We start from the raw sequence: 58,458 nt of genomic DNA, 5'->3' as shown, positions 1-58,458 counted from the left end.
TGTGTAAGTTTTGTGTGTGTGTGTGTGTGTGTGTGTGTGCATGTGTCTTTGTGTGTGGACGTAAGTCTTTGTGTGTGTGTGTGTCTGTGTGTGTGCGTGTGTGCTGTGTGTGTGTGTGTGTGTGTGTGTGTGTGTGTGTGTCTGAGTGTGTGTGTGCGTGTGTGTGTGTATAGTTTGTGTGTGTGTGTGTGTGTGTGTGTGTGTGTGTGTGTGTGTGTGTGTTTGTGTGTGTGTGTAAGTTTTGTGTGTGTGTGTGTGTGTAGTTTTGTTTTTGTGTTCCTGTGTAAGTTTTTGTGTGTGTGTGTGTGTGTGTTAGTTTTTGTGTGTGTGTTAGTTTTGGCGTGTGTGTGTGAGTTTTCGTGTGTGTGTGTGTGTAAGTTTTGTGTGTGTGTGTGTGTAAGTTCCTGTGTGATTTTTAGTTTTTGTCTGCATGTAAGTTTTTTTGTGCTTGTGTTAGTTTGTGAGTTTGTTTGTGTGTGTGTTTAAGTTTTTGTGTGTGTGTATGTTTTGGCATGTTTGTTTATGTGTTCGTGTGTGTGTGTGTGTGTAAGTGTTCGTGTGTGTGTAAGTTTTTGTGTGTGTGTGTGTATGTTTTTGTGTGTGTGTGTAAGCTTTTGTGTGCATGTATGGGGACAAGGGGAGGACCCGGAGAGGGCGGGTGGGGATCCGGGGCCCTTGAGGATTGGGTGGTCTTTTGGGAGCCCAGTGGACCTTTGGGGACCGGGGGAGGACCTTTGGGGGCCCGGGGGACCCGTGGGGGCCGGTTGGCCTTTTGGGAGCCCGGGGGACCTTTGAGGACCAGGGGAGAGCCTTTGGGGGTCTGAGGAGGGTGTTTGGGGGATAACATTTCGAAATTTTTACTTTTTAGTTTACTTTTTGCGGCGCATTCCTGAGGCGCATTCCTGCGGCACGTACCTGTGGCGCATTCCTGCGGCGCCTCCCTGTGGCGCATCCCTGCGGCGCATTCGCATCCTGCGGCGAATCCCTGCGGCGCATCCCTGCGGCGCATCCCTGCGGCGCATCCCTGCGGAGCATCCCTGTGGCGCTTCCCCCGACCCCACGGCGCATCCCCTGCGGCGCATCCCCAGGCGGCGCATTCCGGGCCCGCGGCGCTTCTCGGGCCCGGGGGCCCTTTGCGGACCGGGGGGAGGGCATTTGGGGTCCGGGGGGGCCTTTGGGGGTCCGGGGGCCCTTTGAGGACCAGAGGAGGGCCTTTGAGGGTCTGAGGAGGGCGTTTGGGGGGCTGGGGCTCTTTGGGAGCTTGGGGGACCTTTGTGTACCGGGCGCTTCCTTGGGGGTTGGGGTGGGGGGATCGGAACCCTTTGGGGTTGGGGTAGAGGACCTCACAACACTGTTCAAATGGAACTTGTGTATTTTAACGACCACAGAGTTTCACCCTCAAATCCTCTTCTAAAACCTTTCTTAAAATCTTCTTTTAAAATGTCTCTATCTGTTTCGCCGAAATAATTCCATAACCTGTCTAAAACAGTTTCACCCAAATAATCCCTAAACGTAATTCAGTGTGTTCCTTTTGTTTTTGGCATCTCTGCGCTAATGCATTTCAAATTAATTAGAAACCTGATTCCCGCGCTAAAACAATTCATCGCTAAGATGTTTCTTGGATAATTGTTTCCATGGCGTTTGGTTATTAATATCCTTTGGAGTTCGACCAAAAGAGTTGTTTCCGAGTCAAAGACATTAATGACTTTGATATATTACTGGAGAATAGTTTCTAGGCGAATATTTTTAAAGTCTGACAGATGATGTCATTGGTTGATTGATCTGTCAAGAAAGGGGAATTAATTTGTTGTTTCTAAGGGGAAGTATTGATTCACGATAGGTGAATTGAGGTCGACAGCAAGGTGTTCCAAATTCCTGGACGGCATAACATTCGCTGAGAGCGTGCCAAAAACACACCTGGAGAAAGAGACCTTGACATTCGCTGAGAGCGTGCACTTACAACAACAACAAAATCGACCTTGACATTCGCTGAGAGCGTGCACTTACAACAGCAACAACATCGACCTTGGAAATTTAGGTCATTGACCCCATTAACCACGTGTTCTCCCTAATGACTCTATGCCCATATATGGTGTGGGGTCACGAGTTATAGGGTCCTCTCTACTGCCCTCCCCCTCCCCCGTTTTTGAATATCGGTAAAATTTTCTCAGGCTCATATCATTTGGTGGGCTACACTAAACTTAGTGAATCTTATATATTCGTAATCACCATCTCATTTACATTTCATAACCATGAACTGTTTGAAACAAATTTCATTCATATCTTTTATTAGTTATAACGTTGATAATCTGAATCCTCTAGGCAGGCTATATAAAAAAATAGCAAGTTTTTCCACTAAAAATAAGGAGCAACATTGAAACTTAAAATGGACAGATATTGTTACGTATATGAAGGGGGTTGCCCCCTCCTCAACAGCTCAGTCTTTAAGCTAAAGTTTTTAATACTTTTAAAAAACCTTTTTATTGTTCTTATTAAACGATCCCTGTGTTTCAGGAGTCGTTCTCAGAGAATTGGGACAAAATTCAAACTTTAGCGTAAAGAGCAAGATGTTGAGGAGGGGGCAACCCCTTCATATACATAATAATTTCTGTCCGATTTAAGTTTTAACGTTGCTCCTTACTTTCAGTTCAAGAATTTTTTTTTTAATTTAATTTCTGATCGTTTTTTAAACAATGCCAGGAAATCTGGCCCCGCCTCCAGGGAGAAATCTACCTCCCCACGTGAATATACTGTAGACAATTCAATCCCGTTGAAGATTTACCCCGGACAGTTACCCTTAACAGCTCCACGCGTAAAATTGAGACGGACAAGAGAAAGCAATACATATAAAAAGAATTTTGTGTAGGAATTCAGGCAAATTCCCCAAGTATAAAATTTCCCCTGACAAGTTTATCCCCTGGAAACTTGCCTCTCCATGGAAAATTCCCCCATGGGAAAAACCCCCAGCAGAAAATTCACCCCCCCTCTCACCCGAAAATGTATGCATAACTCCCAATAACAAATACTCTGCGCAAACAATGGTCAAATTTTTTAATTTAAAGACCTTTCCCCTGGGGCTGTGGGGGAGGGGGTCATGTTATATCGAAAGGTATAGTTATTGGGCCGGGGTCAACAAAATCACTGGGTAAAAAAAAACACACTCATCCGTGATCTTTCTTCCAGCAAAAATAGAAAATTCCACATTTTTGCAGATAGGAGGTTGAAAGTGTGAGTTTGACATCGGAAGGAGGTTGAAAGTGTGACATTGAAAGTGGATTTTAAAGTTTTGGGGGTGTTTTCTCCCTTTTTGAAAATGCAGGCAAATTTTCTCAGGCTCGTAACCTTTGATATATAGCACTAAACTTAATGAAACTTATATAGTTGAAATCAGCATAATACCCTGATTATGATATTCAGGGTATTACCTTGAACATGATATTCAGGGTATTACCCTAAATATACCCTGAATATAATCAGCCATCAACCCTGAATAAGATAATATACTAACGGATATTGAAAAAAAAATTTAAGTTTTCAAATGTAGCTATGAGTAACACTAAAACTTCAAACTAGTATAACCTATCCTGTATATGACGGGGTTGCCGCTTACCCATTCCCACCTTCTATTCTCTATGAAAAAGCTTGAATATACCCCCCCCCCCAAAAAAATGCTCAAGTTAAACGTTTTTTAAGCCTTATTCACTTTTTCACCTTCTTTGCAACCATATGTCAGCTAAGAGACTTCTGCTTTTAATTTCATTTGTCGTCCCTGTTTGTACCCGGAAAGTTGAATGAACTGTACTTTCATCTCAGCATATAAAAGCGTTTATATACATAGATCTGAACTAAGTCTTCCAAATCTTTGATATTTCAAGAGCAAGCTTAAAATTGAGAGTTGTCCAAGTTTAATTATCCACGCTTTCTAACTTTTTACTTCACTCTGTCACTTTCCAGCCAGGCGTGATGAAGCTTATTATCGAAAATTTCCTAGATATTTTTGAATCCAAGCCCAAATAATATTGATTGATTTCGTTGAAATTTGTTTAATAGCTTCTTAATTAAAAGGATTTTATCTTAATTCAGTCTATGCTTCTAAATCCCGGTTTTCAAGGTTGACGTATGGTTTTGGTCGAAAGTAGCCTAGAGTCAAAATTCCTTAAAATATCTCCTAGGCATTAATATTTTTTTATTTTTCTGTTAGTCTTAATTCTGAGGAGTAAAGTTCATTTCAAGTTTTTAGACAGCGTAGACTCCCAAATAAGAAGAGCTTGTCCTCTTCAAAAGATATCAGCAAAATACTGGCGTTATCTTCGGAAACTATTTTTAGATTTTGCTGCGTGAAAACTTTTTTTTAGTGATACTTAAATATATCAAATTACGTTGTATCAGTCTAAATCTATGCAGTAGCAATTTTCATATCACAACTAGTACAAATATATTCTTCTATCGCCATTTCAAAATTGAAATCAAAATCAGCGTAAGAACCAACCGTAAGAAAAACTGAATATTACCTTCAAATTTTTCTGGTCAAAAGGCGTCATACAATATATCTATCAAGCAGTTTGTGGTAACGAACTCTAAGTAAGGAGCAACGCAGTTCAGTAGCAACCGAAACTCTAAACGACATAGTTTTGACAACAATTGACACATCAAAAAATTAAAATTTTTATGCTGATTTAAAATATAAAAAGTTCATAAAGTTTAATGTGACCCATCAACCGTTACGGGCCTGAGAAAATTTGCCCAATTTTGAAAAAGGGTAAACATCCCCAAAAGTCAAGTGATCTTACTTCTTATATTTTTGAAGTGACTAAAAAAATCCTTGCCCCTTTTCTCCCAAAAGTCATGTTGTCAAAATTTTGAGATAGCCATATGGTTTAGCGTAGTTGAAAGATCCGATAACTATGCTTTTGGGGATGAAACGACCCCCCATAGTAACTGGAGAAAGGGCTGTAAGTTATAAGTTACACAATTTGACCATTGCTCATATATAGTATTTGTTGTTGGAAAATATACGGCATTTTGGAGGGAGGAGGGGGGGGGGGAGGAAATTGTTGAAAGGAGGATTTTGCAAGGGGAGAGTTTTATAGGGGATTGAAGTTTCCGGCGGAATTTTTCAAGGGAAATTTTACACAGGGGAAGGGGATTCCTTGTCATTATTTGTAAAACGATCTGAAATTAGATAAAAAAAAAACAAGTAATTTCGACTGAAAAAAGGAGCAACATTAAAACTTAAAACGAATAGAAATTATTATTCCGTATATAGTAGTGGCCTCTTCCTCCTCAATACCCCACTCTATGTTAAAGTTTGGCTTTTTGTCACAACTTTTGATGAACGACTGTGGTTGGTAGCTCCCTATATATTGCAGAAAAAATGTTTTTTTTTTTGTAATATAAAAGATTGCATTCGTATGCTTACAGGCGAAAAATGTAGAGATATGGGGGGCAGCTTGAATGTTGTCAGTAAATTTTTTGAAGATGGGGGTTTCCCATTTAATTCTTATGTACAAAACGGTTATTTAGCAGCGAACAACAATTAAGAGTGACTCCTGCTGGCACATAGCCAGAATTATGACTACAAGTTTTGATGGCAACATGTATACTAAAAGAATTGATTTTTTTTATTGTAATTCCAAAGATATGACCCTCGTTAAGTTTAAAGTTACTCAAAATGATCACGAGACTAAGAAAATTTTCTTCACTTACGAAAAAAGGAGGAAACTTTTTCGCAACTATGTTTTGTCATTCGCGAATTGAACTAAGTTTTGAATTCATATTAGATTCCCTTCTGTCGTTCGTGCTACTATATAAAAATATTAAGCGCCAAAGAAATTGTGTTAATCCTCACTAAAATTTACATGCAATTACAAAAAGCAGTTGGGGCATAGGGGTTGGTAGCTCCCATCATACCTTGAATAGGCCTGGGTATGACTTGAAAAATGAAGGAAAATTAAATTACAGAAAGTGTCTCAAATGAATGGAGGGTGCCACATTAAAACTTAAAAACGAACAAAAACTACTCATTATATGGTGAGATTCGCCCCTTCTAAGCCCCCAATCTTTGCACTAAAATTTTATAGCCGTCTAAAGGTAGTTCCTACTCCAATTCAATGTGTCTTGTATTTGAGTAAATTTTCTTAAGGAATTTGGACAAAAAGTATAGCTTTAGCGTAAGGAGCCGACCCTCTTAAATCAGTCATTCTTTTTAACAGATAAATCAGTTAAAAAGAATCAGTTCAGGATTGGGCAGTTACCCTAACTTACGGAATAATTTTGTTCTTTTCAAATTTTAATGACGTTCCTTGCTTTCATTTGAAAACATGTTTTTTATTTCTTTTTTAATTTAATGAGTAGTGTTCATATGTATGTTGGGCTAAACTCCAATGCTGAAACGCTACATGTTAGGCTTCTAAGTCTTTGCTAGACCTGCATCTTATGGCCACTATTAACTCCATGGGTCTTTTCTCAGGAACGTTTTTCGGAGTTTTAAGAATTAACCTTTTTGTGGGAATTGTCATTTATCAAATAGGCGATTAGAGGTCATTAGAGAAGAAGCAGACATAAATGAATCATTTTTAAGTGATGGATACTTTATTTGTAATTAAACAGAATACTTGGTAATTCATATCTGCAGTAAGTAAAAACTCATACTACACAATGCATAAAAATAACACTACAGATAAAAGAAAAAAACATGGGACTAAATTAGAAGCCCCTCGCTTTTGAATTAAACTACATTCATCATTGTGTCACCAAAGACATCGTCGTACGAAGGACAAAGTAAGTTTACAAACAATAAATAAGGACAAACTGAATGAATAAAAGTTCATTGACTCCTTTAATCGTCTCATCAGAATCGCCCGTGCAAAATAATAAAAATAGAAAAAAAACCTCGAAGCACCATTAACCTCGATACACACGAAGAGGAGACGATAACAGCTTTCGGCACCACGACCAGACGGGGAAAGTGGAGTACTGTTTTTTTCTAATTCTATGTAAAAAAAAAATGGTTTAGGTAGCATTGACCAGTTTTAAACTGAGTTAATTAAGGGGACAGGTAGCATTTTAATATACAAAAGTGTATACTTAACCGTCCTTTGGCATCAACCATCAAGAATAAGCTGTTGGAACCATTAGTAGTGATGTTTATGACATTAACTTTTTACAAGCCTTTTGTCAGTGGCGGTTCTGGACCTGAGAAAGAGGGGCAGGTTCCAGCTATATCCAAAGAATATTACATATGCTTGCTAGCTACTGCTGCAGCCTGGATTACTAGGTTGTTAGCTACCACTACAACCCGGAAAATAAACAGAAAACAGTCCGTGGCTTTTTCTTTGTTATAATAGTAAAAGACGATCCTCAGTATGGCAGCATGCCCCAGATAAAAAAAACTTTTCAAACGATGCTGGTATTATCTTAACTTACAATGACTATTTACTTACAATGACCAACGCTTGGAGATAAATTGTACCGTTTTTCTGACCAAAGTTGTACCACAGAAGATAAATTTGTACCATCTGAACAGTAGGTTAATAATGTGAAGCTTGTGTTGCTTTGCGACGCTCGCTGGTAGTTCTGTTTATTTGATTTCACTGAAAACTGAGAGAAAAAAAGTTCTAGGGCAAGATCAGGAAAAGTAAACCCAAAGCAGTAGCAACCTCATAGCTTGAAATATGAAGAATGCTTCTATAGACTTTCTCAGCTTAACAAAATAGCAGACCCAAACCGCTAAAAGCATTTTAGAAGAAGGTTACAGTAAAATTTTCTGAGAGCGTTCTCGAATCTGATCGTTGGGGTTAATCCTTTCTTTCAAAATTTTGGGCATTAAGACAAATAATGGTGAAAGTATGAAGGCCAATAACGTAGTGTCAACAACTTACTATCTACCTATAGACTGAGTAACGAGCGCCAGAAGCTACAAACAAAACATATCAGCCATCACGCCATGAAAGTGGCTAACACAACGGATTTCCATAAGTCCACGGACTAGGCTACCCACCGTAGAGTTATGCATTGCCCACATACTTCACTGGTCATCCTACATAAGTTCTTGGTCGATTCTAATAATTAGAACTAAATTAATTAAACAGAAGTATTTTGACTATATCGCACAAGAAATCAGGTTAAGCCATACAAAAGGTAATAAAACTGTAACATTAAAAAAAAATAAAAAAAAATAGGAACATTTGTTCTAGTTGGTCATTTTTTCTGCTTTTTCTTCTTGAAGCCCAACTTTTTCATATCCCCTTCCACAGTTTTTCCCCTTTGGAAGCAGAACCGTTTTCAAGGGCGGTCTCCAATTCTTTGAGACGATCTGTTTTGCACTGATAAGCCCGTTCATGGTAGTGAAACCGAGACGATTCTAATGCTGGTTTTATTCAGATTGACAGTTGAGAAAGTTTGCTCAGCAGCAGTGGAAGCGTGTTGAAGAACAAGTATGCTTAAAGTTAAACCCCCAAGCAGAGGAAAACGCTTTGATCCATTAACATTTTTTTGCCTGTATACCCGAGTCCAAAACACGGCTGGATTTGAGTCTATCAAAGTACCAAGCTCAGAGCACACCGATAATCTCTTCCACTCTTAGGCTAAATCTTCCAGGTCACTGTCACTCAGTAAATTTGGAATTCGAGCCAGAAGTGGTGCCAGGTTTGGCTGATTTTACTCTACTCCTATAGTATACCGTGGATAAAGCCTATCGAAGTTTCATACCGATGAATACCTGGAATTGAAAAAAAGCTTCCTCATCTCATCACAAGGCACAATCAAAAATTTCCTACGCTCTGGGTTTATGAGGCAGGAATCACTTTCTTTGGTATAATTAGCAACAAAAAATGGGATGCTATTGTCTTGTACACTTCAGAAAAACGACAATAGACAAGATGAATCTGGGTGTCCTCAGCCTGAAATTGCTTGTTTAAGTCTGTGATATACTTCAAAATATACACCAGGAAGGCAAAGTAAGCCTTGAAAACCACTGAAATCAGATCTTTTAGTACGGCAGTGGTCTTTCCTGGCTTGTTGGCCTCTTTAAGACTTTCTGCACGGAAAAATATAGTCAAGCAATCCCACTCTTCCAAATATCGAGTTACAACGGCCTGTCTAGACAACCATCGAGCTGTTATATGTCTTAAAATTCGATGTTCTTTCAACTCCATTTACTTTTGCAATTCCAAAGTCTCACTGGCCCATTTTGGGCAGTGACAAATATAGCTGTATACATCCTGACAAAAATCTTCAATTTCTTTTGGCAATTGATTGCCGGCAGTTCTAGCACGTCTGTGAATGGAATGGCATGAACAACCAAGTACAAATAAACTGGAGCAGTATTCTGACAGTTTCGCCTAAACACCCCCTTGTTGCCCCATCGTAACCGACACATTGTCTGCAACAAATCCAATTAGGTTTGCCTTTGGAGCTCCAATTTAAAACAAAAATAAGTTTAGTTATGGCCCGGTAAATATCTTCAGCTGTACATTGCTGAACTTTCATAAGTCAAAAGAAGGAGTCTCTTACAGGAAAACTGTCTTCTCGATCAACACCATTCAGATCAAGATGGCAAACATCTATAGCCAGGCTGTTTTTGGTACTCAAGTCTGTGCTTTCATCAATTATTATCGAGAATTTCTGCTTCTTGATGATTTCGCACAGATCTTTGAAACAAACTTCGCCAATAACGTCGTTCACGAGATATGAACGACGTTAAAATTTGGATTGTACCAAAAAAATTCAAATGTACCGCATTGTACCGGGACCTCTAAATTGTACCAAAAACGGTACAATTGTACCGTGTTGGCAACGCTGTTGCCGTGGTTTGTTCTAGCGTTTATAAATATTGCATTCAATTACTACGTCATATATGGTTACAACCACAGTATATAAATAATAGATAATAATATAAATAATATGAATATATAAATAATATAAACCATATTTATATTATCTTTATACAGTGGTTACAACCTACGATTATGATGTCAATCATCAAGCTTGTACATGAAAATGCAGTTTTTTGCCAATATTGATTCTATTTTAAAACTTATTTGTTTTTATTTACAAAAGGCACTAGATGTAGCAATTTTCTTTAGAATGAGCCATTAAACTGCTCTCTATGGTGTTCCACTGCCTCACTAGGTCTGGAGGAAAAAAAGAAGAAAAGAAAAAAAAGATGCCGTATGTGCAGAATATTGTAGTTTAAGCAAATTTTCCTGTGTTTCAAGCCAATAGATTTTCCTCGTTATTGAAGCCAAGGGATAGTACGTTTCCTATATAGGGACTTCGGAAAAGGTGGTTCTAATAGCGTACTTCTTGTTTTGATCTGCCACTATTTTTTGGAGTTATGGCCTATTGTATTTCTTAGTATTGGACGTGATCGTCTGTTACTAGGTTTGATGCTACGGCTGCAATCCGGATAGTTCTTCATTTAAAATATCAGCTCCAAACAGTCTGTAAAATAGAGACTGTGATAATGAACTAAACTACATCCCACTCTCAAAGCAATGCAAACGAAATTATATCTAGCTCCCGCTTAAAGACATTTATGCTTGGAGCAAGCATGTTCCAGAGTAAAATCAGTTGGTCTACAAAAAGTTAATTTCTTACACCAAACCGCCCATCCATTTACAAATAAAACGAAATGAATATATAGAAAAACGGGTATACAGTGTATACCCGTATACCCGGTATACAGTGGTAATACAGTGGAAAATCAACAAAAAGAATCTTTTTTTTCCCTAATAATAATGAAAATCTGAGACCCATAATATCAACCACTAAATCACAAACAGAAAAGATTAAAAATGGCTGGCAAGATCCCTTAAACCTCTACTTTAATTGCAAAATCCTACTATAATCCTACTTTAATGGCAAAATCCTACTGTTTTTGACGGAGTTTTTTTTATTACTAGTATATATAAAAGATTATTTTTTTATTTTCCACTGTCTTATATGAAATATTATAGCCGTATTTCTGTATTTTCAATTTAATTATTTGTTGGAAAAAAATACCCCTATAAGTAGCGCGGAGAAAATAATTATAAAACTGTTAATTTTGGAAATTAGTTTTTTGTGTCAAAATGTATTATTTGTTTTATAAATAATGTTAAAGAATATCAGTTTGGAAAAACTGTAAATGTTAATGGACTGTCGCCTCAAGACAATTAATAGAAAGCTTTTGTGCGCTCCATGACGATCTAGACTAAAGTTTGATCACTAATTTTGACTCTGGAAACGCATCAATAGTTCAATGATACTGTCAAAAATACTTCTATCACTTCTATAACTCAATAATTCTATCATCAAACTCAGTCCCAAAAGCCATTAATCCCTACGTCGTAAGTACGTCAGTCTTAGTAAAAATAGAAAACTCGGCAGACTAAGCCATTAGCCACCACCACAATGGATCCAATATAGAATCTTTGTTGAAAATGCGAATATATTACAAAGCGGATACAAGTTGCTCCTCAGGGATATTACAGATCTTGCTGATAATCAAAAAGTACAGGAAAAGATTCTTTAGGGACGATACGGGTCATTCTTTCTCTTGAGATAGCAAATGGTCACACTAACAACTTCACTAGGCAATGGACCACGCTTTACTTGAGGATAGACATCTACTGTACTGACGCCTTTACTGCGTTTTGTTTGGAACTCGTCTAGTCTAAGGCCTTATTTTGGTAATTTTTTCCTCAAGATGAAATAAAACTACAGCTCCAAGCTTCCAAATTTTCACACACACACACACACACACACATATATATATATATATATATATATATATATATATATATATATATATATATATATATATATATATATATATATATATATATATATATATATATATATATATATATATATATATATATATATATATATATATATATATATATATATATATATATATATATATATATATATATATATATATATATATATAGTATATATTATATATATATACTTACTTAGGTCCCGGCCATCCTCGTGGGACGTTTTGGGACCACTCCTTTTGCTAACTAATGTGTAAGGGCTCGGTACATTGCTGTATCTGGTGCGATACGTGATAACTGGGCTATTTTGACGTTGTCGAAGTGGAAGTTCTCCATCCATCGTTTTCGTGGTCTGCCTCGTGGGCGAAGGCCATGGAGGGATCCTTCAAGGGCGATTTTCGGAAGGTGGCTTGGCTCCATTCACTTGACGTGGCCGAACCAGCGCAGTTGTTGCTTCTTGATTTTATTGAGTATGGTTTCAGTGGACTGGAGCCTTTGACGTACTTCCACATTTGTGATTCGGTCAGTGTATTTGATTCTAGAAATGCGACGGAGGCATCTCACCTCAAAAGCTGGAAGTTTTATTTTGTCTTCGATTTTGAGAGTCCATGTTTCACATCCATAAATAACTATGGGGATTACTAAACTGTTGAATAGGCGCATTCTGAGTTTGATTGGATAAGTGTTTACTTTTCTAGAGGTTGGCTAGTCTTCGGAAGCTGGAGCTAGCTACTGTAAGTCGACGTTTCACGTCAAAGCTATGACAATTATCTGAGGAGTGTAGGCTACCAAGGTACAGGAAGTGGTCAAGCGTTTCAACCTGTCTCCCACCTATGGTGATAATGGACGGGTTGTCTAGTTCACGTCTCGTAGTTACCATGACTTTGGTCTTGCAGGCATTGATCTCCATCCCGAACGGCTTTGTGGTATCGTAGAGTTTATCAGCTTGTGCCTGCAATTCTTGTTTAGAGTTGGCTAGTTCATCAATATCATCAGCGTAGGCAAGATTCTCTATTAGCACCCCTCCTATTGTTGCGCCATATTCCGACTGCATCATCGACAGAACGGCATTTAATGTATGAGAAAACTTTTTTTGTGGTCCTAGGCAACTTACTTTCCCCATAAATCAATCCACTGGTCTCCACCCTTATAACTTATTGACTGAAAAAAATTCCTCATAATGAAAGTTTTTTTTTTTTGTGGGGGGGGGGGATTCTCCTCCCTTCTTCTATATTTGTCTGGATGCTTGACGAAAGTTAAGAAATTTGGGCCTAAAAATACGCTTTTTGACGCTTCAGGCATCCCCCCCCCCTGTCCGCACTCGCAGAAACATATATATATATATATATATATATATATATATATATATATATATATATATATATATATATATATATATATATATATATATATATATATATATATATATATATATATATATATATACCGGACTGGTGAACAAATTACATGATGTAATCGCAAAGGCCCACTGTGGGCAATGGCTGAGAGTATATAATAAATACAAAAAAATTTTTAAATACTATAAAATACAAAAATAGTGTCGTCAAATCATACATTAGACGAAACTGGTAATACAGACTCCTCTTTGGAAAAGTATTAATGGCCCTTCAAACAGTACTTGTTAACGAACTGTAAGTAAGGAGCGACTAAGCTCAATAGTAAGTGAAAGTCTAAAAACAAATTGTTGATATCAGTAGACAAATCAAAAGAATTCGCTTATTGTGCTGATTCCAATATACATAAGATTTATTAAGTCTACTGTTACCCAACACAAGCTACGGGTATCAAAGAATTCTGCAGGGAATTTCTAAGCAAACATTGAGCCAAAACTTCAAATCACTTCATCAGTTCAAAGATCACATTAGATATAGTTCAGAAACAAAAAACAAAAGTGATTCTCAAGAAACTGAAAAAGAGCGACGCGAAAAAGCAAAGCAGATATTTCGACAAGGACCTCCGTAAAGCTGTCCTCAGGACTGTCCTCAGCACACACAAAAAGATTAATAAATAATCAAGAGCTTTTTGAAGTGAACTCTAACGAGACAGAAGAAACAAAGTGTTTTATCTGTCTCGTTAGAGTTCACTTTAAAGGTTTTTTTCTGCACTGTTTTTTTCCCATCAGGTTAGCACTGAGGACAGCTTAGCGGAAGTCCTTGCCAAAATATCTGCTTAGTCTTTTCGCTGTTTCTTTTCCTTTTTCCAACTGGCTGGAAATCACCTTTGTTTCTTGGTTTCGTAATTATTTTTATATTTTCGGTGGTTTTTTTTTTTTTTTTTTTTTTTTTTTTTATGCTAGTGAATCTTTAAGACAATGGATATTTATCTAAAATTCACAATTTTTTGGCATATATTAGATTGTAATTTTTCTTAAATTCGTTTGATATTGACTCCTATCTAGCTAAAAAAAAAAAATGAAAAAAGAGAGAAGAAAAACAAGAGCTTACATTTCTGCGACCATGCCACGTGCTTTGCAAAATGTATCTCCAAGTGTCCATGGGTACTGATACCAATATGTGTGCAATTCACTCGGTAACCCTGTTCAAAATGTTAAAAAGAGCTATAATAAAGGTTTATGCAAAATAAAACATATTGAATGAACCCTTAAAATCAGTGACTAACACCTAAAATATTCTTGGATTAATATTTTTTATCTGTTATATCACATCGAACTTGCCGACGAAAAAAAATTTGTAATCACGGAGTCTATTCAAGCAAAGGTAATTCAGACGGGAATAAAAGTGGTGGACGTTTGAAGGTTTGTTTTATGTTTTGAGTTATCTAGTAGCTCTGTATCAAACAGTTTGTGGTGACAAACTATAAGTAACGAGCGACCCGGCTCAATAATAATCGAAACTCTAAGAAACGGAATTTTGATACCAATAGATATATCAAAAGAATTGGATTTTTATGCCAATTTCAAATATATAAGTTTGATTAAGTTTATTCTTTCCCATTAAAGATTGCGAGTCTTAGAAAATTTGCGTTGTTTTGGAAAAAAGGAGGAAACACCTTCTAAAAGTCATAGAATCGTAATGAAAATCAAACCATCAGATTCAGTGTATCCGAGAACCCTCATGAAGAGGTTTCAAGCTCCTATCTGCAAAAATGTGGAATTTTTTGCCAGAAGAAAGATGCGTGTTTATCTGTTTTTTGTTGTTGTTGTTTTCCCAGGGATGATCGCATCAACCTAGTAGTTTTAAAATATTAAGAGAGGGTTCATTCAAACGGAAATTAAGAGTTCTAGTGCCCTTATTAACTGGCCAAAAATTGGAGAACAACTAGGCAAAATTTTGAGATAGCTTTCTTGTTCAGCATAGTCGAAAGGTCAAATATTTATGTCTTTAGATATAAAATGACCCCCTAGAGCCCCCAGGGAAAGGTGTAAAATTTGTCAATTGTTTTATTTGTTATTGGGAAGTATGCGCACATTTTTCGGGTAGGGAGGGGAGGACGAATTTTCTGCTGGGAGAATTTTCAATGGAGAGGATAGTTTCCAGGGGGTGAAATTTTCAGAGGAAATTTTACGCTGGGTGACTTTGCCAGAATTCATATACGAAATTTCGGTGGCCGGCGTTTACCCCCCGGGCGAATACCCCCGGAAAATACCCCCGCGGAAAATACCCTCCTCCCGGGAAAATACCCCCCAGAAAATACCCTCCGCGGAAAATATCTCCCCACGGAAAACACACCCCTGGAAAATACCCTACCCCCGGAATATACTCCCCCGCAGAAAATGCCCCCAAAAAATACCCTCAGCCCCGCGGAAAACACCCCCCCCCCCCCCCGAGGAAATATCCCCCCCCGGAAAATACCTGGAAAATACCCAAATTTGAGAAACCAGTTTTGTTCTTGAGTTTTACACAGCGTAAACTTGAGAGAGTTGCCCATAATACACAAATAACAAAACTCCTTCCCCTTACAGAAATTACAAAAAAAAATCAAATAAAATTCTCAAATTTGGAAGGCCTTCTTGTCCACAGGGGGGGGGGGGTATTTTCCAGGGGGTATTCACTGGGGGGTAAAGTATTTGGACAGTTTGAAGTAAGAAAGTAATTCTTTCTAGGTATATAGTCACTAAAAAATTACAGAAGAATAGCGAGGTATCTGAAAATTATGTGCAACAAAGAAACTGCTAACTATATACTGCTATTTTGATAAACCAGTCACCCCTCCCCCCTGAAAGAAGATCCTGTGTACCATTCCGTTTCGATAGTTTTCTCTCCGATTTTCATTTTGTTTCTGGACTGGAATTTGTTTCAGCCATTTAATCATCCCGGTAACTTCAACTGAAACTAGTTTTTAACCTTAGCGTGAATTAGCGAGAATGTAGGGAGTTAGGGGGACAAAACGTACTTTTTTGAATTTCAGACGAAAATTTTGCGGTATTTTTAAATTTTTCAACAAAAATATAAAAAAAGACATTTTCCAATGAAAACACAAAAAATGGGTATTTTCCAAAACCTAGAGACGGACCGTAGAAAAATCTTGGAGTTTGGGGTAACTTGGTCCCATTGAACCACCTGTTTTTTGACAGTGTTATTGTATTAATACTCGGTTGAAAGTTAACCAGCAATACATTTTTTTGGTGAATAAAGTAAAATAAAAATTCCATATTTAGTCTTCAGGAAAAACTTAATTTGATGTAGTAATTCCATGTAAGTCTAGCCAACAATAGTAAATTTTGGCATTATTGTTATATTGATAATCTCTTGAAAGTTAATCGAAAACACAATCTTTGCTTTTTGCGATAAAAAAAGTAAAATAAAAATGTCGTTTTTAGTCTTTAGTTAAACAGAATTTGTTTTTGTAAATTAATCATCCTGGTGAGTCTAGCCATCCGTAGTAAATTTTGCAAGATGGTTATATTAATGACCACTTGAAAGTTAATTATAAATACAATCTTTGCTTTGTTGTTGTTAATTTTGGTCTCATTTCAACACCAAGGTCGAATCTCACTTGACACTGATACCTGGTAAGTCTAGCCAATAATAGTAAACCTGGGTAAAACACAATCTTTGTTTTGTTGTTAATAATTTTGGTCTCATTTAACACTGATATCCTTGCGACCTAACAAATATTGGTTTGAGGAGAATAAAGTTAACTTACCAAAAAGCAAAAGCATTAGATCCGAAATTGCTAGTGAGAACAGATAGAAATTGGTTGCTGTATGCAAAGAACTGCTTTTAATAATGACAACACATACTGAAATATTTCCAAGCATGCCACAAATAAATATCACAACATATACAACTGTCACCGGTATTAAAATTGCAGTTTGTATTCTTCGGGGCATGAGACAACATTCCAAAAATTCATAAATATCGTCAGTAGCATTGCTTTTTAAAGTACAATTACAAGGGTCGCTATAGTCCGTATAATTGTCGAGGAAGTATTCGTCGCTCACTTCCATTTCGTTGTTGAAAATAGGCCTACTTCAGCTGGTTTTCACTGTTGTGTTCTTAGAGAGACCAGTTTTTCTCGTAGTCCAAGATTATACGGTTAATTCATTGAAATATCATGCATATTTGCCATACTAATTAAATAACGATCTGGCAATGAGGCCAAATTTGTGAATACGGAAGGAGCACCATTTTGTTTGGTACCTTCAGTTCTTAAATTGATATTGAATAGCCTCACCTAAATTGAAAAAAAAACATTAATTATAGATTAAAGAAAAAGCAAAACAAATTAAAGATTATAGCTGGGAAGTTAAAATCTTATATGCCACAATATGTAGTATAATTGGTCCTTTTGCAAGGAACTTTTGCAAGGTCCTTTTCTCAGGGGATAAATTTTACCAGGGGGTTCAATGAATGGACGTGGTTGTCAAACAGTTCGTGGTAACGAACTGTAAGTAAGGAGTAACCCGGCTCAATGGTAACCGAAACTCTAAAAAACGGAATTTTGATACCAATAGATACATCAAAAGAATCACATTTTAATTCTGATTTCAAATATATAAGTTTCATCAAGTTTAGTTCTACCCATCAAAAGTTACATGCTTAAGAAAATTTGGCTGATTTTTGAAAAAAGGGGAAAAGACCCCCTAAATATTATAGAACCTTAATGAAATTCACACCATCATATTCAGAATATCAGAGAACCCTTCTGTAGAGGTTTCAAGCTCCTATCTACAAAAAAGTGGAATTTTCCATTTTTTGCCAGAACAAAGATCACGGATACGTGTTTATTTGTTGTTTTTTTCTTTTCCCCAGGGGTGATCGTATCGACCCAGTGGTCCTAGAATATCGTGGGAGGGCTCATTGGAACGGAAATTAAACGTTCTAGTGCCCTTTTTAAGTGATAAAAAAAATGGAGGGCAACTAGGCACCCTCCCACGCTCATTTTTTTCCCAAAGTCACCCGATCAAAATTTTGAGATAGCCATTTTGTTCAGCATGGTCGAGGATATTATAACTATGTCTTTTAGGATGACTTAATCCCTCGAAGCCCCCAGGGGGAGGGCTGAAAGTTATGAACTTTACCCAATGTTAACATATAGTATTGGTTATTGGGAAGTATACAGACGTTTTCAGGGGGAATTTTATCTGGTAGTTGGGGGTGGGGGTGGGTCGGAATTATATGGGAGGATCTTTTCATGGAGGAAGTTTTCATGGGGGAAGGGACATTGCTATGAAGGGGGCGCCGGATTTCCCATCATTATTTAAAAAAAAAAAATCAGAAATTAAATATAAAAAAACAAGTTTTTCAACTGAAAGTAAGGAGCAACATCAAAACTTAAAACGAACCAAAAAATATTAGCTATAAGATTGGGTTCACCTTCTAGTCAATGCCTCGCTCTTTAAGCCAAAGATTTTTTAGTACTTTCATAAGAGCTATTTATTCTAATTAACGGCCTTTGTGATTAAGGGTCATTTTTAAAGAATTGGAACAAAATTCGAACTTTAGCTTAAAGAGCGAGGTATTGACTAGGGGGCGAACCCCCTAATATACGTATTAAAAATATATGAACATAGAAGTTCGTTACGTAAGTTAATTCGTAAGTTACGTATATTTATTACTAATAAAAACGTTCGTAAATAAAATTCAACAAGTTTCGAGAAAGCCATTTAACCAAATACAAGTAAAATTAATAAGCAAATTTCGTTTTAATTATTCATGCACGGTGAGCCAAAATCAAAACCTGCATTAATAAAAAAACGTTCACAAATGAAATAAAAAAAAACAGGTTTTTTTTAATTGAAAGTTAGGAACGACGTTAAAACTCAAAATGAACTGAAATCATTCTGTATATGAAAGGGGCTGTCCCCTCCTCAACGCCTCGCTCCTTACGCTAAAGTTTGACTTACTCACAACTCATTTTTGTTTTTAAACAATAAAATTTTGTTTTAATTGCAATTTTTTTTAATTAACTTTAACGAAATTCACACCATCAGATTCAGCTTGTCACCGAACATTATTAAATAAGCTTCAAACTCCTATCTGCAAAAATGTGGAATTTTGCATTTTTAATTAACTTAAACGAAAATTACACCATCACATTCAGCTTATCAGAGAACCCTATTAAAGAAGTTTCACGCTCCTATCTGCAAAAAGGTGGAAATTTGCATTTTTTGCTCGAAGAAAGATCACGATGCGTGCACTCTAAAAAATTGAGGGTAACTAGGCCCCTCCCACGCACATTTTTTCTCAAAGACACCCAATTAAAATTTTGAGATAGCCATTTTGTTCAGCATAGTCGAAAATCTACTAAATATGTCTTTTAGGATGACTTAATCCCCCACAGTTCCCAGGGGAAGGGCTGCAAGATATAAACTTTGCCCATTGCTTACATATTGTATTGGTTATTGGGAAGTATACAGACATTTTCAGGAAGGATTTTTGTCTGGGGGGGGGGGGGGGGCTTGAGGAGGGAGTTACTCGGGAGAATCTTTCCGTGGAGGCTGTTTCTTTGGGGTAAGGGACATTTCTATGAAGGGTGTGCCGGATTTCCATGCATTATTTAAAAAACAATCAGAAATTAAATTAAAAAAAAACAAGTTTTTTCAACTGAAAGTAAGAAGCAACATTAAAACTTAAAACGAACAGAAATTATTACGTATATGAGGGGGTTCTCCCCCAATACAATACCTCGCTCTTTACGCTAGAGTTTTTTTTTAGTGCTTTCAAAAGAGCTATCCATTCTAATTAAACGGCCTTTGTGATTCAGGGGTTTGTGAATTAAATTTTTTTTTAACTTTTAACGTAAAGAGCGTGGTATTGACTAAGGGGAGAACCGCCTCATATACGTAATAACATATACGTAAAAAAAACAAAAAAAAAGCGATACGGCTGAACACGGCCGTATCCTGGGGGGGGGGTTACCCGGTTTGAACCCCCCCCCCCCCCCGAAATTTTTGACCGAGTCGAAAATAAGTCGAAAATTAGTAAAACCTTGGTAAAAATCAGTAAAATTAGTCAAAAACTGAGTAAAAAATTAGTAAACCCCCCCCCCTCGAAAAAAAATCCTGGATCCGCTCTTGCGGCTCAATAGTAATCGAAACTTTTAAAAACGGAATTTTGATGTCAATAAATGTATCAAAATAATGGGCTTATAATGCTGATTCTAAATATATAAATTTTATTAAGTTTAGTATTACTCATCAAAGGCTACGAGCCTGAGAAAATTTACCTGATTTTTTAAAGAGGGAGGAAACATCCCCTACAAGTGAAAAAATTTTAATGAAAATCCCACCGTCAGATTCAGCGTATCAGAAAACCCTATTACATAGGTTTCAAGCTCATATGAGCAAAAATCTGCAACTATATCTGCAACGTATTTTTTGCCAGAAGAAAAATATACGAATATAGAAGTTCGTTACGTAAGTTAATTTGTAAATTACGTCAGAACCAAATTTAGAGACAGCCATTTAGCAAAAGTAGAGTAAAATTCTTATGCAAATTTTGTTTACTTATTCAATGACGGTGAGCCAAAATAAAAGCTGCATTAACTAAAAAACGATCAGAAATTAAATTAAAAAAAACAAGTTTTTTAAACTGAAAGTAAGGAGCGACATTAAAACTTAAAACGAACAGAAATTATTCCGTATATGAAAGGGGCTGTCCCCTCCTCAACACCTCGCTCTTACGCTAAAGTTTGACTCTGTCTCATAACTTTATTTTTTAAAACAATAAAACACTTTAGCGTAAAGAGCGAGGCGTTCAGGAGGGGGCAGCCCCTTTCATATACGGAATAATTTCTGTTGGTTTTAAGTTTTAATGTCGCTCCTTACTTTCAGTTTAAAAAACTTGTTTTTTTATTTAAAAATGATAAATGAGAGCATGTCACTTGTGTTAATAAGAACAATTTGTTCATTAAAGCTTGGTTGTAAATAGGTCCAAGGACAATGAGAGGCAAATACACAAAATATCAAAGTAAATCTTTTATTGTCTTCGTTTCCATCAAGGGGACCATTGACCCTCCAGTCCCTTCCTTATGGCAACCATGTCAAGCTGTAGTGACTGGTATTATCTTAAAAACGCTTGACGCTTCCTTTTCAATCAAACAGTTCGTCGCAACAAATTGTGAGTCAGGACCGACTTGAACTAATAGTAAACGAAATTCTAAAAGTTTGTTATATATATTATTTATCAAACAGTTCGTGGTAACGAACTGTAAGTAAGGAGCGACCCGGCTCAATGGTAACCGACACTCTAGAAAACGGTATTTTGATACAACTAGATACATCAAAAGAATCAGATTTTAATGCTGATTTCAAATATATAAGTTTCATTTAATTCTACTCATCAAAAGTTACGCGCCTGAGAAAATTTGGCTGATTTCCAAAAAACGGGGGAAAGGCCCCCTAAAAATTATAGAACCTTAATGAAAATCACACCATCATATTCCGCGTATCAGAGAACCCTACTGCAGGGGTTTCAAGCTCCTATCTACAAAAATGTGGAATTTTGCATTTTTTGCCAGAAGAAAGATCACGGGTGCGTGTTTATTTTATTTTTTTTTCCCAGGGGTGATCGTATTGACCCAGTGATCCTAGAATATCATGGGAGGGCTCATTGGAATGGAAATTATAAGCTCAAGTGCCCTTTTTAAGTGACCGAAAAAATGGAGGGCAAGTAGGCCCCCTCCACGCTCAATGTTTTCCCAAAGTCTCCTGATCAAAATTTTGAGATAGCCATTTTATTCAGCATGGTCGAAAATATTATAACTATATATTTTAGGATGACTTAATCCTCCGAAGTTCCTGGGAAGAGGGCTGAAAGTTATGAACTTTACCCAATGTTAAAATATAGTATTGGTTATTGGGAAGTATACAGACGTTTTAAGGTGAGATTTTTCCTGGTAATGGGGGTGGGGGGGGTGGGGCGGGGTTATGTGGGAGGATCTTTCCATGAAGGAAGTTTTCATGGGGGAAGGGACATTGCTATGAAGGGAACGCCGGACTTCCCAGCATTATTAAAAAAAGATCAGATATTAAATATAAAAAAAATAAGTTTTTAAACTGCAACAGCAGAAACATCAAAACTTTAAACGAACAGAAAATATTACATATATGATTGGGTTCACCCCCTAGTCAATACATCGCTCTTTAAGCCAAAGATTTTTTAGTACTTTCATAAGAGCTATTTATACTAATTAACGGCCTTTGTTATTAAGGGGTCATTTTTAAAGAATTGGAACAAAATTCGAATTTTAGCTTAAAGAGCAAGGTATTGACTAGGGGGCGAACCCCCTAATATACGTATTAAAAATACACGAATATAGAAGTTCGTTACGGAAGTTAATTCGTAAGTTACGTATATTTATTACTAATAAAAACGTTCGTAAATAAAATTAAAGAACTTTCTAGAAAGCCATTTAACCAAAAAAAAGTAAATTAATATGAAAATTTTGTTTTAATTATTTATATACGGTGAGCCAAGATCAAAACCTGCATTTATTCAAAAACGTTCAAAAATTAAATAAAAAAACAAGTTTTTTTTAACTGAAAGTAAGGAGCGACATTAAAACTTCAAACGATCATAAATTATTCCGTATATGAAAGGGGCTGTCCCCTCCTCAACGCCTCACTCTTTACGCTAAAGTTTGACTCTGTCTCACAACTTTATTTTTTAAAACAATAAAAAACTTTAGCGTAAAGAGCGTTGAGGTTGGGGACAGCCCCTTTCATATACGGAATAATTTCTGTTCGTTCTAAGTTTTAATGTCGCTCCTTACTTTCAGCTAAAAAAACTTGTTTTTTTATTTAATACGTAACAAAACTAGATTTTCTTATGATGCTAAATATGTAGAATTCATTAAATTTAAGCTCACCCAGCCAAAGTAATGAGCATGAGTTTCCCAGGAGGGTTTCCCAGTTTCCCAGGAGTAACAGCAAAAGTTTCCCAGGAAGGAGAGGGGAAAGTGTGACCAGGAGTTTTTTTTATCGAAATTAAATGGGAATGTTTCTCATTTTCATAGTTATTAACACTTTCAATGTCTTCTTATTGCCTACGGGGCATTGACGCCCTGCACTTCCCCTGCTGGTATTCATGGATTGCGTTGGTACATTATTTTTTGGTACTGGTGCATTAGATGGTCACTTCTAAAAAGTCAAGTTTGGTTAATGCTAATGAAATAAAATAAAATAGGATGAATATATGATAGTTTAGAAACAAATTTGGGCTATGTATTTGCACATTAGGTGGGGCGGGTGGATAAAGCATACCATATATTAAATTACATAACCTAGCCTAACTTAGGTACCTTCCCCCCCCGAAACCCCAAAAAACAACAGTTTAAATATCGTAAACGCAATGAAAACTACTCTTTCCATTCCACGTCAAGAGACCTCTATTGTGAAATAACTAGTCTGGCGGGTTTTTCGTGACTGGATTCCTTGCATAGTATATAAAAGTGACCATCTAATGCACCAGTACCTATTTTTTTTAGAAGAACTCACATTGGAAATCTTGGGAACAAAAACACTATAATTCACTTTTAATATTTCAGAACCTCCCCTCTCCAAATAAATATTTGAAAGGATGTACTTTTTAATTAATAATTTCCAATTTCAAAGCATTGCTATACAAATATTAAACTTGAATGCAAAAAAAAGGGTTGGATAAGGGAGTACTTGCATGTCTCAAATTTAAGAGAGCCCAAACAGTATATTGTAACAAATTGTAGGTAAAGAGCAATAATTGTCGATAAAAGCCATAGCTCTTAAAAACCAAATTTGGTTAAAGTATACGCAGCAGCAAGATGAGTTATTTATGCTGATTCTAAACATGTGAAATTTATTATTTTTTTTGCAAAATGTGAAATAATGCATAATTTTAGAAATAGAAATTAAACTCCCCCAATAAGGAGTGTGGTCTCGATGAAAATCATGCAATGCATTTTAACATGCATGAGATCACTAAAGGACGTTTGGCCAATAATATATTCCAAATTTATTTTAAAGGCTTTTTCTCTTTTAACTTTACTAAATCAAAATTGCTCAGACAACCAGGAATGAATGTTATTGTATACTAAACAGTCAGTCAACTTTCACTAGATATCTTTAATGATATGGTCAATTATGGTAGTATCTAAAAATTATGATTTTACATACCTAAAGAACTGTGGATTTGTCATCCACAGCATTCATAAAATTATGCTTGAATGCTATATATTTAAAAATTTAAAAATATCAATAGGTAGTTGACTGAAAATGCGCACTACGTTTAACTTTTTAGAAAATTTTTACAAGTTTGAGTAAACGAGTTCACAACATTCAAAATACTCCGAAAATTTTGAAGTATGTATATCAAAAGTATTCCTTAGAACCCAAAATTTTATTTTCCCCTTTTTAGTCCATTTCTTAAGATTTTCTTATAAAGTATTTATTTTGTTAATGTTATAATAAATACAAAAAGTACTGCCCGAAATAAAATATCTTATAGTAAAGTGTAAGTGATGCCCAGGTTTTTCGAAGGCTTAGAAGTAAGCTCTGTTCCTGTTTGTGGTAATTTCTGTTTATATGAAGCTTGACTTGATTATTCTTTGTCATTTTTGTTCCTTTTGGGTCTCATTTATTCGTTGATAACTGTTTTGTTGGGGAAAAATTTGAACTATGGTTTTGCTGGTCTTTGATGTAATGCAGCTCTTTACTTTTCTTTGAAAAAAATTCTTTTTTAAAACGTTTTTTTTTATTCAATAATACCCGTATAATGCTGGGGTACGGAAAATTTTCCCTGGAAAATTTCCCCCTCTGAAAATTCACCCCGCAGAAAACTCCCCCACAATATCATCCTTCCACTGAAAAATCCGCGCCCGAAAAATTCAACCTGCTGAGAATCCCCGGGATAATTCCGCTGAGAAATTCTCTTCACGTGTAAAATTGAGCAGCCAAAGAGAAATTAAGACAACTAAAAAAATGAAGAAAAGAGGGGATTCTGGAATATTATACCTATATTCCAAAACACATGTAGAATATATATTGCAGAATCAAACAGTTTGTGGTAAGGAACTGCAATGAAGGGGCAACTCGGGTCAATAGAAACCAAAACCCTAAAAAAGAATTTTGATAATAATACACAAAAAGAATTGGATCTTTAAGCTGATTTTAAATATATGAAACTCATTAAGTTTAATACTATACGTCCAACGCTACGAACCCGAGAAAATTTTGAAATATGGGGAAAAATCTATTTTTCCACATATTTAAAAATTTTTTTTTTTGAATATGTCATATTTCAAAAAAATTGTTTTTTGAGATATGGAGAAAAAGCCAAAAGAGGCAAGTAATCTTAATGAAAATCACACCCTTACATTCAGCATCTTAGAGAAAACCCTACTGTGGATATTTTACACATTCTTATAAGAGAGTGTTTACACGTTCCTGAGTAAGAAAACTTTACCTATAAAATGTAGTACTTCATATTTTCTCCCAGAAGAAAGATCAGAGATGCGTTTTTTTCTTCTTTTTTTGATTCTAAGGGGTGATCCTAACGAACCGATGGTCCTAAGAAATCAATATCTGGAGGGATGTACTTTCTCAAGGATGATTATTGTGCTAATGTTATACGAATATTAAACTTGAAAGTAGAAAACAGGAACTAGTAGAAAATTAGGGAAAAGTAGCCTCTCCCGCATTTAGAAGATCCTTGAATCAAACAATTCGCAGCAACAAACCGAAAGCGAAGAACAACCCGAACTCAAGGCCGTATCCGGGGGGTAGGGGGTTTGACAGCTTATAATTGTAGCCGTTGATTTTGAAGTAAAATCAAGTAGTTGCAGGCATCAAGATATGGCTAATTGTAGAAAAAGCCAATATGACCTATGTGGAGAATTTATTCTTCTTCTGCTTATTTTCTACTGAGTTTTCATGCATGGTCTTTGTTTTTAAACTTGGCACTACAGATAAATTATATATATATATATATATGTATATATATATATATATATATATATATATATATATATATATATATATATATATATATATATATATATATATATATATATATATATCTGTGAAAATTCTCGGGGGGTGGGTTTTCAAAAACTTCAAAAACTAATAATGCACCTAAGTAGATGACAAGAGGTTTTTCAAACCCCCTGAAAAACCTCCCCCTGGAAACGGCCTTGACCGTAGGTGCCCATTCTACAGGTTTATTTATGAGGGCCTACACACATTTTCTCAAAGGAACTTCTACCGCAAGAAATCATTTCCCTAAATTGAGTAGGCTTGGAGCACTGTCCAAACACTTTATCCCGCCCCCTAATTTGCAAATATATATCCCAAATTATGTTATTATATAACCTAACATCACTTCTTGGGTTTGTTTGTTTTAGTTAATAAGTACCCACAATTTGTATAACAAAAAAAATTTTTATATGGTCCAGTTGTTTAAAGTGTACCAAAAAAATTCAAACATATCGATATTACTATCTGAATTTCTATCGATATTACTGTCTGACTTACTATCGATATTACTATTATGATATTACTATCGATATTACTATCTGAATTACTATCGATATTGAAAATTCTGAGATAGCAAATCGATTTAAAAGGTATGAAAAACTATATGTTGAACTTTCCGGTCGTTGAGGAAGCAATTCCGCATAATTGTACATTTGTTCCTGGGAAATCACGTAGTCAATACAATTACAGGTACTTCAGACGGTAAAAACTAGTGATGTATATTATGTCCTCGCGCCACTGTTTTACCGACTTAATTATTTTTATTAGGGCAAATGAACCGATGGAAGTATGTGATGCGACATCAATAAACTGTGATCAGCCTCAGTTAGAATTAATTTTAAAAAAAACAAGTTTTTTCAACTGAAAGTAGGAGCAACATTAAAACTTAAAAACGAACAGAAATTATTACGCATATGAGGGGGTTCGCCCGCTAGTCAATACCTCGTTCTATGAGCTAAAGTTTTTTTTAGTACTTTCAAAAGAGCTATATATTCTAATTAAACGGCCTTTGTGATTCAGGGATTTGTGATTCGAACAAAATTCGAACTCCTTACTTTCAGTTGAAAAAACTGTTTTTTTATTTAATTTCTGATCGTTTTTTTAATAATGCTGGGAAATCCGACCCCCCCTTCATAGACATTTCCCTTCCCCCAAGGAAACATCCTAAATTGAAAGATCTTCCACGTAACCCCCTCCTTTAACCCCCCCCCCCACCAGAAGCAAAATCCCTCCTGAAAACGTCTGTATACTGAGGCTACCAATAACCAATACTATATGTAAACAATGGGCAAAGTTCATAGCTTGCATCCCTTGCCCTGGGAACTTTGGGGGAATAAGTCATCCTCAAAGACATATTTATTATATTTTCGACTATGCTGAACAAAATGGCTCGAAATTTTGATTGGGTGACTTTGGGAAAAAATGAGCATGGGAGGGGGCCAAGCTGCCCTCTTAATTTTTTTGGTGACTTAAAAAGGGTACTAGAAATTTTAATTTTCGTTCAAATCTGCCCTCTCACGATATTCTAGGACTACTGGATCGATACGATCACCCCTGAAAAAAAAAAAAAAACACGCATCCGTGATCTTTCGCTAGAAAAAAAATACAAAATTCTACATTTTGCAGATAGGAGCTTGAAATATCTACAATAGGATTCTCTGTTACGCTGAATATGATGGTTTGATTTTCATCCAGATTGTATCACTTTTAAGGGGCTTTTCCCCCTTTTTTTGAAAATAGGGCAAATTTTTCAGGCTCGTAACTTTTGATGGGTTTAACTAAATTGGATGAAACTTATGTATTTGAAATTAGCATAAAAATCCGATTCTTTTGGTGTGTCTACTTGTATCAAAATTCCGTTTTATAGAGTTTCGGTTACTATTGAGCCGGGTCGCTCCTTACTTACAGTTCGTTACCACGAACTGTTTTAAAGAACAAAAAATGAAGTAATCTTAATAGCTATACTACCAAAATTCGTCCGTAAGAATAGTAGAGATGCCTTATTGACTCCGAGACGAACACCATATATGGGCATAGAGTCATTAGGGAGAATGATTGCGTAATCGACCTCTTTCTCCAGGGGTGTTTTTGGCCAAGTGCCCGCTAGGGGAGAATGTTATGATCCAGGAAACCATATTTGTTGTTGTAAGTGTATGCTAGGGGAAAATGTTATGATCTAGAAATAGGAAATAGTATTTGTTGTTGTATGCTCGAGGCAAATGTTATGATCCAGAAATAGGAAACAGTATTTGTTGTTGTTGTTGTTGTATGCTCGAGGCAAATGTTATGATCCAGAAATAGGAAACAGTTAGATCACGTGTTTCCTTCTCAGCCAATCAGAGGGCTTGCTTACATATTAGCGGCGGAGGGAATATAAGGAAAGGATTTTTGCCAAAGTTTTATTAGTCTGTGAATAGAATTCAAAGGAGTGAGAAGAACAGTTTTGGCTTTAGTCATTTGGATATATGTTCGTGTTGATGGCGATTGGAATGTTCGCCCTATTAGAAGTTGATAGGGGAGTTTAGGATAATAATGCAAGAGCACCAAGCATTGCGGTGGAAATCACGAAAGGATCACGGCTTCGTCTGCAATGGGATGCAATACGTGCAAGATATGGGATAACTTTTAGCAAGTTTGAAATAGTAAATCAATTATGTTTTGCCGCATAAGTAGATATAGCACACGTGAAGAGCCTATAATGTGATTTAAGTGCATTATCGAAACAAATCGAAGAAAATAAACTGTATCGTTGATTGTACATGCTATGTATTTTTGATGTTGTTGTAATTATTCAATAAAATTGTTTCGAAATCGAAAATGCTCCCTTTCTTTTCTGGTCAGGACTAACGAATCAGGGGCAGTCTAGAGTCAGCAGTCAGAGTGAAAGGACTCAAAAATTAATAAATTTGAGAAAGAGAGAATTAGATCAAATCTAGTGTTTATGGAAAAACATTTGATTTTAGATGATGATTTTCTCGAGGTATCTCTTCAACGTGGGAAAGTCACTCAAGGAACACTTGAAAATATAATAAAAACTGATTCTCCCCCATTGGATTATTGTATGAAACTTTTAAAATTTGATTAAAGTGCATATACTCAATTTATAGATATATTAATTGGAACAAGGCGGAATCATATTGTGGATATATTTTTGAAAACATTGCCAATGGATTCAATGTAGATGGCTCCACCACTCGAAAGAGGGAACGTCACAGAGTCACTCCTCTCCCCTTTCCCCTCATTGAATTTATGGAGCGAGGACGATCAGTTTCGTTTTAGCTGTGAGATAGTTGGCATCGGAAACTAAAAATGTTCTATACATGTCCATTGTGCATGCACACTCTTGGCAGTTAGACTCAATGTGAGAATTGTACAATTATTAATGACTATAGTAAAAATCGTAAAATATGTAATCTTTATAAATTACACAGAGGTTATGCACTACAAATTAAAGGATGTAATTCATGTCTTGAAGATATTTGTGACTCTCATTTTAGAAGGCATCTGCGCTCTAATTGTCACTATGACAATTGTTATCAGTGGGAGAATACTTACCCTGCTATGATTGGAAAGAATCTTAAACGTGATTTTAGTTTATTTCTACGAGATTGGTATCGTCGTGGATTTAAATTATTCTGGGAAGAGGAATCTGGTCTACGATTCAACTGTTGGGGTAACAAGATAATTTGCTTTCTACGTCATCGCTGTGACGACACTGCCTGCTCTGACTATAAACCAAGTGATTTTTATTTGGCAGTTACCGAATGTGATTCACCACTTGAAAACACTATATGTGATATTGCTTCAAATAGACAGATTGAAACTCTTGAATTTCATAATATGAATGAAAATGGTATCATTGACTATAAAAATAGATATGACAAGAGTGAAGTTACATTATACTGTAGAAAAAGTGACACTGACTTTGCAATCAATCAAGATCAATTTACATTGAATCCAAATGATTTACCAGCATAAGTGATTCACGACCGTTGCCTGTGCACCGATGAAGAAATCTAAAAGTGAAGATTTAAATACATTGGTATATATATACATTTTATTAATAAATAAATTCAAAAACATTTTTTAAGCACTTTACTCTTAGGGCACTGAAATCAATGCTGTATAGGTCTGAGAGGATATTTTCCACTAGAAAGTCGTTCAGACGTGGATTGTCACTATAAATATGGAGAAACTGCTTGTAAGCATAACCACGACATCGGACCACAAAATATAGTAGTGCATGGAAGCCACAGCTTTTAGTCGTTAGATCCTGCACCCTCTTCCGATTTTGAATAATAGTTTTCCCACTGCTCTCAATATATTTGCTGATGTGGGGTGTGTAAAATGTATAGGGTAGGCCAAGACGATCAAAAAATTCAATTTTCTCCATTGTTTGATAGGTGCATAGCTAATGATCCATCAACACAGTCGACGGACTGCTATTAACAATAATAAAGGTATTGCTGACGCTATAAATTTCCCCAAGATCGTCTAACGGTAGGCACTATGAGTTTTACTGTGACATATATGGGTCCATATTAAATTCATTGACTATTTGACTGGTGTTCATGGTGCCAAGTCTAGTAGAACACTGCCTTCGGGAGTGATTTCCCAATAGGTTTCATATTGATTTAGTGAGATTAGTGCAATACTCTCAGCCAATGGGTCGGCAAATGTACACTCTAGACGCACAGTCCCCGTACGTAGTATACTCATATCCTGTGTGCCAGACAAATCCAATGCAATGATACTAAGTGTTTTAGCAAACTTATCTTCGGTTATAACATTTTCAAATAGTTGTGAATCGTGATCTAGAGTTTGTTTGGTCAACTCAAAGAATGCTCTACAGGATTTATCAAAGGATGGATTGTAGAGTGGGATGCCGATTACTTTTCACACAAGAGATGAAATTCCAAACATTTCCAATTTATTCAGACATTCAGTCCACGATCCTATTGCACTAGCGCTTTTTACAAATGCCAATGCAAGTTTCGAGGGGATTTCGCCACTGATAAAGGATGAATCGGTGAAGGTGCGTAACCCCATGGCAATATGACGTTGATTGGTGATTGTATGAAGAACAAGAAGTTTAATATTATTTCCATTGGCTCTCAGTTTTTCCACGGCCAAAGCAACAGAACTCATAACCTGCTGTTTGCGTACATGAAGTATTGCCGTGGTGAGGGAGAGACTTACATCGGGATTGGCAGCAAGTTCCTTTCTCAATATGAAATTGGATGGTGCAAGCGTCAGTTTTATATCCACTTTAACATTGGGCGGCAGCCATTGGGGTATATTAAATATTTCATGATATATTTTTCCAACTAGATGTAATTCACTAGTTGTAGCATTTTTAAGTGCATCTGTTCTATCAGTATTAGTAATATACTCCTATCTATTGGAGCCGCCTCTCAATTCCATATACGACTTGGGTGTCATCAGCATGAAGTGCATATAGCTTGTATAAATTGAGAGATTGGTGCTTGTGCTCACCAGCGTGCTATTGATGTAGACACTGATTTGACGAAATAAATTATGTAATATACAATTTTCATAGGATATTCCATTGACCCGTACTGGCTTTGTATTATTGGATTTCTGGACTTCTATTTGTAAATCTATAAATGTTGAAGACATGTCCAAAAATTCGTCTTCTTTGGAAAAAATTTGAAAGTGGATATTATCAGAGAGGGGTTGTAGTGGATAAAATTGTTCATAGGACCCATGCTTGACACTCACATCAACATTTTCAGCATTGAATAGATTCAATAAGGCGGTGCTTGAAGGTTGAGAATGCTTATATGGCAGGTAGGAAATCTTAGGAGAAGAAATCTAGTTTCGATCTAACAATTTTCTTCCTGGGCCTTCTGGTTACACTACGTGTCGGCTTTTTCCTTCTTTTCTTTGACAAGAGGGGTGATGTCTTTTGTTTCCGATCTGAGTAGAGACTGATGAGTGATGCGCTGTTTCTTGACCTTTTTAAACCTTTACCATTTTGTTTTAATTTCTCGCCAAGGGTTCGCGCACTGGACCTAAGATTTTCCGAAGTACTTTTTTTAAAATCCTTGCCAGAGCCCCAATCGTATAGTGTAGAGGACGCAAAATCTGTTGCAGCCGGTACAAGATATTTTCTAGTCATCGGTAGTGAAGAGCGAAACAGCCTAGTAAACCAACTGCCAAAACCGTAGCCAGATATTGGCGAGTAACCTTTGTAATAGTCCATTCCATTGCCCTGTTGTCTTGGGCCAAGAATATTAACATAGCAGTCAATATCAGGACAAGTGAATGCCACTTTTCTATTAGACATCTTGTTGAAGGATGGGGCGAAAATGACATGTAATTACAGCCAAACCTTTTGAAATTGCTATGGGATCGCCCAATTCAGTTCTTAGTGTTAACTGACAGAGTTCCAAATAGGAAGTGTTTACGGGAATATATTGAAGATGCTTTATATTGTAGTGGTGAATATGTTCTCGATTGGTTTTTCGTTCAAGAACTCGTAGGAGGGGACATTTGAATTACCAACCCGAGATGTTTCCACAAATGAGGCGTAGAGAAATATACAAATGTCCGTGGAGAAGGCAGGCGGGTAGTCAGCAAAAATGAAATTAGTGTTTCCGGCACTTTTACCGTTGATTATATTGGGCTTAAACCCAAGAACATCCTTCAGATTATCATTGAGAATGACCTTTTCATTGGCAATAGGTGAAATAATGTAGATCTCGCCCTCATCCTTTGAATAGTTGAAATGAAAAGCTCCTTTTTTACGAGCGGAAATTCTTTTATTGATAGTACGACATAAATCATTTACACATGTGAGCTCTTCGTAAGGTAATACAACATATGGATATCCAGACGAATTGATCTTTTGAATTTTTTCCCGATCGTTAACGAGTGGCCAATCATCATGTTGATCGCTAATGAGTGGCCAATCATGGGGTCTAATTTTTATTTCGTATTCACGATCCCTTCTCAGGATGTCATAGCTATTTTTTAGAACACAATCGACAAGAGCCACTTCATATTTTCCATCGAATTTGATGGTGGGGGAAAGTTTTGTCCGAATATCACTTGTTTTACTCAGACCATTATAGAGAGGAACAGAAAAGTGGGACACGAATGTCACATAGAAATCATTGGATCTTGTTAATGTTTTCAGCACTAACCCAAAAATCAAAATCTAAGTTGTATCCTAGAGGGCGGACAAGTAACTGTTTCTTGCCCCTACGAGTACGACTCTTTAATATCTTTTCAGTTTGATAAATTTCGCTAGTGTTTCTAACTTTTTGCAGTTCATATTCATAAGAACCGCCGAGAATCTTATCGTCTTTGATGTCTCGTATTTAATATGTTTCGGGTTCGGTATCCAGGATTGGGGACACTTTAAAAAGTTCGGTACTCCATAAATAATTCCCGTTTTCAAAAATATTGGTGGTTCTCCTAATTCGAAAAGTATCACCAACATTGAATTTCTTCTTTTTCTTCTCATTGCCATTGGAGTATTGTTTTAGAAAAGCATCAAATGTATTTTCACTGTAATGAACATCTCGAGGGCTAGAGTTGGACAGAGATCGATGTGGTCGATGGTTGTATATCTGCATGATTTTATCTAAATCATGAATAAAAGCCGGTGTATTTTTCAGTGTACAATATCTTGAAATTAATAGACGAATCGTTCTTATTAATCGTTCAGCCAATGCAGCCTTTATCGGGCTGTGACTATGATAAAGTGTTGTATTATATTTCGAAAGAACGTCTTGCAGATGGGGATTAAGAAATTTACTGCCAAGATCTAATTGAATTTTTCTATACGAATCCTGTTCAAGAATACTTTCAATGGCGCGAGCAACTTCAACACCACTCTTTAACCGTAATGGAATGGCATAGGCATAGCGACTATAGACACTGATTGTCACCAGAATATGTTTATAGGGCAAATTGTGACGCTGTTGAATTGTATCTAGAATTATAATATCCGTTTGCACTATATACAAAGGGGAAAAGGCTTTAGTTCATCAATATTGATTTGCGTAAAGTAAGCGATATCGGAGTAGTGTGTTACCTTGGCTCATTCTCAGTATGTTCTTTTGCATTTTTCAATGTGGCGCCAGAGACTGCTTTAGAAAGCGTTTTGGGAGAACTGAAACTTCCCACTTCACCAATATTTTCATAAACACCTTTCAGAACTTCATCCATTTTGAGCGCAAAGACGTAGTGTAATGTCCACTCCCCTTTTGCACACTGGAGGGTGAATCAATTCGTCTTCGCTTTTGAATAGCAGCCACATTTGTTGTAAAATCTGTGATGCTAGTATTTTCAAATATTGAATCTTCTTCTTTTTTAAATGATGTTGGCGTTGTTGGTGGACTATATTCTCTTAGTTTCTTTAAAATTTGCTTATTGCCAATAAGACTTTTGGGGAAGTTTGATACACTTAGAAAGGTGTATAGATTATTTTCAAAGGATAAAAGTCCTTTACGATTCGTCACCATATCACAAATTAAATCAACTAGATTATAACTTTTTCCCTGAATTATAATTCGTTTCCCTGTGCTGTCGACTTGAACTTGATCACCAGTTTCCAATATGAGATAAGATAATACTCTTTTACTCTGTTCTCGATAGGTCACGGGCAATAGGTTTCCAATTCTTGATAAAATCGAATTCAATTCCTTCTCCTTTGATTGTGCAAAATCTTTAGGTGATGTTGCCTGCTTAGAGTGATCGGGGACGGCGGTGGGTCTCTCACGATGTGGTTTATGTCTGTCCATAGGTCGCAACACATCTTGAAGCAAAATATTTTTTTTGTCATCGGCAATATTTTCATCATTAGTACACTCCCTTAGATTGTCTTCAAAATGTTCGACGCGCGAAAGGACCAGTTCAAATAGTTTCAATTTATAAGGTTTAGCCATTCTCTAGAGATAACTGTTTACAAGACCTGCAATTATTGGCAGTAAAAGTGTGAAAAAGCTACTGCCTGCTTGAAGGAGCCGTGTTCTTTTAAATTGTTTTACATTGTTTTTAAAATCCAACGCACGTACAGTGGAACCATGTTGCTTTGTCTGTTGTCTAACACCTTCTTGCAGTTGAACATTACCCTCATTTAAATTTAAACAAATTTCAGATATTAGATTAATGAAATCATTGTCAACACCATGTTTGAGTATAGCCTTCCTAAGCAAGGGTTTTGAAGTGCTTAAAACGGAAAATAAATGCCGTTGTTCGTGTAGTTTCTTCAGTGTCATAATGGCAACTAATAGCCTTTTTTACTGTTCACTGGAAGATATACTGTAATTTCTTTGTCGAAAATGTCAGTGACTACACGTAGATCATCGGGCGTGCTCTTATTAATAACCATAAAATTTTTCCGTTAGGGCTTGATTGTCGCCTGTTTTTACGATGAAAAAATAATTTTGGTAGCGCGTGGTTTTTTCTTTTTTTGTCTTTTTTTTCGCTAGATCTAAACCTGCACGACTCGATAGATAATATAGATAGTACAATACAAATCAAGGGTTCGGATACATTTGCTCTGATGAAACAAATTGTGTAGAACTAGGGTTATGGAAATGTGTTCATGATGAGATTGGACAGTGAACAGTTGTAGCATTTCCTGTGAGAACTGTTCAATGGATTCAGCCAAATCATCAATAATCAGCCACGAGTTCGATTCAATACTATTGAAAACATCAAGTCCTCTTATGAATTGTATTGGTATGGATGTTGCAATAGCTTTTATTTTATCATAGGACTCCTGCCAAATACTATAGCAGTAGTAGATTTTTTTCGGCTTTTCCAAAAACATTTTATCGCAATTTTGAATTATTTTAGCTAAAAGTGTTGTTTTCCCTGACATTGAGGGTCCACACAGAAACGATCTGAAGGGTGTTTAAAATTGATACATGTTGCTGACTACTGTCGGACTATAACTAATTGTAAATCATACGTGTCCAATGAATAAGTAGTAGTTTTCCCCATTGATCTATGTAGTACGTTAACAAGAACAACAAAAACAATATTTCATGGCAGCATTTATTTCGGCAATATGAAAACAAATATTTGTTCAACATGAACAATGATAACACTTTATGTAAAATAAAGATAAAAACTCTTTTTGTCCATCAACAGCAAGAACACTTATCGTATTTAAACACTTTTCTGTACAACAACAACACTTTTGTCCATCAACACTTATTGTCTTTAAACACTTTTCTGTACAACAACATCAACACTTTTCTATACAACAACAAAATACACTTGGAATATGAACTGGCACAGATGAACATTATGAATTTAAAGGTGGGGTCCCCCCCCCTGGGAGCTGGCCGTGGGAAGGCCCCCCCCGGAGCCGCGTTGGAAAAACAATACAATAGCTGTCGTCACTGCAGGTTAGTGGTTGGGTTAGTTGAGGTTAGATTAGTTAATTTATGAACGGGTTGAGTGGTTGGGTTAGTTGGTTAGTCAGGTTAGGTTAATTTATCCTGACTAAGTTGATTACGATAGTCTATGCATTCAACTCATTCTGAAATACGGTAGTGGCCATGAAGTAGGAAACTCACACCATTCTCGAGCACATAGACTTTGTCGGATATACATGACATTGCATTCTTTTCCACTCTCACAGTATAATTTCTATACTGTAGAGAGCAAATTGCAAGCACTTTTGCTCTCGGCACTAGGCTACTTTCTACACAGTCTCTGTACACGCTCATGTTGAAAGTGCTCTTTACAAAGTGTGTAGGCACCCCTTTACACGCCTGCTTTTCATCTCCACTATCAGTTTCAACGCAATAAACTATAGGACCTGGGAACTCCCCCCTGGATATCAAATAACTCCCCGTCTCTGATTTTAACATTAATAATTGGTTGGGGGCTTGACGTTTCACCAACTCGGGGTAGAGGGATGGATTCCAGTTGGTGAAATCCATCCGCGAGCTGATGTGTTCCCCCTTTTGGGCTATGTGAATGCTCCACTTCTGTTGTTTGAAGTGGAAGTAGGTAATCAGTGGGGGATAGAGGAGGGTGCCCAGTAAAATCCTCTAAAATTTGTAAGGTGTTTGGACTTAGCAATGGCAAGTCCCCCTCTGAACTAGAAACATAACCTTGCTCAACTGTGCTAGGTTCTGCATTGAAATAATTACTTAGAACATTACTAATATTAAAAGGCATTTCATCGGAATTAACAATACCATCCCATTCATTGATATGTGAATTGTCCTGAATGACATGAAATTCCGTAGACGCGAGTTCTTCCTCTCCTTCATCCGACGACGATGGTGAATAAGGGACCCATGCTCCAACCTATAAAGGAACAAAATAGTTTATTTTCAGTGTCCAAATCATCCCTACTGTTTTTAAAATTTGGATTATTATTTAAAGTCAGCGCTTAGTAGTATGCACATGGTAGCATTTGGTTAATTCACTGTTCCCCCCACAACTATTGATATTCTGAAAGCAGTCGATTTTAAACTTAATATAAGGTATTTATAATCTAAAACATCACTTTACATAGAAGGTGGCAATTTGATTTTGTTCAAAAAATAGTTTATTTTCAAAGTGTCCAAATCAGCCAACTTTTTTTTTTTTTTTTCGCGGCGCTTCTCAGGCCCGCAGCGCTGCCCGCGGCACTTCCCGACCCCCCCCCCCCCCACCCACCGCGTGGCTCCCAACCCCTTTACATAATGTCCTCCAAAAGTTGAAATATTCGCTTAGACGACATAAGTCGCTATTTCTCTCTAATTCCATACAGGCTCTGAACTCATGAGCTTAATTATTGTAACCCATCGCGCGAGTGTTCCGATTTCCAAGACTGAACTTCAGACGAGGAAAATACAATAATTAAATGCCGGGGACCGTTAACTCAGACATTGTCAGAATGTTTCCCCTCGCTAAAATCATGGCGGCAAGTTGTAAGATTGAAAGCTATTTTAAAAATATTCAGTGCAAATTAGACAGTCCATATGTGACAGATAGATAAATGGGAATAATCTCTGCAGCCTTCTCTCTTAAAACTATGGAATATTCAATTGTGAACGGAATAGCATTCACAGAGTTTCAAATGGTGAGCATTAGCAGTAATTGACTGCACTTTTTAAGTGACCAAAAAGATTCGAGGGCAACTATGCCCCCCCCCTGCTTTTCAGCAATGTCATAAATAGCAATTATTATTTTTGGGGATATAACTTTTTTCGCTCTTACATAGAATTCCAATTTCCTAAATATCTAACGCTAATTTTGCAAACAATTCCGCTATTTTCAGAAATACACACAGAATTATGTAAAAGTATTGAAATCCAAGACTTGGCAGCCTAACCGCTAATGATAGAACAGGACAGGAAAAGGGGTAAAACAGATCTATTTATATGCCCGTGCGGAGCTTTAAGTCAAAGATTAAAACAAGATAATGTTCAATTGCGAAAAATAGCATTTTGAGTTTCATAGCGGTGAGAGATTGCAGTAAAAACTAGGAAATTACCTAAAAATATTCGCTTATGAGATATCGAAGCGATAGCAACAGAGAAAATAGCAAAGATTAGAAAAAAAGAGCAGTTTGACAAGCAAAAAAAAAATTACTTTTAGATATCTCTGAGGGAGGGCAGAGAAAATAATGGTTGGGGGCGAGGGGTTAATATTTTAATATCTCTGAGATACACTTTTACACAGTGTTGAAAAATAGTGAAAAGAAAGGACTAAAAACATTGGAAGTAATAGATATGTATTTCTATAAGATAGGTAGTAAAAATGCTCACATTTGCAAATCCCGGCTGCACTTGGGTGCCAGATGGTCCAGGTAGTGCGTGTTGGAGGGCGGACGGGCCGACGTCGTTAATTTCTTGTGCAGATTGGGCTGTGGCATTGAAAGTATCTGCCCATTTGCTCTTTAGTTTTTGACCTGGCTGTATTGTTGCCTGTGCAGATGGAGCTTGGGCAGTCAACACTTGTTTTGGGGTCGAGCCAGCATACTTAATAATGGATGGTCTCAGTTGGGGGGCTGCCTCGTCATCTCTCGCTCTCTTACTGGGAGGCGACGGACATTCTTCACTATTTGCATTATCCCTCGCTCTCTTACTGGACGGCGACGGATATTCTTCACAATTTGCCTTAAAGAAGAGAAAAAGTTAGTATGATAAATAATTTCCCCCTTTTTACAGAAAGAAAGTTAGTATCCCCACTAACCATAATTTTGTCTACCCCCCCCCGTAAATTTAGGAAAATTAACCCACCCTAGGTTTACCCTCTCATTGAGTTAATCTTGCGATACATTCAAGCAAAAGGCATATCAATAAAGAATATATCTTACTGCCTTATATTCAAATGTTATAGCTAAAATCACTAAAATGTTGAAGAGAAATGGTTAGACACTGAAGTCGAAAAAAAATTAAGGTAAAAAACAATTCTCTTTTCATTTCTATTTTGTCACTATTAAAAGAGCTAACCCCCTCCCCAACAAAAATCCTGGATTCACGCCCCACCCCTAAATTTAGAAAAATTAACCAACCCTAGGTCTACCCTCTCATTGAGTTAATCTTACGATATATTCAAGCGAAAGGCATATCAATAAAGAATATATCTTACTGCCTCTTTATTCAAATGTTATAGCTAAAATCACTAAAATTTCGAAGAGAAATGGTTAGACACTGAAGTCGAAAACAATTATGGTAAAAACAAGTATCTTTTCATTTATATTTGGTCACTATTAAAAGTGCTAACCCCTTCCCCAACAAAAATCATGGATTCACACTCCCCTCCTGGGACTATAAAAGAAACTTTATCGAAAGAAAGCTTGAAATAATCCCATTTCACTCTTACATAGAATTCCAATGCCCTAAATATCCATCGGTAATTTGCAGACAAAATTAGTTCTCCGCTATTTTCAGACAAACACAGAATTACGTAAAAGCATTGAAAACTTAGATTGCCTAAAACCAGCTAATGTATACAAAACAGGAAAAGGGGTGACAAACTATTTATGGGATTGCACGGAGCCTTATGTCAAACAGAGCGGCATAATGCCTTAAGATTTGACAGGAGTCAGTGCTCGCTTTTAGCTAAGATATAGAATGCCTAAAATTACATAAAATTAACGAAAAGAAAATTATTTATATTTGCGAGAATTTGATTGTAAAAACAATGGTGGTGGGGGTTATGTTTAGGTAATAAAAAGAACACCTTTTATGTTTTCTATCGAGTATGAAGATTGTATAGTGATGTTTGTACTAGACTGGGGGGAGGGGATTTACCTGAATATACTGGAGGGTGACCACGGAAAATAATTTTATTTTGAAAATAAAAAATGAAAATGTATTAAATCTGAACTTACATTGCAAATTGAAGTTGGCATGGCTTCAAGCTCATCAATTATGACAGTTGTTATATCTATTGTGTCACAATAGTTTCTGATAATTTAATCACATTGCATGCCCGTTATATACGAAATCTCAAGGGTGAATTATTATGTAAGCAAACCCTCTGATTGGCTGAGAAGGAAACACGTGATCTAACTGTTTCCTATTTCTGGATCATAACATTTGCCTCGAGTATACAACAACAACAACAACAAATACTGTTTCCTATTTCCGGATCATAACATTTGCCTCGAGCATACAAGAACAAATACTATTTCCTATTTCTAGGTCATATCATTTGCCTCGAGCACACACTTACAACAACAAATACTGTTTCCTGGATCATAAAATTCACCCCTAGCGGGCACTTGGCCAAAAACACCCCTGGAGAAAGAGGTCGATTACGCAATCATTCTCCCTAATGACTCTATGCCCATATATGGTGTTCGTCTCGGAGTCAATAAGGCATCTCTACTAAGAATGACCAGTCAGTCAGTAAAATCCACTTTCTCCCCCCCCCCACACACACGTTTTAATTGTAAAATGTAATTTTACATTATACATTTTGCCTAAATTTTGAAAAATAGGCATAATATTAAAAAAAGATCCTTTTTTCTTTATTTTTTATTTTATTTTTGTCATACTTTCTCTTTGGCTGCTCAATTTTGCATGTGGGGATGATTTTTGCCGAAGAGAGGATTTTTCGGAGGGAGTTTTTCAGTGGAAAATTTTTCCGGGTTAGGGGAATTTTCCGCCGGGTAAATACTTTTACATATTTTTGCTACAACATAGAATTGCGGGATCGAACTTCAGTGTATTCCAGCCTATCATCAATTGCGAGAGGAGAAGTTAATGGACGAAATTAATGTCCAATTTGATAGAAGTCTGGACACCACACCTCCATTATAGACCTCCAACCTCCATTTAACTCCAACCTCCAACTTTCAACCTCCATTCAACTTTATAGATTAATTCAATGTTCCCTTGTGTAAAATTTTACTTTTGTAGATTTTTGTACGAAAGTATACAAAGGTGATGCTTATTTTTTCTTCAAGTTATTAGGCCGAAGAAACTTCAAAACTTAAGATTCAATTGGGCATGGTGCTGGGGAGTACAGGTAACCCTACTTTATCTGGTTACTCGGATACATGCAAAATATTAGGGGGGGGGGGGGCAAAATTTGAGAAGATGGGCAAGATTGAGAAAACTCGGAAAACAAAGGAGCGATGCCACTGACATTTTATATGTAAGAAAAATTGCGATAATTTAAAGAGGGTACGGGCCACATCATGTATGCTTTGTCCGCTCTGACCATCTCTTTTATGTTACTCATTAATAAAATTTCATCATGTTACGTAAAAAAATGCGTAGAGTATTTCAAAAATGTGCTCAATCCATCGCGATCAAAATAACATTCAAGGTAGTTTGATGCATTCATTTCTGACGCCTCTCAGAAGTTTTTAAGCCCGCCACTTTAAGGTAATAGGCTACACATGACAGTATTCATGAAAATAAAGTGGAACCACCCCCCATGTCAGACGCAAACAACAGAATCCTTTTGAAATAAGAAGGTTATAGGCTTTTCTGTATTCATATCCACCAGAATCCCCCCAAAAAAAAGATGAATCTCAGGAAAAACACAGACGAATATGAGAAAATCCTTACAAAATCAAGCATTATGGAGACAAAAGCCCGAAGGCCCTCATCCGCTGATTGAGAGCTTGCTGCCAAATTTTATAAAATGAGAGCTTGATGAAAATAATTTTTCAGTGCATTATCAAAATCGTGGTAAATTATCGTGGTAGCAAACTGTAAGTAAGGAGTAACTTGGCGTAATAGTATAATGGGAATTTGATATTAATAGACATGCCAAAAGAATAAACTTATTATGTTGATTCCAAATATATAAAAATTTTCAAGTTTAGTGTTACCCATCAAAAGTTAGAGCCTGGTAATATTTGCCTGGATTTTCCGAAAAAGGTGAGAAATATCAAGGCCGTATCCAGGGGGGGTTAGGGGGTTTGTATCCCCCCACCACCGAAATGTTTGTCTGACTCGTAAAAACGTAACAAAAAAGGACATAAAAAGATTTTGTATGCGTTTTTGAAGTTTTTGTGCACCCCCCCCAAAAAAATACCTCCGAAAAAAAAATCCTGGTTACGGCGTTGAGAAATACCCCTAAGAGTCGAGAAATTAAGAAAAGTAAAAAAAGAAGATGAAATTGTTAGAAAGGAGGGGTACATTTTACATGGGAGTAAATTTGCATGGAGGAGTTTCCCGTGAGGGAAAGGAACTTTACATAAAGTTTTACTGTTTGTCACAATTTCTTATGAACAGCTCCTGAAACACAAAGGTCTTTTCATTAGAATGTCTGTCTTGAAAAATAATGTGTTTTTTATTTAATGTGAGTTGGGTCAAATGAAAAAAAGGAAGAATTGCAAAATATTTAAGAGCCATTATAGTCATTTGGTTTAGTTGGATTCATACGAGCGACAGGAAGACTCTGTAGCGAAATAGTCAAAATTATATTCGATTGAAAAATAAGGCAAAATATTTCAATCAATGCGAGGACCCAGTCTGACGATTGCCTAGGGTTGAATTTATCCCTAAGCAGTAAATTTTTTTTTATTTTACGGTGCGAAATATTTCAGGTTTCTTAACATTTTTCCCAAGTTTTTTTTTTTTTTTTTTTTTTTTTTTTTTTTTTTTTTTTTAATAATCTTAAGTTTATCAAGTAGCCTATGTATTCAACTCAGAATGCAAAACTTAAATTTGCTTCGCTAAAGGTTTCTTGCCTCTTTTCGGAAAAGTGAGCTCAATAGTTTCTCAATTATTTAAGCACACCTCTATGGAGTATTAAATTATGCGGATAATTTATAAATTATTTTGGGTACTGGTGCATTATGCGGGCACCGCTATATACTGTATGTGGAATGTCATACGGGAAATTTTGTCTGTATTAGAAAGAAGGGAGTTTATCACAGTAACGAATATAAACAGGTGATTCAAATACCATTGAAATGAGTCAAAATTCTATAAAAAAATACTTTTCAGCGTTGGCTTTTCAGGCTGTACTGTCGCAAGAGGTTATAAAGGCTTGTAATTGTAATCATATTTATTTTCATCTAATTTTTGCCATTTAAGATTGACATAATTTTACCCCCCCCCCCCGCTCCTGGATTTATACCTTTTTAGTTTACTTTCATTGACAACATTGAAAGAAAAATTGCCCCATCCTTCCCTAGATCTTAGAAAATACATCCCCTCCCTACGTATTCGTATACTGAAGCTACTGCGCAAGCCATTTTGGATTTTTCAGCTGTATAAAATGCTAAACTTCATTTTTAGCCTAGTAAATCGTAAGTACGTTTAATTTGATTTATAACAACTTGTAGTAGTATATTTACATTTTTATGAATTTTAGGGAAAATAACTAGCATAAACAACGAAATAAAAATCTATTGACAGCTATATTTTGTTTATTTTTAACCTTTGTTTCGTTCTATGGCACTCACTCCTCCCTTTATTTAAACATTTTAGAAGAAAAAGCAATATACCTGTTATAGCGTCGATTTCATTGATAGGGGATCATTGATGTTACTAATAGGTTGTAGGTCTTCCAGTAGTTGTTTCAAATAATGATAATATTTATTACCCCATTCCCTCCATTCTCGCAAGCTGATACGTGTATTTATAATATTAGGAAAACAATCAATAGGGCCTTTGACATTTATTATTCATCCCCCAACAAATACCAAAGATTCCCTCACGCATGACGACTATTGAAATAAGGCGATAGAAAGATAAATCACCCTGTCAAAAATGATGCATTCTTCACGCTGAGAGACAAACAGTCTCTGCTTGACTTCAGCTAATAGTCAATATTTGTCAATCATATTCAATTTTGATGATCCCCACCTTTCAATTCTGAATATCAGACTTTATATTGGATTTTAAGAGGCTTAATTATTGCACCCTGCTATCTAAGACAGCGGTTTTATCTGGCTATCTGCTGTTTTAATTGACAGCCACGCGAAATTTTCTTAAAGGAGAAGGCGAGGGCTACTACTGGAAATTTTGTTCCCACCAAAGTTTCAATGGAAGCATTTTTCATTTCCATTCCTATTTTTTATGGCCTTCTTGTTTTATAGCAGTGGGGGAATGCACACCAAGGATCCTCCTAGGTGGTTTCTAAGTTTGACAATGTAAAAATAGTACTGGTTTTAATATCCCACTCACCTACACCAGGAATCACCTACACCAGTGTAGGTGTAGTGTAGGAATCACCTACACCAGTTGGCACGTGCCAAGCGTGTCAAAAATGTGCCATGAGTGGTGAAGATGTGCTAAGCGTGGCTAAACTGTGCCAAGCCTGGTGGAAGTGTGTTCTAATTTTGGAACCATGCCCAGTGCGGCTGAGCTACGCCAAGCTTGGTGAAACTATACCATGTATACAGACACACATGGAACTCGGGGATGTCACCGGGTGGTGGAAAGTGGGTAATAAGCTCTGATCAATAAGCTTATTGTTTTTTTTTATTTTTGGCGTTTAATAGGCATTACAATTATTGAATTGTCTTCAAAAGCACTTATTAAACCCATTTGTAATTAATAAAATATTTATGGTGCTTAAGAGCTCAATAGGCTGCAATTCGTCTTTTTAGATATTAACTAAAAAAACAAGTTTTTTTAAACTGAAAGTAAGGAGCGACATTAAAACTTAAAACCAACAGAAACTATTCCGTATATGAAAGGGGCTGTCCCCTCCTCAACGCCTCGCTCTTTACGCTAAAGTTTGATTCTGTCACAAAACTTTATTTTTTTTAAACTAGCGTAAAGAGCGAGGCGTTGAGGAGGGGACAGCCCCTTTCATACGGAATAATTTCTGTTCGTTTTAAGTTTTAATGTCGCTCTTTACTTTTCAAACAGTTCGTGGTAACGAACTGTAAGTAAGGAGCGACCCGGCTCAATGGTAACCGAAACTCTAAAAAACGGAATTTTGATACCAATAGATGCATCAAAAGAATCAAATTTTAGTTCTGATTTCAAAAATATAAGTTTTATTAAGTCTAATCTTACCCATTAAAAGTTACGCGCCTGAGAAAATTTGGCTGATTTTCAAAAAAGGGAGAAAGACCCCCTAAAAATTATAGAACCTTAATGAAATTCACACCATCATATTCAGCGTATCAGATAACCCTACTGCAGAGGTTTCAAGCTCCTATCTACAAAAATGTGGAATTTTGCATTTTTTGCCAGAAGAAAGATCACGGGTGCGTGTTTATTTGTTTTTGTTTTTTTTCCCACGGGTTCGTAAGAGGGCTCATTGGAACGGAAATTAAAAGTTCTAGCTCCCTTTTTAAGTGACCAAAAAAAATGGAGGGCAACTAGGCCCCCTTCCACGCTCATTTTTTTCTCAAAGTCACCCAATTAAAATTTTTAGATAGTCGTTTTGTTCAACATAGTCAAAAACCTAATAAATATGTCTTTTATGATGACTTAATCCCCCACAGTTCCCAGGGGAAGGGCTTCAAGATATGAACTTTGCCCATTGCTTACCTATTGTATTGGTTATTGGGAAGTATACATACATTTTCAGGAAGGATTTTTTTTCTGTTGGGGGGAGGGGGTTACTCGGGAGAATCTTTCCGTGGATGATGTTTCTTTGGGGTAAGGGACATTCCTATGAAGGGTGCGCCGGACTTCCAAGCATTATTTAAAAAGCGATCAGAAATTAAATTTAAAAAAAAAACAAGTACTTTCAACTGAAATTAAAAAGCAACATTAGAACTTAAAATGAACAGAAATTATTACTTATATGAGGGGGTTCTCCCCCAAGTTTATACTTCGCTCTTTACGCTACAGTTTTTTTATTGCTTTCAAAAGAGCTATCTATTCAAATTAAATGGCCTTTGTGATTCAGGGGTTTGTGAATTAAAATTTTTTTAAATTTTAACGAAAATAGGGTGGTTTTTAATAAGGGGATAACCCAATAGTATACTTAATAAAATATACTTAATAAAAAAAAACAATAAAAAAAAAAACAAGCGATACCGCTCAATATTAATCGAAAGTTTTAAAAACGGAACTTTTATGTCAATAAATGTATCAAAAGAATGGGCTTATAATGCTGATTCTAAATATATGAATTTTATTAAGTTTAGTATTACTCATCAAAGGCTACGAGCCTCAGAAAACTCACCTGATTTTTTAAAGAGGGGGAAACATCCCCTAAAAGTGAAAAATTTTTATTGAAAATCACACCATCAGATTCAGCGTATCAGAAAACCCTATAACATAGGTTTCAAACTCATATCTGCAAAAATCTGCAACTTTGTATTTTTTGCCAGAAGCAAAATATACGAATAAAGTTGTTCGTTACGTAAGTTAATTTGTAAATTACGTCAGAACCAAATTTAGAGACAGCCATTAAGCAAAAGAAAAGTAAAATTTTAATGCAAATTTTGTTTACTTATTCAATGACGGCGAGCCAAAATAAAAGCTTCATTAACTAAAAAACAATCAGAAATTAAATAAAAAAAACAAGTTTTTTAAACTGAAAGTAAGGAGCGACTATAAACTTAAAACGAACAGAAATTATTCCGTATATGAAAGGGGCTGTCCCCTCCTCAACGCCTCGCTCTTTACGCTAAAGTTTGACTCTGTCTCACAACTTTATTTTTTAAAACAATAAAAAACTTTAGCGTAAAGAGCGAAGCGTTGAGATGGGGACAGCCCCTTTCATATACGGAATAATTTCTGTTTGTTTTAAGTTTTAATGTCGCTCCTTACGTTCAGTTTAAAAAACTTGTTTTTTTTATTTAATCAGTTAAAAAAACTTGTTTTTTTTAAGTTAATATCTGAACGTTTTTGAATTAATGCAGCTTTGATTTTGGCTCACCGTACACGAATCCTTAAAACGAAAATGGCATATTAATTTTCCTATTTTTGGCTAATTTGCTTTCTCGAAATTTTGTTCTGACGTAACTTACGAATTAACTTACTTAACGAATTTCTAAATTCGTATGTTTTTATTATGTATATTAGAGAGTTCGCTCCCTAGTCAATAACTCGCTCTATACACCAAAGTTTGAATTTTGTTTGAATCCCAAACCCCTGAATCACAAAGGCCGGTTAATTAGAATAGACAGCTCTTTTGAAAGTACTAAAAAAACTTTAACGTAAAGAGCGAGGTATTGACTAGGGGGCGAACCCTCTCAAATACGTAGTAATTTCTGTTCGTTTTAAGTTTTAATGTTGCTCCTTACTTTCAGTTGAAAACTTGTTTTTTTTTTATTTAGTTTCTGATCGTTTTTTAAATAATGCTGGGAAATCTGGCACCCCCTTAATGGAAATGTCCCTTCCCTCAATGAAATATCCTCCATGGAAAGATCCTCCCCCGTAACCTCTACTCCAGCCCTGACCCGCCGCTAGAAAAAAATCCCTCCTGTAAACACCTTTATGCTTCCCAATAACCAATACTATATGGAAACAATGGGCAAAGTTTATAACTTGCAGCCCTTCCCCTGGGATCTGTGGGGAATTAAGTCATCCTCAAAGACATATTGATTAGATTTTTGACTATGCTGAACAAAATGGCTATCTCAAAATTTTGATTGGGTGACCTCGGGAAAAAATTGAACGTGGGAGGGGGTCAAGTTACCCTCCAATTTTTTTGGTCACTCAAAACGGTTACTAGAGCTTTTAATTTCCGTTCGAATGAGCCCTCTCACGATATCCTAGGACTAATGGATCGATACGATCACCCCTGGGAAAAAAAACAACAAATGAACACGCATCCGTGATTTCTTCTGGCAAAAAATACAAAATTCCACATTTTTGCAGATTGGATTTTTAACCTCTATAGTTGGGTTCTCTGATACGCTGAATCTGATGGTGTGATTTTCATTAAAGTTCTATGACTTTCAGGGGTTGTTTCTCCCTTTTTTCGAAAACAAGGCAAATTTTCTCAGGCGCGTAATTTTTTATGGGCAACGTAATTTTTGACTATGCTAAACAAAATGGCTATCTCAAAATTTTGATTGGGTGACCTCGGGAAAAAATTGAACGTGGGAGGGGGTGACCTGATTGGGGAACTGAAAGAAACTAAAAAATAAAGTTGTGAGACAGAGTCAAACTTTAGCGTAAAGAGTGAGGCGTTGAGGAGGGGACAGCCCCTTTCATATACGGAATAATTTCTATTCGTTTTAAGTTTTAATGTCGCTCCTTACTTTCAGTTAAAAAAAACTTGTTTTTTTAGTTAATTTTGAACTTTTTTGAATTAATGTAGCTTTGATTTTGGCCCACTGTACATAAATAATTAAAACAAAATTCGCATATTAATTTTCCTTTTTTTGGCTAATTAGCTTTCTCGAAATTGTGTTCTGACGTAGCTTACGAATTAACTTACGTAACAAATTTCTATATTCGTATGTTCTTATTACGTATATTAGGGAGCTCGCTTCATGGTCAATACCTCGCTTTTTACGTTAAAATACGAATTCCGTTCGAATCACAAACCCCAGAACCACAAAGGCCGGTTAATTAGAATAGATAGCTCTCTTGAAAGCATTAAAAAACTTTAGCGTAAAGGGCGAGGTATTGACTAGGGTCCGAACCCTCTTATATACGTAGTAATTTCTGTTCGTTTTAAATTTTAATGTTGCTCCTTATTTTCAGTTGAAAAAAAGTTTGTTTTTTTATTTAATTTCTGATCATTTTTTAAATAATGCTGTGAAATCTGGCGCCCCCTTCATAGAAATGTCCCGTTCCCCGAGGAAATATATTCCATGGAAAGATTCTCCCACGCCACCCCTAGTCCGACCCCGACCCCCAACTAGAAAAAAATTCGTCCTGGAAATACCTATATACTTCCAAATAACAAATACGATAGGTAGACAATGGGCAAAGTTTATATCTTGCAGCCTTTCCCCCGGGAACACTGGGGAATCAAATCATCCTCAAAGACATATTAATTAGATTGTTGACTATGCTAAAAAAAATGGCTATCTCAAAATTTTGATTGGGTGACCTCGGGAAAAAAATGAGCGTGGGAGGGGGTCAAGTTACCCTCCAATTTTTTTGGTCACTCAAAACGGTTACTAGAGCTTTTAATTTCCGTTCGAATGAGCCCTCTCACGATATCCTAGGACTAATGGATCGATACGATCACCCCTGGGAAAAAACAACAACAAATGAACACGCATCCGTGATTTCTTCTGGCAAAAAATACAAAATTCCATATTTTTGCAGATTGGAGCTTTAAACCTCTATAGTTGGGTTCTCTGATACGCTGAATCTGATGGTGTGATTTTCATTAAAGTTCTATGACTTTCAGGGGTTGTTTCTCCCTTTTTTCGAAAACAAGGCAAATTTTCTCAGGCGCGTAATTTTTGATGGGCAAGACTAAACTTGATGAAACTTATATATTTGATATCAGTATAAAAATCTGATTCTTCTGATATGTCTATTGGTATCAAAATTATGTTTTTTAGAGTTTCGGTTACGATTGAGCCGGGTCGCTCCTTACTTACAGTTCGTTACCACGAACTGTTTGATAGAAAATGCTTGGTGTAACTCATTATCATTATAAGCTAAGAATATTTTTGATTCGCTTCCGAAGGTTCTACGGGATTGCAAGACCTTTCTTTGATTTTTCTTCTTTTTTCTTTCTTTTCATTTTAATGTTCAAACTGCGCTCAAATAAAATACAATAAAATTTCTTTGAATTACTTATTACAAATATTGCAGATAAGCTATTGCAATTAGTTCTGTTGAAAGCTGGGCAAGTTAATGGTGTCAAGTGATGCCCAAAACTAGAGCGTATATAACGAAAGTGTCTCATTCTGCTATTTAATTTACAAATGTAGGGATGTCCAACTCGCAATTTTGAAGTAGGCTCCGTAGTTTCTCAATATTTACCCATATCAGTACTGCCAACGAACAACCAAATTTTTTTTTTTTAATTAACTGATTATAGTATTCGCAATTGTTGAAAGGCTAGTTTTGTTTATTGATATTATATTGGATCGCTTGTATTGTTCTTTTGTCGTACAAGATTACAAAATAAAGCTAGTTTTTACAAGTATACAATATAATTTTTATTCATCTCTTTACTAAAATTAATTCTTTGTATACTAAATATCCGGATGTCTTAGTCTTCAACGAGTTGTCTTACGATTCTAGCATTCTGGTCACTCCTTTTTGTTCAGTCACTTCGTCGACCAGTTTTGGAACATATAGACTGCCTTTAAAGATATCACTTTTATTTAATGACGAAATATTTTTATTCATTAATAATGTACTTGTGATGGTACTTTGGCTTTGCCACACCGGGATAACCATTCTTTTCTAAGTTGTTTCATTCTTTGTTTTTCTTCGTCTTCTTTGGCTTGTTTTTACCTCGAACTTGCTTCAAGCTTGAAATCCTTTTTTTCTGCTTCCTATGTGTTTTCAATATTTTTTACAGTAATATTTATTTCTTCTTATTTAGACTATATACAACTTGGCATGGAAAACCTTTAATTTTTATTTTTGCGTTCTTGTACATTTGGTTAGGTTTGAACACGGCAATGCATAAATAGCATAAAATTCCATAAAATTGTTGATCCAAAAAGTGTTATCGCAGTTCAGGAGATAAAAAAAGCTCTCACTGAAGTAAGATTTAACTGAAAGGTGTAGTAATTACTTACCCATTTTAAATTATGCACTCAAACCAATAATTTTGTATCGCTTTTACAAGTGTTCCATGATAAGTATTACATTTAAATCCAAGGTCACACAAGTTCATAAACTGATCCCATCAGGTTAACGCCACATTGGAACTGAAAGAAACTTGGAAGCTAGTAATGTTTCTTTATTTTCGGAGACATGCTACTGCAGGGTATACGGAAACACTCGGGAACGGTTATATTTTGAATCCTATCTCCGGCTACAGCCTATTTTGAAACTCTTCTTCTAGCTAGCGTATCAGAAAAAAAGCATCGACGGTAGATTAAAAATTGGATATTCCAGTGAAATTAAAAAAAAAACCGATTAATTCTTTTTAGTGCGATTAATTCTCTTTGCAAAGGCTCTATTCCATGTAAAAATTTTCTTAGAAGTTTTTTCCCCTTTTTTAAGGAAACTTCAAAATAATTAAATCCTTTTCTGATTCTTCTCGGTAGGCTATTGTGGACTGTAACCCAGTTGTTTTACCAAGCTACAGATCCTTGCGTTTCTCTTGTATTTTTAATTTAATTTTTTTGGTAAAATAAATTGACTGATTGTAAATAGGATTGATGGAAAGGTATATTACAGTCAATATCATTAGTTCTTGGGCTAGTTGGTGGTAAAGTATTCACGACGAATGATATTGTAGGAAATGGAGTGGGGGATATTTTTTTTCCTATGATTCCCTACATTGACTAAATAAGTTTTTTTTTTATACCCGTCATTAAAAGAGCTTGGTGGTTTGGCTAGGCAGATTACCGGGGGGGGGGGGGTTGTGGTGGCAATATAATGCATCAAAAACAGATAAATGTGATGATAGAAGTAATATAACACAGTAAAAACAGATGAAAAAGTCAGTGTGAATTATGGAAGGAAACAATCGAACAGTTCATGATAACAAAAGTATTGTCGAACGTTGCCATGAACTTTTTCCATTGTTATGAACATTGAGCTTTGCTGTGAACTTTGCCCATTGTTTACATACGATATTGGTTATTGGGAAGTATATAGATATTTTTAGAGGGGGGTATTTTCCTGGTGGGGGGAATACGTGGTAAAATCTTTCCATTGAGATATTTTCATGGGGAAGGGAATCATTCCCGGAGGCGGAGTCGGATTTCCCGGCATTATTTAAAAACAATCAGAAATTAAATAAAAAAGCAAGTTTTTTCAACTGAAAGTGAGGAGCAACATTAAAGCTTAAAGCGAACAGAAATTATTACGTATGTGAGAGGTTTCCTCTCTCCTCGATACCACACTCTTTACACAAAAGTTTTTTTTTGAAATTTTAAAAAAGCTTATTATTGTAACGGATATTCGTAAACAATTGGAATAAAGAGTCAAACAAAGAGCCAAATACGTTGTTCCAGCACAAACCATCCCAGAGGATCACCTAGCGTTATCAAAATGGAAGAGCCCAATCTCAGGCGGATCACTTGCTAATATCCTCCCGATGGTGAAGCTCTATACAGAACTGTAGAGCCTATCGTGGAGCCGACACAGGAGCGAAGAACGGCTCCGATCATATGCTGCTAAAAGGTTCCCTGACCATAAAGCTCGCCTCCAGGAAACGAACGTAATCTCCTCCAAGACACGATGTAGCCCGTCTTCATGATAAGGCAGTTGCAGAAGAGTTCCGCTTGTAATTATCCAACCGTTTTGTTATCCTGTCCGCAGACGACGATAACGAACCAACCACCATCAACATAGAAAACGAGTAGAGGAAGATCAGAGACATCATAACACATACCTCTAAACAAGTCCTTGGCCGGCCAAATCGGCAGCTGAAAAACTGGATCTCAGAAGACACCATCAAGCTATTAAACCAGAAACAACAGATCGGAAATACAAAGTATACAGTGTTCAAAACACTAAGAAAAGAATGCCGTGACAAACAACGCTACTGGGACAACGTAGCAGCAGATATGCAGAAGGCTGCTTGTCATTGATATGCAAGAAAGCTTTACCAACTACTAAAAGAAGCAACTGAGAAAAGTAAAAATATCTGTACTGGAGTCAGAGGCGAAGATGGAACGCTTCTGTCAAGAAAAGATGCTATAATTGCAAGATTGCAGTACCGCTTTCAAAAACTGCTGAAACCCAGTCACAACATCCCTTCCACTCAATCTCCTTCCAATAATAGTGCCACTGCACTCCAGCCAAGAAACCATAACCTTAACTTAGTACCACTGAGTCAACAAGCCCCATAGAGCAACTTCAATATTTACCCCCCCTCAATACAAGAGATCAAAGAGGTAATCAATAAGCTGAGGAATCACAAGGCGCCAGGCACAGATTCTATCCCGGCAGAAGTCCACAAAGCTGCTCCTATTCTCACTGAAAAACTTCAGAAGCTCTTCTGCTCAATCTTGTTTCAGGAACAGTTTCCCCAGAAATGGCAAGACTCAGTTATACTGCCAGTCTTCAAGAAAGGCAACCGCACTAAATGCAAAAATTACAGAGGGATCTCACTTATGAACGTTGCGGCAAAGATCTTTGCAATGATCCTGCTTAACCGATTCCGCAAAGTCCAAAACAAAAGAACTCGCTCTAACCAATGTGGTTTCCGAGCCGGCATGGGCTGTATTGACCAATTCTTGACCTTGAGATAGATTTTCGAACATAGAGCCAAGCATCAACAAACCACCGTCGCTTTCTTCATTGACTTCATTACGGCCTTCGATTCAGTCATCCGAGGAAGAATTCGGATGGCGATGGAAGAGGATTGTGTCCCACCTAACATCATACGAGTCATTCAGGTTTATCATCAACACACACGAGCCTGCACCCTGGTCAACGGAGAACTCTCTTCGATATTCAAAATCGACTTTGGTGTGGGGCAAGGGTGTGTACTCTCTCCCGAACTATTCAGTTCTGTCGTCGATTGAGTAATTAAAAAAACAATGCTAAACATCGAAGGAGTCAAGGTGAGCACTGATTTCAGTACCACCGACCTGGACTATGCTGATGATGTTGCTCTTCTTGGCAAATCCGTTGGTGAAGCCCAGAAAATGCTTCTGAAAGTCTCCGAAGTTGCTACCCTATTGGGGCTCAAGATTAATATCGACAAGGCTAAAGCTATGTCTAATGCCCCGGATATAAGCTACACCTCTATAACCCTTAACCAAAGGCAGATCGAAGTTGTCAATAACTTCAAGTATATCGGATCATACATCAACGGCGGATATAGTGAAGGAATCCAATGCCGCATTGCATCAGCTTAAGCTGTATTTGCACAGCTGTGGAAGCCGCTATGGAAAAAGGAAGGAAATTCACCGGAAAACAAAAATCCGTATTAATGATGCCCTAGTCCGATCGGTCTTACTGTACGGCTGCGAGACAGAGCCCTAAAAAGTCACCAAGGCACATACCCTCAACACTTTTGAACAAAGATGTCTAAGGAGCATACTGGGGCTACGTCTCAGTGACCGAATCCCAAATACGATCATCCACCAACGATGTGAAGTACGATATCACATCTATCATTCGACGTTGCCGCTTGTTCTTGTTTAGCTATGTCTGCCAAACACCGGCCGAGACTTCTACAAATCAAAGCTTACGCTGCAAACCAGGACCTAATTGGAGGAAACAACATGGAGGACAAGCCAAAACTTGGCTCAACACCGTCAAATCTGACCTCGAGCCGATTGGCGAATTCCGGAGACATGGTCACAGATGGGACCCTTCATGGCTCGAAATTATCACCCCATTAACCCAAGATCGTAACCTGTGGAATTCAACAGTCTGCCAGATCCTGTCGCCAGGTAGAGCTACATAGCTTGTGTCCTAATCCAAGTAAGTAAGTAATTAAGTTGTCGTAGAAATTTCAAAAGGGGAAATTGATTGGAAATTGAATGTTTTAGTGCCCCTTTTGAAAAGTCTAGAGTGATTGGAGGGAAACCACATCCCACCCCAAGCCCCTCATATCTCCAAATACATTCAATAAAACTTTGGGATAGGCATTTTGTTCAACGTAGTTGAAAGGTCCAGTAATTATGTCTTTGAAGATGATAACCCCTTCACAGCCCTCAAGGCAAGGGTTGTAATTTTTGCCCCTGGGGTATATAACGTTGTAATGGAAAGGGTGGTTACATAAACTTTAAGGGAGGGGGTTCATTGGATTGGAAATCAGAAGTTCTAGTGCCCTTTTTAAGAGTCAAATCGATCGGAGCGCAACTAGACCCCCCCCCCTTAATGTCCTATTTTACCAAAATACACAAGATAGAATTTTAAGATGGTCATTTTCTTCATTAAAGCCATTTTTATCTTTCAAATAGTACCTATTCGTTGCCTAAGCTTAGCCCCACATTCTAAAAAAATATTGAATTTTCCACCCATTTTTTTAATTTTTGAGTCACTTGCCTGAGACTCTAGGCGGGTGGGTACCCCCAAATATTGTCCCAACTTTCTCTCTCAATTTAGCACTTGTTCACGAATGCCGACCGTATCCAGTCAATTTCCCAATAGTATCTATTCATTGTCTCAGCTCGGTTTAGCAATCTGAGCCAATTTCGACTTTTTCAAGTTTAGGGTCACTTGCCTGAGACTCTGGGCAGGTGAGGTGGGCACAACAAAAAATTGTCCCAACTTCCACTCTCGCCTTAGAACCTACTCACGGATACCTAAAACCGTCAACGGTTAGACTGTTGCCCTAGCGGTAACCATGCCATGCTCTACACACAGAACAAGAATATTTTTTTTCCATTTTCACATGGGGTCCCAATCTAGCTCCTGTCCATCACTTTTCATTCAGGCCTTGACAAATAAAGCCAAGATAGTCAGACCCCAAGGCTCCAATCGGAACACTGACTAAGACCCCAATTCTGAGCTAGTGAATTTCAACCGTTCATGCTGGTGGACTAAGACCCCAATTCTTAGCTAGTGGATTTCAACCATTCTGGCTGGTTGACTAGGACCCAACTTATGAGCTAGTGTATTTCCACCATTCTGGCTGGTGGACTAAGACCCCAATTCTGAGCTAGTGAATTTAAACCATTCAGGCTGGTTGACTAAGACCCCACTTCTGAGCTAGTGGATTTCAACCATTTAGGCTGCTGGACTGAGACCCCACTTCTGAGCTAGTGGATTTGGATTAGCGATGGTTATCGATGGAAGCGGTGGACATGGGACCTCATTTGAAAATGTGTGTGTGTGTGGAATATCCGTCGCTGAGTGTATGGTATAAGATGAGATGGCTAGTGGATTTCAATCATTCAGGCTGGTGGACTGAGACCCAAATTCTGAGCTACTGAATTTCAACCATTCAGGCTGGTGGACTAAGACCCCAATTCTGAGCTAGTGGATTTGGATTAGCGATGGTTACCGATGGAAGCGGTGGACATGGGACCTCATTTGAAAATGTGTGTGTGTGTGGAATATCCGTCGCTGAGTGTATGGTATAAGATGAGATGGCTAGTGGATTTCAATCATTTAGGTTGGTGGACTTAGCAGTTAGACTGTTGCCCTAGCGGTAACTATGCCATGCGCTACACACGTACCAACAATTTTTTTTTTCCATTTTCAAATGGGGTCCCAATCTAGCCCATTTCCATTGCTTAGCATTCATCTTTTACAAATAAAGCCCAGATAGTCCAGAAACTAACCTGACAAGTATGTGTCCAATAAGAGAGTCATGCATACTCCTGCCATTTACACCTTCCCAGCCATTTAAACATTTGCCTCTCAATTACTTGGACTATCTGTCTTGACTTTTCTCTGTCTACAATTACCCAGCGTCTTGATGCAACCTGTGCAACCTATTGTAAAATACTTGATAACTTCAATTCAAAATCAACGGACTCGGTTGAAGAAAAGTCAAGACAGATAGTCCAAGTAATTGAGTGGCAAATGTTTAAATGGCTGGGGCACGGGTAAATGGCAGGAGTATGCATGACTCTCTTATTGGACACATACTTGTCAGGTTAGTTTTTGGAAAGGCATGCCTGCCTATAGTCATAGGCATGCTGATCAGGAATTCAAAAAGAGACAAACAGGGCACACCCGCCTATGGTCTTAAGAAGGTTGACCAAAAATTTAAAATTGACATAGGACCATAAATTTGCTTGAAATAACAGGCAAACAATCGTTTAAAGCAATCTTTATCTTTCAAAGATTCAAAGATTGGCTTGGTCCTGTGGTGAGTTATTGATAGTAGTAAAAATTATCCGATTGTTATTCAAAATCATTTAATTAGAAATCAAACCTTACCCTATAAAACCATTTAGCTGGACTTTCAGATTTTTTTTTTTTGAAAATACTGGTCATTCCAGCAAAACAGGAAAAATGTCCACTGGAACCCTTGAAGCCAATGAAAATGGATTTTTATTTACTTTGAGATTGTCAAGAGCAACATTACAGACGAAACTTTCAGCCACACGAAAATTTGTTGATGTTGCAGAGCAACACATTTACTTTTGCAGTATGTTTGTTATTTTGTTCCACTTATTTTGATCAGTGGACTATAGCTTGGTAACGGCAAGCGATAGAAATAAAACAAAAATGCACAAAAGGGTGAGCAGTTAAGGGGCCTGTACTTTACAGCATATTTATCGTCTTGCGGGTTTCCTTTCTTTCCTAGGACCAGGTTTTTGTTATAATAATAATATAATATATATTGAAAACCCGTCGTATACAGTAAATGTAAAATGACAGAGTATACAAAAATACGAAAAGAGGGAACAAAACGATAATAATAACAGCAAAAGCAACAACTTCTTAAATAGTATACAAAATAGTACAAAAAGTGGAAACTGAAAGATAGCATACTCAAATATTACAAAAGAAACAAAAACTTATTCTAAAATAGAAAAAACCACAACAACTTTTGAATGGAGAAAAAAAAAGAAACAAAAAAAAAAAAAAAAAAAAAAAAAGAAGAAATAAATAAAAAGGGAAATAAAAGGGAAAATTAAAAAAACAAACTTGCCCACACATGCTTTATAATTGCGGGTTTTGTTTTTTTCCGGCGAATAAGGGTCTGAACAGATAGATTTGGGTCCGATAGGTTATAGCACTGAATCAGAAAACTATATTTGTCCAAAGTTGCAATTTTAGTAGGTACTTTGCAAAACGGAAAAATATAGAGCGGATTTTAGACTTTTCACGGTTTGCCAATAAATTCCAGAAAGGGGTCACATATAATATATGTGGCAGAGCGGTAGCGTTGTAAATACTTGCCATTAGTGGACGGTTAAATCTCAGA

General features: G+C 36.7%; 1 protein-coding gene across 1 annotated transcript; it reads right to left on the bottom strand.

Moving 5' to 3' along the window:
• Positions 1-9,155: 9,155 nt before the first annotated feature.
• On the bottom strand, positions 9,156-51,375 carry LOC148940782 (pyrokinin-1 receptor-like). The gene is made up of 4 exons (XM_089105073.1): positions 51,239-51,375; positions 16,893-17,423; positions 14,231-14,321; positions 9,156-9,276 (listed from the first exon to the last, which is right to left on the bottom strand). The coding sequence occupies exons 2-4, from the start codon at positions 17,194-17,196 to the stop codon at positions 9,156-9,158; spliced, it is 516 nt and encodes a 171-aa protein (XP_088961199.1). The 5' UTR covers positions 17,197-17,423; positions 51,239-51,375.
• Positions 51,376-58,458: the final 7,083 nt, after the last annotated feature.

The sequence above is a fragment of the Artemia sp. Qi Xiang Cuo genome, chromosome 19, assembly GCF_049724085.1.
Source record: "Artemia sp. Qi Xiang Cuo chromosome 19, ASM4972408v1, whole genome shotgun sequence".
Taxonomy (NCBI): Eukaryota; Metazoa; Arthropoda; class Branchiopoda; order Anostraca; family Artemiidae; genus Artemia; species Artemia sp. Qi Xiang Cuo.
This window is presented reverse-complemented; position numbering and strand designations above follow the sequence as displayed.

Excerpts from the sequence above, each read along its gene's own strand:
- LOC148940782 (XM_089105073.1), bottom strand. The coding sequence starts at position 17,196 with ATGGAAGTGAGCGACGAATACTTCCTCGACAATTATACGGACTATAGC. Across the intron at positions 14,322-16,892 it reads TCTAATGCTTTTGCTTTTTG|GGTTACCGAGTGAATTGCAC; the intron begins GTAAGTTAACTT and ends CATTTTGAACAG. Across the intron at positions 9,277-14,230 it reads CGTGGCATGGTCGCAGAAAT|ACGTGCTAGAACTGCCGGCA; the intron begins GTAAGCTCTTGT and ends TTCCATTCACAG.